Below are 72,089 nucleotides of genomic sequence, written 5' to 3'. Positions count from 1 at the left end.
GAGTGGTGCCCACAGATGATGTACAGATACAGAGGACTTGTCATACGAGGAAATTTCGGTTGCCATCCTAGACCGACAAATCCGCAAGCTACGGAATAAGGAGGTAGCCTTCATGAAGGTTTTATGGAAAAGCAAGAATGTGGAAAAGATGACATGGGAAGCGGAGGAAGAAACGAAGTCTAAATACCCCCACCTATTTCAAACTGGAGAGATGGCTCGAGGTGGGATACCTCAGCACAACCCTATTCATGCCAGTAGGTCCTCAAGTAAGCTCTTATCTTTGACTTTCTGAATTAATAATAGATATATGTGTGAGGCCAAGTGTGGCATGTATAGGTGTATTTGTATTATATCTCGCATTTTTCGTACGTTAAAGTTTCGTCTCCAATTATTTGACGTAGACTCAAGGATGAGATTTTCTTGAGATTATAAGTATTAGGTTATTTCAAACACATGATGAGTAAATTCGTGAAGGAGAGAAGGTAAACAAATAGAAGAAAATGAGTTTCGTTAAAGGTTGCCGATTTGGGGATAAAATACGATCCGAGCTATAATACCCGATATTTATGGACTAGTACCATACAAGGTACCATATGACCGTGATTAGTATGATGTATAAGGTATATTAAAAATGAGTAGAATTTTAAGTAATTTAAGATAATTCTTAATTATACGGGTAATTGGTTAATTACCGGATAACAGAACATTACCTAATTACCTAATAAGTGGTTAAAGATTAACATTTCCCACCCCACCCCCACGTGGGAGCAAGCCAATTCTTAACCAAATGACTCTAAGTCATTTTGGCTAGGTGGAAAGTAATGGAAAGTAATGTGTTAATAAGAATACACATCATTCCTAATATTTTACTTGTAAAAGTAATGGGTTAAAGTACAAAAACATCTCATTCTCATATTTTGAGTACAAGGACACTACTAGGCGTTCGAATTTTCCTACAAAGTTTTCAACGAAATTCTTGTCAAGCCATCAAATAAGTCCATTGTGACGTTGGATGCAATTGAAGTTTCTGAAATTTATAAACCAAGCGTGCATGTAAATCCCATTTTTGCTTATGTTGGTGCTGACACTAGAAGACTTTTCACTGCAACCTGAAGCCAACGTTGAAAGCAATCTGAAACTAACATAGAAGGGTACGGATCCTTAATAAATCGAATAGAAATTTTGCAAATTTTAAGGGAGTACGGTGTAAACGTTCTCAAGAATATCACACGGATATTTACCTACGTCATGTATGTTAAGGCTAAGCCCTTTCTTTAGTTTGGCATGATCTCGTAATTACACGAGTTTGATAACGAGGCGTAAGGAAAAATTCATATCCCGAAATTTACGTATATTTTCTTAGTCTTGTAAGTTACAGTATTCTCCTTATCGGGACTTAATATCCAATTGAGTATTGTCTTCTTCTAGTCAAGAGAGCACAAAATCTATATATATAGTATTACAGTATTTTCATTACCATCGAGATATAATTGATGGGTAGGACCCTATTGGGTAACCTCTGATCAGATGGTAAGTTATATGTCAAGCCTATTGTGGCCGAGCGCCTATGAGTGAGCCCAATTGATCGAGATACAGAGCCTAGTATGACCGAGCGCTTATGAGCGAGCATACTACGGCAGAGCAGTTATATATATATATACCGAGCCTTATAGGGCCGAACAACTATTATACTTAATATACTGAGAGAGTTGAGTCAGTATCAGCAGGTGAGCATATGTTCAGATTATCAGTTCAGTTTCAGCTTTCAGTATATTGCCTTACATGCTCGGTACACCATTTCGTACTGATGTCCCTTCTTGGGGGAGCTGCATTTTATGCGTGCAGGTTCAGACAGACAGATAGACGGGTAGACCTCCTCAGTAGGTGTTGTTTGAGTTCAGCTTTATCGGTAATCTCCCCATCCTTCGGAGTTGCCGGGTCTAGAAGTTTTGTGTACATCTCGTGTATGTATGTGGATAGGTTATGGGTAGGTCGGGGCCTTGATCACAGTACATCCATCAGTAGAGGCTTTTAGATATATCCTATCAGTTAGTGCAGTATGTTGGGCTTGTAGGCCATGTACATATATTTTGTTGGCTTGTCAGTTGTAGTAATTATGGCTTTTACTCTTGGCATGAATGATGGTTATAACTATGTGTTCCGAATGTATATGGTCTCCAGGAAAGAATCATGACCAAGGCTTACACTTCTAGGTACTCTGTGCATCCAGGTTCTACAAAGATGTATCATGATCTCAAGGAAGTCAATTGGTGGAATGACATGAAAAGGAATGTGGCGGACTTTGTGGCAAGATGTCTGAATTGTCAGCAAGTGAAGGTCGAATACCAACGGCCTGGTGGGTTGGCACAAAATATAGAAATTCCAATGTGGAAGTGGTAAATGATTAATATGGATTTTGTGGTAGGATTGCCACACATTCCGTGCAAATTTGACTCAATTTGGGTGATTGTGGATCGGCTCACAAAATCTGCTCATTTCTTGCCAGTTAAATCTACCGATACAGCGGAACAATATGCTCAGTTGTATATCAAGGAAATAGTCAAGATACATGGCACTCCAGTATCTATCATTTCTAATCGAGGGGCTCAGTTCACGGCCAATTTTTGGAAGAAATTTCAGCAAGGTTTGGGTACTCAGGTAAATCTTAGTAGAGCCTTCCATCCACAGACCGACGGGCAAGCACATCGGACTATTCAGACGCTTGAGAACATGTTGCGTGCTTGTGTTCTTAACTTCAAGGGTAGTTTTGTTGATCATTTGACACTCATATAGTTTGCTTATAATAACAGCTTTCATGCAAGTATTCAGATGGCACCATTTGAGGCATTATATGGTAGGAGATGTAGATCTCCCATTGGGTGGTTCGACATTGGGGAAGCTGGGTATATAGGGCCAGGCCTCATGCATCATGCTATGGAGAAGGTTAAGATCATAAATGAGCGGTTGAAAACTACTCAGAGTCGTCACAAATCCTATTCGGATGTTCGTCGCAGAGACTTAGAGTTCAAAAAAGATGATTGGATTTCTAAAAGTTTCTCCCATGAAGGGTATAATGTTGTTCGAAAAGAAAGGGAAATTGAGTTTGAGGTATGTCGGGTCGTACATAATCATTTAGAGGATCGGTGAGGTGGAATACAAGCTTGAGCTACCACCTTAGATGTCATTAGTACACCCGATATTCCATGTGTCTATGTTGAAGAAGGTAGTTGGAGATTCGTCAGCTATTGTGCTGGTTAAGGCCATTGAGGTTAATGAAGAACTGTCATATGAAGAAATTCCAGTTGCCATTCTTGATAGGCAAGTACGAAAGTTGAAAAATAAAGAAATTGCCTCTGTGAAAGTGTTATGGTGAAACTAGCAGGTTGAAGAGGCCACTTGGGAGGCCGAGGAAGAGATGAAGAAGAAGTATCCTTATTTGTTTGAATAACTGTGTAATCCTTTTTATGAACTTTTCACCTATGAATTTTGTATCACTTGTTCAGTTAATGTAAAGGTGTTCCTTTTGATTATATGTTGTTAACATGAGCCACGGTTGGTATTGTTATGAGCTATGTTACATCATTGGATTGTGTACATGTTTTTAGGATGTGATTCTAGGGCTCTCTAATAGGTGGATCTGCCTACTTACAAAGGAAATTCTCGCGATTTTTTGGAAATTTGGGGAGTTAATTAAATTTTGGGCTGCAGGTGTGGGGTATAAAAAAACTAAATTGCATAAGGTGCTAATAGTGGACCTTGATCCTCATTCGAGGACGAATGATCTTAAGTGGGGGAGGATGTAAGGCCCCATAAATATTTTCCTGAAAACTCATATTCTGTGATGCTGAAGTAGGTATAGAGGTTAATAACAGTAGAAATTATTCGCGGCAAGCTCGAACTTTTTGGATTGAACAATGTGCTGGGAGTTCAAAGAAAATGTTGGGCAGAAGTAGACATTTTTGCGACCGCAGAACCACTCTGCGGATCGCATAATGGCCACAGAGTGTAGCAGTCTTTTGGGCCATTTTTAATGTCATTTTTGCGGCCCATTATGCTACAGCATAACCATTTCGCGAACCGCACTCTTGTCGCATATCCCGATTTGGGATTTTTCGGAGGAAGGTTCTGCAGTGCACTATGCGACCGCAAAACAGGTCTGCAGCCGCATAGTGACCGCAGACCTGGTCAGTTTCTTTCCAGTTTTGGCACCCAAATTTCGCGGTCATTTCGCGGATCGCATAATCATTATACAGTCACACATACGACCGCAGAACCTGTTCCGGAGTTTTATTTTTGGGTTTTTAAAACCCGATCCTACTTCATTAAAATAGATGTAAGGTGCCATTTTTAGCAAAACCTAATACTTTAGAGTGCGAGAGAGACACCTAGAGGGAGACAGTGATCTTCATCAAATTACTCTTCAATTCTTGCTTAAAACGTTGAAGATTATCAAGAGAAGCACCTTAGGTCTTCATCCTAAGAGGTAAGATCCTATCACCCAAACTCTTAATTTCAAAATGTAACTAGAATTGACAATTAGTAAGATAGTTCATGGGGATGAGAGTTGCTTATCTTGCATGCATGTGTGATGAAAGAGTGTAAGAGGATTGTGGGCTAAAACAAAATGGTAAAGAGTGGGTTGTGGGCCTTGAAACCTTAATACACACATAGTGTTTGATAAAATACTCAAGTGAGCTAGAATCATGACCGTTTTCCTAATTTTTGGTTCAATTTTATTATATTGCTAAAATAGATTGAAGTTGCTAATATTCCGGAACATCTTAGAGTTTTAAGAAACTCAATTGAGGTACGTTGGCTAAATCCTCTTTCTTCTTAGAATCAAATCACATGGTGTTCATGAAATTGGTGTAAGTCCCAAATTGATCATTATAGAATTGGGTATTCCTAATGTGTTAGTGTTGAAAGATGTATATTCAATATTTATTCTAAATGCTCTGTCATGTTATCTTGCCATTTGAGGATGTGTTCAAAACATGGAATATGTGCTAGAAATGTTAAGACTTCATGTCAAAATCGAAATAAAGGTTGTTATGCCAAATTGTATGAAAAATCTCTATGTGCCTAAGATGACCAAATTGCTCATATGTGACTTTAATGTCTTGAATGGGAAGCCTTATTATTGTTGATAATGATATTGATATTTGAATATGGAAAAAGGGAACAATAACTATGTAATACGACCAAGTGCCAAGAATGACTTTGTAATCGTGATCACTAGTGCCAATGAATCGAAAAGATATGAAAGAAGTATGGTGTGCGATGATTGACTGAAAAAGGTAACGTCTTGGGTGAGACGGCCTAGCTGATCGGGCCGTGATCAGACGCCATACCGCACATATGGTGGTGACTGTGCTGAAAATGATAATTGAAATTATGGTTATGGTTGATGTCTCAAGTGATACGACCTAGCCGATCGGGTCGTGATCGGACTCCGTGTAAGAATATGGTGGCATTGTGAATTGTGGCATATCGGCACTAAAGATCATCCAACCCAATAACGTGGAAATTAATTTGAAAACTTATGTGATCTTAACTTGACGTTTTAAGATTATTTGAAGCTCTTATTGAATTATTGATTGTTCCTCTTGTATCATTATTCATTCTATTGAGATGGTGTTTAGCTATACATACTAGTGCTATTCGACGGTACTAATGTCCGTTTTGCCGGAGGCGCTGCATCTTTAAATGGATGCAGGTGGTTACATAGCAGGCAGTGTTGATCAGCGTTAGTGGCACATCCTCTTCCCAACAGACTTGATGAGTCCCACTCCATCCTGGGGTCACTTATTGTATCTTTGTTCATATTATTATCATGTCTCAAGGTATACCCAGGGCCTTGTCACCGACACTATAATAGACTCTTTTGTATTTTTTTAGAGGCTCCGTAGATACTATATGGGTTGTATATGGGTATTGGGAATGATAAACAGGCTATATTGTATTTTAATCACTTGTTACACTCAAACTATAAGAATATGTGTATTTTGAGGCTTAAAGGCGAAATAGCTAATGAAACGATTTAGTATTGTATGTATGAACTTCCTACTGTATAATTTATGAAATCATGGGTGAGTTGGGTAGAAAGTATCTAACATGCTTGCTCAACTGGGTTCACTCGGTTGAGCGTTGATCGCGCCTCCCAAGGATGGGGCGTGACAACACAACACACTTATTATATAAAATTATTTAATACTAAGGAAGGGCAATATGATGGAAAGAAATAAGGTCACAACGCGATCACACTAAATTGGTCATTACATAAAGTGAAACTTTTTATCGTTATATAACGATAGTATAGATTTAACAATAATACGATAAATTAAAATTTAAGTAATAACCAAAATAAATATTATAGTTAAAGTAATACAATACAATAAGTAACAACCATATAAACAATATTTAAATAGATATGCAGGAGATGATGGCTTGTTTTGAAAATAAATTGCCAATATTAGGTTCCTAAATAGGAGGGGAAAATACCTTTCTAAATTTTAAATGAACCTGGTTAATTTTTTGAACAGCCTCTCGAATTCTTCATTTTTTTAGACTAACCAAAAAGTCACTTGATTAATGTACTAATTTGTGTCTTCAATTATTTAAGGGTATTTTAGTCTTTCAATTTCATAGGGTTATTTTCATCTTTTATTGTTACTAGTTTTAGTGTACGTGCGTTGCACGTGTTTTTTGGGGGTTTATTGATAAAAATTATACAAAATATAGAATAAAAAGATTATGTGTAATAATAATTAACGTTATGCAATATTCATTTTAACGAAAACATAAACATACATTGACACAATAGTTGAATTAAAAGAATTTGGTATCTTCTGGTTTGAGGTGAATTACTTATATAGTATTTGATTATTGATATTCTATTGTATGATATCTTTGTTGACAATATTTTTGGTTTATGTTATTTCTTTGTTATTATTTTTCTTTTATAGATTTATTGTTTACATAGTCCAAATAACAAAGGATTTAATAGATAAAATCTAGCTGATTTTAAATTTTTAAATATTAAAAAATATATTAAATAACTATTATTATTCTTAAATATTAGGAAAATAATAAAATAATTATTTTTATCTAGTTTGAGATCTATCTTTAGAGGGTAAAAATAGCGAACGGTATCTTGCTAACTGTTTTTGTACTTTTAATATACTATAAAATATAGAATCCGGTCTATATGTGTTGTCTTGTATCGTGCATTGAGTAAGAAAATTTTAAAATCACATAAATATTATTAAAAATTATATCTTGAGTTATACATCGACGTCAAATGAAATCGTATAAATTCTTAAAATGAGAATGTTAATTTCATTTATCTGAGTCAATAACGCAATAAACTTTGCTCCACACAAGTCCTCATAGTATTAACTAAGATTATTTACCATTTGTTACTATTTGAAGAAACATTTTATTTATTCCTAGAGAATGATTTCAAATCATAAAATATTAGACAAAGTCTTGACTTTTTTGTTTTTTTAATTTTATCTCAATGTATCTAAGAGGACTGCAAAAACGATAGGAGGCAAAGTAAAAAATAAAATTCCTAAAATAAATATAAGAGGAAAATATATTTTCAACAGAAGTAATCAGATTGATTTCAATTTTTAAAATTTGACATAAATAAAAATAAAAAAATACATTTTCAAGAAATATTAATATTATTTTAATTCTAAAGTACTGGGAAGAACAATCTTAAAGAAACATGCCAATCACACAATCAAACACTTCATAATTCTTTTGAGCATCTCAAGGATATTATAAACATATTGAAAGAATACATATTGTACTTTAATTTTTTATATATATTTGACTACTATTTTAAAAAAATAATATGATGCGTATTCTGAAAAAAGTATACTAAAGGGATAAAGAATGCAATTGCTCTTTAACAATATCCAATAAAAGAAAGGAAAAATAGGTAAGGGCACTAAATTACTAATACATGGGTCAGTGTCACCAACAGTCTTGCGTTCTAAAGATGCCAATTTGAATAGAAAAAATGCATTCATGAGATGAGCACCTTAACCGTAAAATATGTTAGCAAGAGCCCCGATTAAATTCAAACATAATATCGTTCATTGCAATCACATTAAATTTAATACCTTCACTCATCAGAATAAATCTTACAGATACTTATCACACTAAATTTCAGTAAGACGTAATTCATACCAAATAAATTTTAAGTAGTCTTGTCTCAAATATTAAAATAGATCAAGTAAATTGAATAACAAACTACACTCAAACACCTACAAAATTTATACATGTATCGTGACTAAATAAAACTCTTGTGTTTGCATTCATATGCAAAATATACAAAAAAAAATAAAAAATAAAAAATTAATGATTGCAATTGGAATTGAAATAGTCGAAGTCACCTATCTTTAAGAAAATAAAGACATTAATCATCTCTAGTCGCACATTAAACAAAAAAACAATTTGATAAGAGCTAAAGTGGCAATCTCCAACTTCTTATATGCTAAACCAAAACAAGGCAAGAGCTCAATGTAGGACATTCAATTAGTGTGAAGCCCTATGAACTTAACACGTCTCCGGAAGCTGATTCAAACTTTTGTTAAGGCGTCAGATTTTATAAAACAAATCAAAATTTGACTACGGATACCATTATTGATAATACCTTTTACATATAGAATTTAACAATATGTTAAAACTTTAACCTTCTTTAAGATTGACGCATGAAATTTATTTTTAAAAAAGAATTCATGTCATGAGAAAAATAAATTACCTCAAGAAATAGGTACTGCTATTCCCTTCTGCAATGGTTGTTTAAACATGAAATAAGGAACATAACCAAAGAATTATTAGACGAATATTTACTATACCACTGTGTAAAAGTAATACAACAAATAAATATTGTAGAATAAATTAGAAAGGTGAAAAATACTACTATGATTAAATACACCAAAGCAAACCCTTGTATACATATTCTACAAACTTAAAGTAAATCCTAAACCTAAACCAAGGAAAAACACAACGTAAGAGACACACTGTAACATAGGTAACATTGATAATAAAGAATTCTAAATCCTAAAGGAAAGCCATGCATAAAGAATCAAAACAAAGAAAAACGCAAAGAATGCGGCAATAAACAATCCTAATTCTAAACCAAGAAAACCTTAAATAATGGTAATATACGGCAATTTTGGTTTTTTCCCCCAATAAAAAATATTAGTGATGCCAACTACAATTATATCCAACTAAAATATAATTACTTAGGGTCAAAAAAAAGGCGAACGATATTTCGATATGAGTTTCGTGCTTTTAATATAATACTAGTTTCTATGTACGTGCTTTGCACGTATATCTTCAATCAATTATCTATGAACAAACAATAATTGATGCAAATCTCCTTGTAATTAAATCCCAATAGTAAGGATAATTCGAAAACAAACAAAAAGCAAAACAACAAAGTGAAAATAAGAAGTGATATTATCTGAGCAATGCATCCAGCAAGTCACGCCATCGAAATATTGATGAAAAGTTAAAAGGGCATACAAGAGACCTTATAATTTTGGAACATTCAGAAGCACTCAAAGCGTGATAGTGATTTCAATTATCACAGACTACACAATTATCTCCAGTTCCAAAATATGCCCGAGAAAAGATATTATTCACAAAATTGAATACTATAATCGAGCTTGATAATGATTCTTTTTATTTATATTCTTGTTGAGACATGAAAAAGTATTGATATTGTCACGACCCAATATTCTAACATGTCGTGATGACGCATATATCTCGATACTAGGCAAGCCGACAATCTCAATAAACTACAATTTCTTTTAAGTTTGAAAATATAATATTTAAACACAATCCACAAATTTCGCAAATACCGATACAAACACTCCCAAAACTCGATGGCACTGAGTACATGAGCATCTAATATGAATACAAGTTTGGAAAATATGGTCCATAACAGTCTGAAACCAAATACAGTAAATAAGGAGATAGGGAAGGAGAGGCAAGGTCTGCTAAACACGGTAGCTACCTCATAATCTCCGGAAAATCAACTGTGCGAAAGAATCAACACCCGCTATGTCTGAAAATACCTAGATCTGCACACGAAGTGCTGTGTGTAGTATGAGTACAACCAACTCAACAAGTAACAATAATAAATAAGAAACTAAAGATAGTGACGAGCTACACAGTTACAGTTCATTTCCAGTAATTCAAGCAGAGAGTAGACATGCTTTCAATTCCAGCAGTTTAAGTCAAATCAGTTTTATACAATTCAAGTTCATGTAATCCAGATATAAAATATTTCAGAAAATTTCACAACAATGACAGATAGCAACTAAGTGCAACAACAAATGAAAAGTAAGTACAACCTCTCAGGGCTACAGTTACTCAACTCGTCACAACAACTCAGTCACTCAGGTCTCAGCCCTCAACACTCACACTCAATGGGTACCCGTGCTCACTTGGGTTGTACAAACTCCAGATGGGCTCCTACAACCCAAGTGCAGAACGGACAACTCACGTGCCATAGTATAAATATCTGAATCTGCACGGACAACTCACGTGTTGCACTGACAACTCACGTGCTATAGTATAATATAAGGATCCGCACGGACAACTCACGTGCTATAGTATAATATAAGGATCCACACGGACAACTCACGTGCTACAGTATAATATTTCATAATCGGGCCCTCGTGTCACAACTCGCACTTTGAGGTTGTGATTTCGGCAATGAACTGGTGAGAAAAGGCTCTTCTGATTGTCTCACATAAATATGTCTATTCAGGCAACTTGGGCTTTTTAATTTTACGCATATATAAGGGGGGTATAGGTGATGAAAGCTCCGACCTACCTCCCCCATACGTGCTGCCACCAAGCCGTATCGAACGAGCTACCTTGGGGGCGACCTCAAGGGCCTGCCTAGATGACTCAAAGGAGTGTCAAAGGTATCCATACGAGTTTGTGAACGCTATGGACGGCGCAATGCCTTCGGGCTAGCGTTGGGCATCAAAGTGGTGATGGAGGCTCGATGTGTGGAACGGCCAGCCTCGCGGGCTACCGAAGTGTTGGAAGGATACCTCTATGCCGATTGGATACTTGACGCACCTATCTTAGAGGCATCATGTGTCGACTTGTGAACATGACTTGGGTTCAGCCATGCAAGCAAGGGTCCGTTGGCCTAAAGGTGCAGTTGTGGGGCGACACTGCACTATTCAGGGATGGAAGCGTGTCACAAGGTCAATGTATGGGCATGGCACGAAAGATGCGCATGACAATGGCCAAGGGCTAAAAGGTTGCCTTACTCGGGTGAGGCACGATCTAATTGCGGATGAACTAGGCGAGTGTCAAGCTTTAAGTTTGGGATGTGCACGCGGGAGCGATGCTCAGTCTTGGGCTAAGGACAAGGCATGTCCTAAGCCAACCCTCCAGGGCGTGCATGGATTGTGATACTAAGACGGGAAGCGCAACGACATATCTAGGGACAAGGGCCTAGACATCTTACGGGCGGCACATGTTGGGGCGAGCCTGCGGGCGAGTCCCACCAACATGCACAGGATCGTGCTTGGGAAACCTGGGAAAGGACAAAGGCTGACCTGCAGCGAGGGGAACTGCAGGCGTCGCACGGGCAAGTAGGTGTCGCTACCCAATGTAGGGAGATGGGCCTATGACACTTGGTATCAGAACTAATTAAGGCCATACTATGCCATGGCACAATGTCAAGGCAAGGGTGGATATGTCGAGTGCATTTCGGATGTCAGTGCAGAGATCACGTCAAAGCAGAGATTGATGTTCATATGCCACCAGAGATCGAGAACCCGATACTGATGGTCGAAGAAAGAAATGGGTAATTCCATTGTCTTTCGGATGTCTAGGTCGCTATTGAATGAGGTGATATGCCGATGAGTAGGATGGTCAAATGAAGGCCATGTTAGCCAGGTCGAGCAACCATATTGCGAAGAGTGGGAGCCATGGACTATAAACTTTAGGCATGATCATAGCGGAGATCCTGCCAAGGATGCGTGCGACGCATCAGTTGAGTGTCTTTCCTTCAGGATAGACTTGTGATCTGCTTAAGGGCATTGCCAAGGTGAGGAGACGGATTCGAAGTTATAGCAAAGCTTTGGAATTGGGCGAATTTCCAAGTTAGAAGGTGTCATTCTGGAAGGGGGTACGTCGAATGATCAGAGGACCGTTGAGAGTCCAAGTGCGAGGCACAACCGAACCGGGAAGCCGTGCTAGCAAGACCAAGAGGGTACCTGTCTATAGGGCGAGTATTGAAGTACTACCGGGAGCATTGACTACTTGCTGAGGAAGTGAAAGTTGGAAAACAAAGAGCTTTGTTCGAGAATGCGGCGATGCTATGACTTTGAGAATGTATTACTCACCAAGAGTCATCCCAAGAGCTGGCCGAATGCCGAGTAGGATGACAGAGCTAAGATGTATCCTCCATATTGGGTGTGGGAGGATCCCGCCTATGCAAGAGGCATAAGGGCGAAGTTGTGAGTCCGGAAGCCAACACATCTTCAAGGTAATGAGGGCAAGGAAAAGCTACGGGAGCGGAAGGCTACGGGAGTTATGCCAGAGGTGTTTGAAGTCTATGTGAGCGATTAAGCTACTAGAGCTGCGCCAAAGAGCACGTTGATGTGCTAACATGTGAAGGGAAAGCTTCAGATGGACATGAAGGTCGCGAGGGTCATGGTGTAGTTGACTAGTGTGGGTCAACTACAAAGTGAGACACCAGATGGTGCAAGTGCAGAGGCACTTTCCAAGTGAACACCGAATGGAGGTGAAGTGCAGAGGCACGCTTGGAAGATACTTGGGGGAGAAGTGCATGGGGCACGACTCCTTTTGAGAAAGGACTTCGAGGAAGTCCAACCCACATGACAAATGTAGCTAAAATGGGCATACCTGAGGGGGCAGACTCCGGGATGTCTTAGGCCATGATGTGTCATCGGGGACGATGGCATTATGAGTGTGGGAGGATGTCACAACTCGTACTTTAGGGTTGTGATTTAGGCAATGAACTAGTGAGAAAAGGCTCTTCTAATTGTCTGACGTAAATCTATCTACTCGGGCAACTTGGGCTTTTTAATGTTACGCATATATGAGGGGGGTATAGGTGATGAAAGCTCCGACTTGCCTCCCCCATACGTGTTGCCACCAAGCCGTATCGAACGAGCTACCTTGAGGGTGACCTCAAGGGTCTGCCTAGATGACTCAAAGGAGTGTCAAAGGTATCCATACGAGTTTGGGAACTCTATGGACAGCACAATGCCTTCGGGCTAGCATTGGGCATCAAAGTGGTGTTAGAGGCTCGATGTGTGGAAACACGCGGGATCTATGCTCAGTCTTGAGCTAAGTACAAGGCATGTCCTAAGCCAATCCCCCAGGGTGCGCATGGATTGTGATCCTAAGACGGAAAGCGCCACGACATGTCTAGGGCCAAGGTCCTAGACATCTTACGGGCGGCACAAGTTGGGGCGAGCCTACGGGTGAGTCCCACCAACAGCCACAGGATCATGCTTGGGAAACTTGGGAAAGGACAAAGGCTGGCCTGCAGCGAAGGAAATTGCAGGCGTCGCACGGGCGAGCAGGTGCCGCTATCCAATGTAAGGAAATGGGCCTGTTATACCTCGGCCTCACTCGGTCATAAATCTCTCCAGTCTCTCAGACTCTCAATCATGATACTCAGCCCAAATAACAATAATATGATGTATAAATAATAAACAATAGACACTGAGATAAAATAAACAAGTAAACTGTGCGGGCTGCCGAAGTGTTGGAAGGAGACCTCTCTGCCGATTGGATACTTGATGCACCTATCTTAGGGGCATCATGTGTCGACTTGTGAGCATGCCTTAGGTTCAACCATGCAAGCAAGGGTCTATTGGCCTAAAGGTGCAGTTGTGGGGCGACACTGCACTATTCGAGATGGAAACGTGTCGCGAGGTCAATGTATGGGCATGGCACGAAAGACGCATATGACAATGGCCAAGGGCTAAAGGTTGCCTTACTCGGGCTAGGCACGAGCTAGTTGCGGATGCACTAGGCGAGTGTCAAGCTTGATGAGTACAAAACAATAATTTAGCAGATAATTCAACATGTACAAGACCTCTTTGGTCTTTACAACACCAACACATAGCCTAAACATGCTTCATTGTCAATTTGTTATAGCACAGAAAGGGCACATAGCCAACGACAAGCTTATTCAACTTTCCAGTTCCACAAAATGGACCAAGTCCCAATTCCCACGGTGCACGCTCACACGCATGTCACCTAGCATGTGCGTCACCTCCAAAATACTCACATAATACCATAATCTCGGGTTTCATACCCTCAGGACCAAATTTAAAATTGTTACTTACCTCAAATTTTGAAATTCTTATTCAGCTAATCCTTTGCCTAGTAAATTGGCCTCAAAACGCCTCGAATCTAGCCACAAATAATTCGATTCTGTCAATAATATTTATTGGAATTAATTCCATAAGAAAATGCAAATTTACCATAAAAATCTGAAATTTAACTCAAAATTTGTCCATGGGGCCCACATCTCGGAATCTGATGAAACTCACAAAATCCGACAACACATTCAATTACGAGTCCACCCATACCAATTTTATCAATTTCCGATAAGAACTCGACCTCCAAATCTAAAATTTTTTTATTGAATTTTTTTGCAGAAATCTTGATTTATTCCATTTAAATCCGAAATAAATGATGAATATAACCATGAATTTATGAAATATAATCACTTTTGGATATAAGTCACTTACCCAAGTTGAAGTCGTAAAAAATTCCTTTGGAATCGCCCAAATGCGAGACTCAAAACTAAAAAATGGCTAACTCCCGTTTTAAGTATTCTGCCCAGGCACGTCGCATGTGTGAAATGCGACTTTGCTTGATTTTCGGGCAAATATAAACTGCCACCAGCCTTCATTCAGTCGATCATAAATTTCTGTACAAATATCCAAATGATGAATGGTTTAACTTTCTGAAAAACTAGAATCAAAGAACTACAACTTTCATGTTTTGATAATTTTCGGATTCCTCGTAGATTTCGAGATATAAGCTTCCAAAGTCGGCTTCACACATCAGAATTTATGGCAAAATTGCTTTGTCAGCCTTCATTCAATCGACCATAACATTCTGTACAAATTTCCAAATGATGAATGGTGTAGCTTTCTGGAAACTGGAATCAAAGGTCTACAACTTCATGTTTTGAAAAGTTTCAGATTCTTATAGATTTCGAGATATAAGCTTCCAAAGTCAGCTCTACGATTGCATCAGTTGCTGTCCAAAAACATCTTCTGCAGTTCAAAAATTCCAGCAGCTCCTTTTGTCCGAAATCCATTCCGTTAACCTTTCGAAATCCACCTGAGGCCCTAGGGACCTTAACCAAACATACCAACATGTCCCAAAACATAATACGAACTTAGTTGAGCCTTTAAACCATGCCAATATATGCCGAAATTACGAATTGTGCATCGAATCAAATTATGAGTTTTCAAATCTTCCAACTTCTATATTTTGCGCCGAAACGTATCAAATCAATTCTGATTGACCTGAAATTTTTCACACAAGTCATAAATGACATAACAGGTCTAAGAATATTTTCATAACTGAATTCCGACTCCGATAGCAAAAAGTCAACTCCCCGGTCAAACTTCTCAAAAATTTGACTTTCTCCATTTCAAGCCTAATTCCTCTACCGACCTCCAAATAATTTTTCAGACACGCTCCTAAGTCCAAAATCACCATATGGAGCTATTAGAATCATCAAAACTATATTCAGGGGTCGTTTATATATAAGTCAACATCCGGTCAACTATTTCAACTTAAGCTTCCAACATGAAATTCATTCTTCCAAACTATCTCCGAAATACCTTAAAACCAAATCTGACAATTCACACAAGTCATAATATCTCGTAGATGTTATTTAAGACTTCAAATAGTTGAAAGGAGCGTAAATGCGCAAAATAACAGGTCGGGTCGTTACAAATATATAGAAAAAGAAGACAAACAACTTTCCCTAAGTAGTTCATGAAATATTATCAATTGCAATTCGAAACCCAAAAACAAAGGAAAAAAGAAAAAACAAACCTTCTAAATAGTATTTAGAGTTTATTTCATCAACAAAAGAGTGAATAGCTTTGTCGTTTTACTCTTATTAGTCCTATAAACCTAACATTTTTGCAACCGAAAGGAATACTTCTAAAATTAAAAGGGGCTGAAAGTTCTCTAAGGATTTAAAAATTAAAATATACAAACTAATAGTTTAATAATCGCGGGCCGAGAATAACATTTGCGTACCTGTTAACGCAGCGGAAGAATTGTTGAACTCACCACCGAAAGAATTGCTCCAAATCAACCTTTGAATCACTAGGAAACAAAGTGTATTCCTACAAACTAAATGCCTCTTTATCTGTGTGTGTATTTTTATTTGGAGAAGAAAGAAGAAGAGAAGTTCCTTGAAGAAAGAGAAGAAGTACGTTACTTCTTGGGCACATTGAGAGAACAATATTTTTCAGATTTTTCCCACACCTCTGTATGTTAATTACCCCACTACTAATAATGGTTGTATTAGTTTAAACTGCCAGGGTAACTTCCATGTAACCTTCCAATCTTATCCTATTTCTAAACGGATCGGGTCAGTCCACATGGGCGACCCGTAACTTATAACCCAATACCCTACATCTCTCACTTCGCACATGGTGGACTAGATCTAAGCTAGTACTATGGCAATAACACACGTAATTCATACTAGCAAATAGTTTGTGCGACCTGCGAGCATTAAGAGCTATAATATTCTTAGACCCTTTAAGGTTTCTTAACATCTCAATGTAAAAAACCCAATCACACGCGGAAAGGATTTACTACTAACATGAGGATCTTATTACTCGCTATACCCCAGACATTACCCGCTACTCAAGTAGCTACTTATCCGATCCTTCATCCTCGAAAGAGGTGAACTCGAGTTCATATTTAACTTTGTATTCATAATTACATTTGATACCCTCAGGTAAGTGTCATGGTCGACCTATGAATACAAGTTAAATTACTAAATTTTTAGCTGTCTTCCCTTTCTACTCGAATCTCTCCATTCCAAATCAATTGCTTTCCTAGACATGCACTGGATTGCCGAATCACTCATGGCTATTAGTGGCATGCTAAAGTAACAACACTGATTGGCACTTCAAGAGACAGCAAAGGGTCAAAGGGTATGTCAATAAAAGTTACTCTAACTTCTTTGGGATCTCACACAATGAATAAGTAGGGATTCATTCTTCCATTATCCCATGGTCGATAGCACACGTGGTATGAAACACATGTTACAATGTTCTTACCTTATATTGGCGTGTGTGTCTTATTCTTTTAATCATTCAACACCGTACAGATCTTGGCCTAGACACCTCCAAATGTCTAACCCGAGTTTCTCACTTCAATAATCCTCAAACCATCTTCTTAGAGAAACTTGCATCTAGCTTACAAAATAAGTCATAATCGAATAGTGAAATTCGTAAGTCTGATTAGTTGTCAAGACCGAACTCTACAAGTAAATATAACCTCGCATTATACAAGGTTCTATAAGGTCTCATCTCTTCACGATTCTTAACGCAATAGGCGATTGCTCGTGTGAGAGAGCCAATCTCGCGACTTGTTCGACACACTTTATCAACAAAACATTCATCACATGCATACGGAATATAAGTATAAATTCAAGAGACAAATTTTGATGAGCATATTATAATACTAAAGTCATTTTACAATACATAAATATGTTCATATCCTTCGCAAACCTAGAGCCATAACATGTTTCTCAAACAGGTCTCTAGATATCGCCTTTGTAAAAGGATCAGCTATCATGCTTCGCATAGGAATGTATTGTAAATTTATCTCTCCATTTGCTACCATGTCTCTCACAAATTTATACTTGATGTCAATGTGTTTGGTCTTGCTGTGATACTTAGGATCTTTTGTATATGCAATAGCCGCTTGACTATCACAATATAGAGTCATGGGATCCTGAGAGTTCTTTGTAATATCCAAATGCTCAAAGAATCTCTTCAACCAAACAACTTCTTGTACTGCAGACGCACAAGCCACAAACTCAGTTTCCATCGTTGAAAGGTTTGTACAGGTTTGTTTATTACCTTTCCATGATATAGCACCACCATTAAACAAGAAGGCATAGCCGGATGTTGATTTTCTATCATTCCGGTCACCAGTCCAATCATCATCTGTATATCCTCTTAAGTATAAATCATTTCTACTATAACATAGTGAATAATCTGCAGTTCCCTTTAGGTATCTGAAATTTCTCTTCACAGCTTTTCAATGATCTTTTCGAGAATTGGATTGATACCTGCTAACCAGACCTATGACATAACAAATGTCTGGGCGAGTACACATCATAGCGTAAATCAAGCTCCCGACAACACTTGAATATGGAACTCGAGACATGTCTTCCTTTTAATTTTCAGTCTTGGGACACATTTCAAGACTTAAAGTTTCACCTCTCGCTATAGGAGTATCCATGGATTTGCAACTATTCATGCGAAAATGCTCCAAAATTTTATTTATATAAGTTTCTTAAGATAGACTCAATAACTTTTTGAAACAGTCTCTTTGGATATTAACTCCAAGGATATAGTATGCCTCGCCCATATCTTTCATGTCAAATGACTTTGAAAGCCATGACTTGATAGTTTTCAAATACTCCAAATTGTTTCCGGGCAATAAAATATCGTCCACATAAAAAAAAAGAATTACAAACATCCCATTGGACTTCTTCACATAAATGCATTAGTCTTCATTGATCATGGTGAAATCATATGAGATCACCTCCTTGTGAAATCTCAAATACCATTGCCTTGAAGATTACTTGAGGCCATAAATAGATCTTTTCAATTTACAGACCTTCTTTTCTTAGCCTTTAACGATGAAGCCTACAAGTTGTTCCATGTAGATTTCTTCGTTTAGTTCTCCATTGAGAAAAGCTATCTTCACGTCCATTTGATGTAATTCCAAATTCAAACGTGCAACAATAACCAAAAGTAAGCGAATTGAGGTAAACTTCACAACTGGTGGAAATGTTTCCTCATAATGTATTCCGGCTTCTTGATTAAAGCTTTTTGCCACCAATCGTGCCTTATATCTTTCTATTGACCCATCCGTTTTGCGTTTAACTTTGAGAACCCATTTGTTCCCAATGGCTCTACGCCCAGGCGGATCATGGACTATAATTCTTCTTTCATTGCTTTCATCCACTCATCTTTTCGAGGGCCAATAAAGCCTCAATCATAGACTTTGGCTCATCCATTTTTGTGAGAGATACCAAGAAAACATAATTTCCAATTTCATAAGTACGTTTGGGTATATTTTTCCCGGCACTCTTTCATAGTTGAAATTCAGGTTCGTCAGAAGGATTTTGGGATTGAGAGTTCCCACTCTCACTCGGATCAAGAATAATATTTTGATCAATTTGATTACTAACTGTGTCAGAAGACACTTGCTGACTATCTGAGTTCAACATTTTTCAAAAATGTGACATCTCATGATTCAATCTTAGTGACACTTCTATCCTCTAATTCACCAATGAACACATACTCTTTGGAGTGTTCTAAATATCTTATAAAGATACATTTCTTACCTTTTGGACCTAATTTACCAAACTTTCTAAAAGGATCTTTTACATATGCAGCACAACCCCAATGTCGTAAATCCTTTAAGTTTGGTTTATGACAGTCCATAGCTCATAAGGAGTGGAAGAAACTGATTTAGAAGGCACTTTGTTCAATATGTAGGATGCAGTCAATAACGCATCTCCCCAAAAGGAGATAGGTAAATTTGCCTGCGCCATCATGGACCTTATCATGTCCAGTAGTGTCATATTCCTCATTTCTACTACACCATTTTGTTGAGGTGTGTACTGAATAGTTAATTGTCTGGTGATTCCCTTTTCAATCCACAATTCTTCAAATTCTTTTGATAGATATTCACGCCCTCTATCAGTTCTTAAGGTCTTAATCCTTTTGTCTAATTGATTCTCAACTTCATTCAAATCCTTTTTAAAGCATTCAAGTGCTTCAGATTTATGAAAAATCAAATAGACATAACCAAAGCGTGTGAAATCATCAATGAACGTAATGAAATATAAAGCACCAGACCTAGCCCTCACATTCATTGGACCACAAATATAAAAATGAATTAATTGCAATGGAAAATTAGCTCTCTTAGCCTTTCCAAATGGTTTACTTGTAATATTTCTGGCAAGACAATTTTCACAAGTTGGCATTTCAATTTTAGAGAAAGAACTCAAATGTTCTCATTTAGCCAATCTATTTATTTGATCCTGCCCTATGTGACATAATCTTGCATGTCATGTAATAACATTAACATCATTATTACTAGAATAACATGCCATAACACAACGGTCAACGTAATAGTTATACGTAGAAGGATTACAATCTAACACAATAAAACCATCATAATGATGTCCAAAACCATAAAAAAACATTGTCTTGAGTAATTTTAAGACCATTGCGACTAAAGTTCAAATTGAAATCTAAATCTAGAAGAACAGACAAAAAGACTAAGTTTCGTCGAATCTCTTAAACATATATGACGTCATACAACATCAAAGATCGGCCACCACGCATGTCCATTCTACAAGTGCCTATCCCTTTAACTTCAAGCTTTGCATTATTTCTCACATATACATGCTTTGATCCAGGTGGAACTCGACGAAACTCTTCTCTATCGCGGCTCATATGGTCGGTGGCCCCTGAGTCTACAATCCACACAGGATAAGATTCCATTAGTAAAACAGTGCTAGAAACATATATATCACTAAACAATACATTTTGAAATACTACCTTTTTCGGCTCAGTGCACTCACGAGCAAAATGCCTGGGACTTGGCAATTGTAGCACTTCATCTTGCTCTTGACTTTCTTCTTATAGAACATTTTTTCTTTCTTGGAATTTGGCTTATTTCTTTTCTTAGAGGATCCTTCTCCGGTCTCCTTACCCTTTCCGTCATTTTTTTAGTTTCTCTTGCGCTTGAAGCTTGATATTTTTGTACCACTTGATTCTGCCACAAAGGCATCATGTACAGCTTTAGCAGCACCATGTCGCTCGTCTTCAAGCTCCACATGACGAGAAATATCAGCAAAAGTTTTGATTGCATCATTGTGGGTCAAATTAACCTTCAGATGTTCCCAATTATTGGGAAGAGACCGAATCACTACATGAACCTGCTGCTCATCAGAGAGAGCATGGATATCACTTTTGAGTTGAGTAATCGTATTTGACATCACTCTTAGATGTTGCTTGACACTGTGATCATGACGTTTTTTTTACGTGTCAAACTTGATTGTCAGCTGTCGAAGGCGAGTCATAGTTGTACCCCCATATGCCTCTCTTAAGTATGCCCGCATGGCTTGAGCAGTAGGATATTGCTCACATTCGCGGATGAGATCATCATCAACTGAACTTACAATAATTCCACGTGCAGTGGATTCTTTCTTTTTCCAAATATTGTAAGTTTTCAAATCCCTCCTGTGTTGGACAATGTTACCCTCATCTGGGTGACTCATAGCATGGTTAATACTTTCAAGAGCATCTTGCTCTTCGAGTACATACCACATTTTACGACTCCATATGTCGTAATTTTCACCATTCAGTTTGTCACCCTTGTTCAAGTCAGCAATGATACTTTTCGATGCCATGTCTGTTATTAAAGACAATATTACACGTTTAACTCATCAATATATATACTACATTCAATTTATGCATGTGACTACACAATCAAGCAACTTAATTATAATATTAATTTTAAATTTAGTATAGAATCGAAAGGTCACTACGTTTTCATTCATCATCTATATCTAAATATTTTAATTAATATTAAATCCACTTCTTAGTGTGTACTTTATTTCAAGCCTCAACCCATTAAAAAAATATAATAAACAATGTATGTAACTGGTGAGACAAATAACTTAATTTAAATTTCATTAAGATAAAACACATAATAACAATTTACATGTTTGCTAAGACATACATGTACCAATCGAATCCTAACTCTTGTACATACACGCTAAAAGGTGCACTAGGCAAAATATCATGATAAATCTCAGTTAAAATTTCACCCTAAGGCTCTCGAAGAGAGTCTGCTAAAATAGCTAATGCTTCCCAATCAGTAATTTCTATGTAATTAGCCAGTTCAACTCTTTTTAACTTAAAAATATACATGTTCAGGAATGGAAGTATCATGGCCCATTTTAAATTCCTTAAACTCCCTAAATTTCTTTTCTCCTTCCCTTCATTCAACCCTTCGATCCCTTAACTCATTTTGTCTCGCCCTTGGGACATTCCTGATGACTTTAGGCTCCGAGTTATAATCATTATAAAAATAAGTCATGCGACGACGTACCCTTCTACGTTGTCCCCTTCCTTGACTTCGAGAACTCCCACTTGGAGTAATTCGAACTTGTCCCTGTTCAGCCACATCTGAAATAGGACCAAGGAAACAATAAGAATGGCTACAACCATCAAATATGACAACATATGCCACAATAACTCGTAAAAGTATATCAATGTAAGGGATTAATGCTAAACTAATTTTCTATATTAAGTAGATAAAAATTCACTTTTTTAGTTTCAACAAGTGAAAGCATATTATGAGAACAAAATGCTTATGAACCAGAAATACATGTTACGTGTGACTTAGGTGCTATTAAGATTGTCTAATCCAAATATCAAATTGTAGAGCATTAGTAGCCGATGAGTAATTAAAACAACTACTAATTGACTCGGTTTGACAAAATATCTCAATCTTGAATCTCTCATTTAGCACAGTAAAATTTGCATTCCAACATTAGCAAATTACAATATTAAAAGCAGTTTCAATGCAAAATACTTTTAAAATTATTATAACTTTTAACAAAGAGATTCGGCATACATACACCTCGTCTGCTAAAATAACCTCCAATCCTGAGATATTATGCTAATTTCTAAGGGAGTTCATAGCAAAAGTTGGAAATTAAGACCCTAATAGCCATAATCACTTCATAAGCAAATATCAGGAAAAAAAAAACTAGTAAGAAGTGGAAATTAAGGCAATGAAGCAAATTAGTAGAGCAACCAATTTTCAATTAAGTTTTATCAGAAACAAATATTCTCTTTAGAATAAAATTACTGCAACATACTGCAATTCATTTTCTGAAAAAAATTGCTTTGGAACAAACAATGATTGGAGGCGAAATTTTTCAACAAAGTTTTCTATTATTCCATGTTTAAAGAATCAAGAAACAACGCTGGCTCTGATGCCAATGATAGTTTAATAATCGCGGGGCGAGAATAACATTAACGTACCTGTCAACGCAACAGAATAATTGTTGAACTCACCACCTAAAGAATTGCCCCAAATCAACCTTTGAATCACTAGGAAACAAAGTGTATTCCCACAAACTAAATGCCTCTTTATCTGTGTGTGTATTTTTATTTGGAGAAGAAAGAACACGAGAAGTTCCTTCAAGAAGGAGAAGAAGTACGTTACTTCTTGGGCAGATTGAGAGAATAATATTTTTTAGATTTTTCCCACCCCACTACTAATAGTGGTTGTATTGGTTTAAACTGCCAGGGTAACATCCCTGTAACCTTCCAATCTTATCCTCTTTCAAAACGGATCGGGTCAGTCCACATGGGCGACCCATAACTTATAACCCAATATCCTACACAAACCTTCTTTATTAGTTTTTTTTTAAAACAAATATATAGTTTAAATAAGAAAGCATTTAATATGAAAATTTTTGCTGATTTTGAAATCGTGAACATTAAGAAAATTAAATGACTATTCACTAATATTAGTAAAATAGTTAAATAACTATTTAGTTTAGTGTAAATTTTATTTTTGTAGTAGCTCTATCCAAAGACCGTAGAATAATAACTTCTTTTATAAATGTGCTTGCCTATATAATTCGGGAAAAAAATTATGTAAGGTAAAATTGTATAATTGAAATAGACAACCAAAAAAAATTTAAGGACTCCTAACTCAAAAAGAATAAAAAAGAAATCTAAACTAAAAGGAATAGCAAGTGCTCGAAATAAGAGATTATCTTAACCGTAAAAGGAGTTGTAATAAGTTAAACTTATAAAGGAACTCCTAAAAACCAAAAAGAATTGCAACTTTTACGCTTGCCTCATGTGTAGTTTAAACTTTAAATGAGAAAAGAATTTTAGTCTTAGGTGATTTAAAATTATATTCTCAAATTATATAAATATTTAAGGTTATAAAAATCGATCAATGTTTCGAGTATATTTTAGTCGTTCAATATTTGACATAAATTATTTGTACTTTTATAATAATATAGATAGATAGATAAATATAGATATAGATAGATATAGGTATAGATATATTGATAATTAAAGATATAGATAGTCTGATTTTTCTAATTTGTGATTAATGAACAACTTTTTTTAAGCCTTCCATAAAAAAGAACTCCAATTGAATATTGGCGGAAGAGTCCCCGGGCGGGAAAATCAGCAAATCTGAGACTTCTTCTCGGGAAGAGTTCACACTTCACCCTAAGGAATCAGGATGGAGAGAATCCACGTGTCTGTGAGAGCGAGGCCTCTGTCGCCGGAAGATGCAAAGTGCAGCCCCTGGCGAATCTCCGGCGACTCTATCTTCATTCCCAACCAGCCCGCCAAGTTTGATTTTGGTTCGCTCTCTCACTTCTCTCTCTAGGTTTTCCCCCTTTTCTCATCATCTACTCATTTTGTTTCTTCACTTTTTTCTTTGGATATGCAGATAGAATCTTCGGGGAGGAATGCACAACGCTTGAAATCTACAAAGCTCGAACTAAAAATATTGTTTCTGCTGCAATTCAAGGATTTAATGGTATTTTACGCCTCCCTTTTACTTAATTTTTGGCATTTGTTGTAATTGTCGTCTTATTTATTTTTCACTTCTGCCGGTCGCCGGGCACAAGTTTGGAATGCAGTTTTCCTTTCCTTTTATTTTTGAACTAAAAACACTGTACCTGTTACTATTTGAGCTCCTAAGACACTTTAATAGAGAGATGTTGCGCGTTTAAAATTTAAGAATGAACTCAGTGCAGTTGGGAAGACCAGAAGGTTAGCAACAAAAAGTTAAACATTAAAGAGCTCTGTTAGGAAAATGTCTTGTATTTTTCCTATTCAATTTGATAAGTTGTTTGGTGGCAATTTGTTTTTAAGTTACAGTACGTTGGTTGTCAAAATGTCAGTCCGGTGCACAAAACATCCCGCATTCACGCAGTATCTGGGAAAGGACCACACTCCTAGGGGTGTAATGTCGACATCCTACCCTAATGCACCCTAATGCAAGCATTAGTGGCTGTTTCCACGGCTCGAACCGGTCACATGGAGACAACTTTATTATTGCTCCAAGGCTCCCCTTCTGTAGGTTGGTTGTCAACTTGATTACAAATTAGAGTAAGTTGACTTGCAACTTGATTACTAACCTGGAGTAAGTTAGCTTGCCACTTGATTTTGACCTAGAGTGAGTTGGCTTGCAGCTTGGTTACAACTAGAAGCCAGTTGTCTTGCAACTTGATATGAATCGAAGTCCATGAAAACAAGATTCCAATTGATTGGGTACGATGTTGAAAAATGTTAAATTGACTTTATATTATAAGCTACATGGAAAACAAATATTAAAGTAGTGGCTGAAAAGTTGATTTAACAGAGAGAATATCCCATTGAGTTCTAAATTTGAATAGTGTAGTAATTTTGAATTATTGAAAGCTTGAAATTTGTATATAAGAGGAATAGCGTCAAATATTTTGGGACGTCCCAAAATGAAAATAGTGTCGTATAAATTGGAAAAGAGGAAGTATATAACTAATAACACTCACATACTATGTGAAGAAGATATATTACGATTGAAATTCTTTAAGATCATTATCCTTGTGTTTGAAATGATTTCTAGGTTGCAAATGATTCTAGCAAAAAGTTGTGAGGATAGAGTAAGTGAGAGGAGTTCTGGTTTTGCAAGATTAGCAAAATACATAAGACATATCTGCGCTTGCCATTAGGAGCAGGTCACAAATCAGTTGACATCTGACATGGAGTTATTGGCAAAGCAGAGAGGAAAGCATCAAACTGGAATAGACAATTTTTGTCTTTGATTTAGAAGGATGGTGATGATCGGAAAGTTGAAAGAGTGGGACAATTGTTGACGAAGCTTAGGAGTTAAGCAAGGGACCAAGCTCCATTATCTGGTACAACAACAACTATGCCGTAGTTCTAAACAAGTTGGGGTTGGCTGTACGAAACCTCATTGACCATGTTTATAATTAATTCATCTAAACCAATCTTATACAAAATAAAAATAAAAGTGTTAGACATTCTATCTAAAAAAAATCTAATAGGGCAAGAAGACTCCTACAAAATGCAGGACTTAAAATAAATATACTAACATGATTAAAGCATATTTCTATATTTATTGGTGTCATACATATACAATTATACATATTTTTCTTCCATTTTTGCTCTATCTTTTGCAAGTATGCATGGATTCCAAGAGATTTTAGGTCTTTCGAGACAACTCCTTCAATGTGATTTTAGGTCTACCTTGTCCTCCATTAACACCTTTATTCAGCATGGTTTATATTGCATTGATTCCATAAAAACCAAAATCACTTGATCGGTACATGTACATACATCAACCAAGTCAACATAAAACTCAAGATATTTCTTCGAATCATGAAATGAAGAGATTCTACTAGTTTCCTAAACTAAATTCTTGGAGAAGAAAGAATTTTCTTTTGATCCCACTTACTAAGTTTCTTGTTTTTACTTCCACGGACCGATGCATTTGGAGGTCGATGCAGGATATGATAAAAATATCTCAAGAACATTCTCTCATTTTACTGTGTGCTACTTGCAACTTCTGGCGAATATGATCCATTTTTAAGTTTGTCTAATCTTGCATGACTGCACATCCCTCTTAGCATCTGCATCTCGACACTCATTTTATGGACGTGTTAGACTTTAGCAACCGAACATTCACTCTCATATAATATTACTGGCCTTACAACTATTTTATAGAACGTACCATTCACTTTGGTAGGCAATTGTCCATTTCAGCCATTCGATTCTGATTCTTTGTGTAACATTTTCTTCTATCATTACATATGCTAGAACAATGAGCCTAGAGATCTGGTCTAGAAATATAGATATGTAGTTCATTGTGAAAGATTTCTCTAAAGCTTTGATTTTCAATTCCTTTTATAGTCCACAACGACATCAAAATAAGATTTATGTTAAGAAAATAACCTTACATCTAACTCAATTCTAATAACTAGCCATGAAATGAAAATTGCCCAAGACTTTAAAGTGATTACAACCTATATCCTCAACCAATATGGGATTCTAACCCCCTAGTATGCTCAGTATAAGACATGTAGGGTGTAGATATGAGGCCAATATTGGGTAATCAAATATCATGGATGAGTTTGACTCAGATACCATGTTAAAAAATGGACCTACGACCTAACTTAATCCCAAAAGGTAAGCTACTGAGGTGAAGATTACCTAAGACCATATAAGAGGCGCTATACCATATCCTTAACCAACGTGGGAATTTTAACAATTTGAAAAATCAAAGCCCATTATTAGGACATGTTTTTGTTGAGAGGAAATCAGTGACGTTTTTCTACGCAAAAACTTATAGAAAAGAGGTCTGGATGTTTTGCCGTTAAAGTGGGCTTGGCCCGTGAGGCTAGCGCAACCCAACCGATTATTTGGATAGGGTTGGGCTTAGATTTGTTGACCCATTCAGAAGAATCGAGGCTATTAGGTCTGACCCCAAGTCAGCCAGATGACCATTGAGGCTTGGCTGCGATTGGGCTCATGCCAGCTTATGAGCCAATTTTAATAGAAAAAAATAGAAATAGCGGGTTGGCTATTGATAATCATAAAACACAAATAGCTGGACAACAATTACTATTTGCAGCCGGATAGCCACATTATTTTGTAGCCAAAAAATTAACATAAATCATTGAAACCCCACCCTTCTACCACTTCACTGTCCTCTTCACAACCATCTCCATCTTTCTCTACCATAAACAAACAACAACAATTTGGTACTCATACTTAAACAACAAAGAGAGAGAGAGAGACACACAAAGAAAGAAGCAATTTCACAGCGCCACATCTGGAACAAATGAAGCCAATCCCAAATAATAAACTAGGATATCAGGAAAGTGAATGTTTAATTACAATTTTGCGATGGGGAGATCGACGAGGATGTCACGCACTATATAGAGGTGAGGTAGATGAAATTGAGGTTAGCATCTGGAGTCCTGTGTGACAATAATGTGCCTCCAAAACTTAAAGTTAAGTTCTATAGAGCGATGGTTAGACCGGCGATGTATGGGGCTGAGTGTTGGTTAGTCAAGAATTCACATATCTAAAAGATGAAAGTAGCAGAAATGAGGAGGTTGAGATGGATGTGCGGGCACACTAGGCTGGATTAGATTAAGAATGAAGATATTCAGGAGAAGGTGTGCGTGACTCCCATGGACGACAAGATGCGGGAAGCAAGGCTTAAATGGTTCGGGCACGTGCGGAAGAGAGGCCTAGATGCTCCGGTTAGGAGGTGTGAGTGGTTGGCTTTGGCGGGTACGAGAAGAGGTAGAGGGCGGCCTAAAAAGTATTGGGGTGAGATGATCAGGCAGGACATGACGCGATTTCATATTTCCGCGGACATGGCTCTTGATAGGAAGGTGTGGAGGTTGAGCATTACGGTTGAATGTTATGAGGTAGTCGGGCGTTTTTCAACTTCGTACTAAGGTGAGGCTACTCTGATAGTGTTTTGTCTTGGACTGCTAGTGGTTTATGTTGTGTTCATACTATTTTTTCGTTTTTTCATAGTACCGGGTCATTATTACTGGTTATTATTATTGCTTTTCCATCTATTTTCTGTCTCTTACGATGTTGATATTATTTTTCTAGCTTCTGTTGCTGTTACGGATCTATTGTCTCTTTTCATCTTCTTGAGCCGAGGGTCTTTCAGAAACAACCTCTCTACTCCTCCGGAGTAGGGGTAAGGTCTGCGTATACACTACCTTCCCCAGACCCCACTTGTGGGATTTTACTGGGTTGTTATTGTTGTTGTAGTTTATAATGCATATGCATTTATTATACATATTATACATTGAGGTGAAAGATTGGGACTCTGTTTTCAAACATCTTTTGGAGTGCAATGGATGATGCCTAAGGATGTGGAGAGTTTGCTGCTATGTTGGGTTAGACAGAGAGTTTGAAAAGAGCTGAGACATATCTAGAGGACTGTCCGGTCTGCATCATGTGGTCTAGTTGGCTTAAAGGAATAAAAGATGTTTGAGGATAAGAAAGCACTCATCTTTTGTAAAGTATAAATGCATACATAGTCTATTCCCGGGTAGGCTGCCTACATTCACTCCCTTGGGGTGTGGCTCTTCCCTGGACCCTGCGTGAATGCGGAATGCTTAGTGCACCGCGTTGCCCTTTTAAATGTATACATAGTCTATGACTCTATTCTTCTGGTGTCGGATCACACATCACAGGTTAGAGGATATGGCATAGCTTGTTGACTTTTTTTTGGGGGGGCTCTATGATGTTAAAGATGTAACGGTGTCGCTGTAATTTCCTTTTCTGTACCTCTTGCAGTACCTTCTTGGTACTAGCTTTACCTAACTTCATAAAAAGAAAATATATGTCTTTTAATCTACTGATCTGCCAACTTATCTTCTTTTGCAGGGACAGTCTTTGCATATGGTCAGACAAGTAGTGGAAAGACACATACTATGAGAGGATTAGCAAACGAACCTGGAGTCATCCCTATGGCTGTGCAAGATCTGTTTAATTTCATTGGAGAGGTTCGGCATTGTCATTAGATCAATTTGCACTCCTTCAACCATTAATTGCATTCATGTCGCCTTCATATTTTTGTCATTCTTTAATGATAACTTTGTCTGCAACTTCAATAGATTGAAAAGAAATAAGTTTATTTACTGGACAACAACTTGTCATAAAGGCGATTCTAGGTCTTTTTTCAAGTTTTAAAGTCATTTTGCGGTTCTTGCAGTTACTATTTTCTGAAATTTGCTTATGTTTTCCTATAAAACTGCTCCATAGTTTAGGACTTGGTGAAGAGGAGTTTTAGGGGACACCAAGGAAAGCAATTTCTTCCAGCTACATCACACGTGTGGCACAAAACATTAGATTCTTATGCTTCAGCTTAGTACACTGGGGAATCCTCAAAATGAGTCAAACACTAGCTAGCTGAGACTTGACAGTCAACCAGATTTTTTCTCTTTATTTCTTATGTCTCCAACAGTCTTATGATAGTTGCAACCTCTATACAGACAGTTCCAACAATCGAATCAAAGAAAAAAGGCACTAAACCTATTTGGCGAAAGAAAGATAGGAAATGAGCATATTGATTCATCTATTTGCAGCTCAAGGATTGAAAGTCTTAGCGTCTTGATTCCCTTCTTAACCTGAAATGAAATGAACATAGGGAAAGATTGATCATCGGATTCATTTCCTTGTTAGAAAGAGCCCAAGAGTGACTTTTTGATAGAAAAGATACTGCCCTGATGAGTGATGAATAAGGGAAGTGACAAGCCTCTTCTGTTTGTGCTGATTTAAGTTCGGTTTTTCGATTGCATAAGAAACTAATGAAATATCATCTTTTATGACTTATCAAACGTTTTTAAAAAAATATGTTGCACTGTTGTCCTGTGCAACATGCTCATTCCTTAGAAACTTCTTTAGTACATGAAGTCGGTTCTGCCTTTTCAAAAATTTAATAAGTACCAATGTATGATATTGTTTCCTGGAATTTTAGGAAAGGGATAGAGAGTTTCTTCTACGGATGTCGTATATGGAAATCTATAATGAGGAGATAAATGATTTGTTGGCTCCAGAGCACCGAAAGTTGCAAATCCATGAAAGTGTAGAGGTAATGATTGTTTTGGTTTCGCATCATTGTTTTGTAGTTGCACATGAACTGTCAGCATAGTTTGGCTTTCATCCTGTTGCTGATCTGGCATGTAGCGGGGAATATTTGTCGCTGGCTTAAGGGAGGAAATTGTCGCCTCTCCTGATCAAGTGCTTGAACTCATGGATTTTGGAGAATGTGAGTTAAAAGTATCATCAATTTGTGTATGTCCTCTCATAATTGTTTTTTTGATAAGGTAAATTGTATTAATCAAAAGGGAGAAAAAACTCCCGCATACAAGAAGTATACAAAAAGTAGAGAATTTATATCAGAACATGATTCTCTACAAATGACGCCCAATCTTATACACAAGTAGGGGCTACATGTGTGCACCAAAAGGCTATCAAAGATAAAAGACTATTCTAAAGGTGTGAAAACGGAGACTCAATCCCCTAAAAAACTCTCCTATTTCTCTCTCCCCAGACTAACCACATGAGAGCTAACAGGGCGAACTTCCACGCCTTTTGCTTGCTTCTTCTACGGAAACCGGCCCAGCTATATAGTATTTCCTTTACAGTGTTTGGCATCACCCATTGAACACCAAAAAGATTCAGGATTGCCCTCCATAAACCCCAGGACATAGGGCAATGCAACATAAGATGATCAACTTCTTCCCCTGAGCTTTTACACATGTAGCACTAACTAACATGTGTAATTCCTCTCTTTCGCAGATTTTCAGATGTCAAGATCACTCCCCTCGCTGCTAGCCATGCAAAGAAGCACACCTTCGTGGGCGCCTTAGGAATCCAAATCGATGAGTATGCGAAAGTAGTCTCCTGTCTCACCAACATACTCTGGTAGAAGGACTTTACGGTGAACAAGCCATCGCCACGCAACCCCCATCTCCAAGAATCATAAGATGGATGGGGCATATCTTGCCCGTATAGCAGTGCCAACAAATTTTGGAGCTCCGCAATCTCCCAATCTTGCATGTTCCTTCTAAAAGAGAGGTCCCATACTATCCCCTTCATGCTCCTTGCGAATTTGTTGGACCATCAATTCCTTCTGGTTTGAAACTCTGAAGACGTGAGGGAAAGAGACCCTCAGAGTAGCCTCTCCACACCACCTGTGATTCCAAAAGCTGATTCTCCTTCCATCTCCCACCTTGTAAGTGATGTTGCCATAGAAAACTTCCCAGTTCTTCATGATGTTCCTCCACATGCCACACCCGAACGGTGCTGTGATTGCCTTGGTCCTCCAACCCCCTCCCGTGGAATCGTACTTTTCTGCTATGACCTCCCTCCATAGAGCATGCTCTTCTACCTCGAATCTCCACAGCCACTTCCCCAGCAAAGCTCTGTTGAATACCCTGAGATCTTTTACTCCAAGTCCACCCCACTTCTTTGGGGAAGTGACTGTCTGCCAATTCACTAGATGAAACTTTCTAGTTCCATCTGCCGCATCCCAAAGAAAATTCCTTTGAAGCCGCTCCAGTTTTTCTGTGATGCTCACAGGTGCTTGCAACAGGGATAAGTAATAGGTAGGGATACTCGACAAAGTGCTTTTAATAAGCACTTCCTTACCGCCTTTTGACAAATACCGTTTTTGCCAACCTGCTAATCGTTTTTCAACCCTTTAAATGACTGGATTCCAAACAGTAGTATCATTTTGCAAAGCGCCCAATGGTAGACCCAGGTAAGTAGTGGGAAGAGAGCCCATCTTGCATCCGAGAACATGAGACAAAGCATTAATGTTAGCAACCTCACCTACCGGGAAAATCTCACACTTGCCGAGGTTAATTTTGAGTCCTGATACTATCTGAAACTACTGCAGTACCTGCTTCAGGCAGGTCAATTGGTCCATATCGGCATCACAAAAAACCAGGGTGTCATCCGCAAAAAGCAAATGAGAGACCCTTCGGGCACTGAGCACCCCGATCGGAGCTGAGAATCCTCTCAAGAAGCCTCCACTCGCTGCACGATCTATCATTTTACTCAGAGCATCCATCACTAAAATGAATAGCATGGGGGATAGGGGGTCACCTTGCCTGAGCCCCCTGGAGCTGCCAAAGAAACCACACGGGCTACCATTAACCAGGACAGAGAATCTTACTGATGAAATGCAGAACTTGATCCACCCCCTCCATATTTCCCCAAACCCCATCCGCTTCATAATGAAGTCCAGGAACTCCCAATTGACATGATCGAAAGCCTTCTCAAGGTCCAACTTGCACAGTAATCCGGGTTCTCTATTTTTCCTTCTGGAGTCTACAAGTTCATTTGCCACCAGAGCAGCATCCAGGATCTGCCTACCTTCCACAAACGCATTCTGGGAGGACGAAACAGACACGTCAAGAACCTTCCTGAGTCTGTTGGAGAGCACTTTAGAAATAATCTTGTAAATGCTCCCCACTAGACCGATAGGCCTATAGTCTCTGATGCAATATGCGCCTTCTTTCTTAGGCACAATGGTAATAAAAGAAGCATTGATGCTTCTCTCGAAAGCACCATTCACGTGGAAGTATTCGATGGCTTCCATCAACTCCCCCTTAACGGTGTCCCAACAGAGCTGGAAGAAGGCCAAGGAGAAACCATCAGGCCCAGGGGCCTTATCACCAGCACAACTCGACACAGCATCGTGCACCTCCTCCTCCTCGAAAGCTCTTTCTAGCCACTCATTGTCTCCCTCCCCTATGTGGTTGAAACTCTATTCCCCCCAAAGTAGGCCTCCAACTAACTTCTTCTTTGTATAAGTTCTCATAAAACCCCACTATCGCCCCTTTTACCTCCTCATCTCCCTCGATCCTCACCTCATCTACAACAAGGGACTCTATGAAGTTTCTCCTTTGATTTGTAACGCAACCCTGTGGAAGAACTTGGTATTCGAATCCCCCTCCTTTAACCAGAGCGCCCTTGATTTTTATCGCCAACTAGTCTCTTGAGCTATTGCTAACTCGACTATTTCACTTTTAACCTTCCCCAATCTCACTTTCTCAGGTTCATCTAGCTCCCTCGCCCCTTCCCCTCTCTCTAATTACTCCAATTCATGCATAAGCTCCCTTATTTTGACCTCCACCCTCTCGAAGACCTCCTTATTCCACCTAATAATATCTCCCTTGAGCAATTTGAGTTTCTTCGACAGACGGAATGAGGGTGACCCTGATACCCCGTAGCTGGTCCACCATTCTTGCACTTTGTCACAAAATCCTGGCACTTTCAACCACATGTTCTCGAACCGGAATGGAGCACGGACTCCCTCCCTCTGCATCCATCTAGCAAGATGGGCAAGTGATCCGAAGTTAGCCTAGGTAAAGGGGTCTGCAACACATTCGGCACCGGCTCATCCCAGGAGGACGATATCAGAAATCTATCGAGTCTGGACCTTGAGTTTGAATCCTCCGCCCTGGCCCAAGTAAACCTTTCCCCTGACAAAGGAAGATCAATGAGAAAGTGATCATTGATGAAGTCAGAAAACTCCTCCATGGCCCTCGAGATCAAATTGCACCCTAATCTCTCCTCCAGGAATCTAATAGTATTAAAGTCTCCCCCTAGAACCCATGAAATATCTCATTCCCCCATAACATTGGCAAGTTCCTCCCAGAAAAACATCTTGGACCCTTCCCCTACCGGCCCGTACACTCTCCCAAATCCCCACTCCACCCCACTCACTCTATCTTTGACGAGAGCTGCCAAAGAGAAAACTCCCTTCCTAATCTTCTTTACCTCCAAGCTTCTATCATCCCACTTAAGTAGAATGCCCCCGGCACTTCCCGCTGCTGGGATCCAGTCATATTTCACCCAACTACCTCCCAGACACTTCTCACGATCGCATCCGACAAAACTTCCATTTTGGTCTCCTGAAAACAAACTAGGTTGGCACCCCATTCCCTAACTCCCACTTTGATGATGGCCTTTTTGTTTGGGTCATTCATCCCCTGACATTCCATGAAATGATCTTAACTTCCATAAGCAACAATAGCCCCCTTTTCCCCACCCCCCTAGCCGAGGTCCCTTTCTCCATGTCACCCCTTCTCTGATACACCACTACATCCCCAATTTATTTTTGATTAACACCTTTACCCAACTCCTTCCCCGTGCCTTCGTAACAAGGCTGTTTCTCAATCTCCCTCAACAGTTCTAGCACCCTATCTTCCTTCCCTTCAAAAGAAACACCTAAGAACTTCCCAAAGTTTAATAGTTTATCCTCCATCCATAAGGACATATCCCCTTCTCCAATCCGTGACGAAATTGGACATGCATCTTCTGTAATTACCTTTCCCTTCCCCCTACCGGAAGAATGCAAGACCATGTCATTGCTAGTAATAGGAACTCTGGGTGCCGGGTGGATCACATCGTTTCTTTGAGAGGCACCAACCTCAGGAATTAATGCCTCTCTTGGAGGAGATTGTATTGTAACCCCAACACATCTAAGCACAGTGGGAGATGAGGGGACGATGGAGCTGGGTCCATCGGAGGCGGGGGGCCGTAGAATAACACCGCCAGCTTTAGCCGGTGCTGCCCCTGGAACAGTGGCCGAAGAGGGGCACCAGTCCCTAGTGCTTGGTGAAGAAATAACACTGTGTGAGGCATCATTGGTAGAAGAAGGAGGAGTGACTGCTCCCATATGTTTAGGAGCCTAATCGGACGCAGCTTGATATAATCTGGGCCGCTCCTTTGGATCGATTATAATAGAATTGGGAAAAATTGCTGGGCCCATGTGTGGAGGCCCAGGCCTATGCTTGCTGAAATCTTGCCCGACCCTATGATAGTTAATAGAGGACCGACCCATTCTGCCTTTCCAGTCCGCATCACTAACCCATTCACGTCTTTTCTTCCTGTTAAAATTTTGTCTTCTTCTCCCAAAATCAAACCTCCCGTCACTTCTTGATCTACCGTCTGATTCCAGCTTAGTCCACTTATCCGGTGAGCCCTTCCCTCCCCTCAGAAAGTGATTTCCCCTTCCCTCCTTTCTATTTGACCTTTCCTCTTCTTCCGCCAAAATCACAGGCATAAAGATAGGGCGAAATTCAGGGATCAACCAAGCCCTGTAGCTCAAGTAGCCATCTTCCACCACAGTGGAGACAAGGATTCTGCCCCCTTTCCTCATCACAATCCTTACTCGCGAGAGATCGTGCAAGCTGCAAGTGACATCAATGAAACCCCCACAGATTTTCCCAACCTTCTTGAATAGGTCAAGACACCAGAGGTGCACCGGGAGACCGACCATGTTGACCATCAATGTTTTGAGACACCCATCGTGCTCCACCCATCTGTCTAACTTTAAGAAATTCCCGTCGAACAACCTGTTTCCTCTGACAAGAATTTCTGACGCTTGAGACTCGTCGACAAATCGAAAGAGATATTGTGTGTCCCCCAGTTGCGATATTTTCGGCCCGTCCTTGACGTTCCATGCCTCTGCTGCCCAGTTCCTAACAACTTCTGGAGAACCAACCCACCCAATCAAACAAGAGTCCAAGAAACCTTTACGCCTGAGAGTGTGCTCCTCGGACAACGAGAAGTGTGGCTCCTGCCCTACGTCAAGCTTTCGCTGGCATCTTCCCCTAAGTTCGAGGGCTGGCCAAGATGCAGCTTTGCTAAAAGACATGCTTTCCAATTTTCTAGATTCTAGGGAGAAGTAGGAGCTTCTCTCTGAAGAGTCCGTCATGGCTAAACCAAGAGCCTCGCGAGGAGACTGACTGAAGAAGAGAAAGTGAGAGGGAGTGAAATCTGGCCGGAAAAAGACACCTCTGTCGCCGGAAAATAGCAAAAGTGATCGGAAGTTGGAGGTTGATGGATGGGTGAGATCGGAACAGCTTCGCGAAGAGGCTGTCTGAAGGAAAAAAATTGGGATCTGGCCTGGAAAGGCGTCACGCGCCGGCGCGTGGGCTAGGGGTGGTCAGAGATCTGCCGCGAGTGACGGCGCGTGGGGTGTCAGATCCCGGCGATTCTTGCTGGGGTGGTGTCGCGACAAGGTTGGCTCTCGGATGGTGGTGGTGAGGTCCTAGGATTCATGATTCATGGTGGTGGTGAAGGGATGGGTTGGGGTGTCTGTCCCTACCGCATATGCAAGAAGGGCTGTTGATTATCCTCTCATAATTGTTTTTCTTTGAAAGTATCTTATATGCTCCAATTTATCTAATAACAAAGGCTCCACTGTGAATATTGGTCTTGAGAGCATACTGCCAAACATTTCCGTGCCCTAAAGATTTGGTTTTCATCTTTAAAGAAGTGCTGCTTCCAAAATCCCCTCTTGTTCTTCTGCCTTATTATTGGCTACTCTATCTCGAATGAATGTCAGCTTCAGCAAGAGTAGAAGTCCTCACAGTTTGTTTTGCAGGTCATCGACATATTGGAGAAACTAATATGAATGTATACAGCAGTAGGTCACACACAATTTTCCGGATGGTAAGATACGCTTGAGTGACTATACTAAGATATGAGAAATACATTCACGTCTTAAAATTTATACTTAACAGATAATTGAGAGTAGGGAGAAGGCTGAAGATACAAAAACAGACAATTCTTGTGATGCAGTTCGTGTATCTGTTCTGGTATGCAGTATGAAGTTCTTACATTCTCTTTTTAAGATGCTATTATTTATGTAGAAAAATCTATAAGGATGCTCTTTCTGTCCTCACATTTTCCCAGAACCTGGTGGACCTTGCTGGTTCAGAACGTGCTGCCAAAACCGGAGCAGAAGGTGTTCGCCTAAAAGAAGGTTCCCACATCAACAAAAGCTTGATGACTTTAGGAACTGTAATAAAAAAACTAAGTGAAGGTGCTGAGAGTCAAGGGTAAGTTTGTTATGTGTTGACTTTGGTTCCGTAAAGCGTTCTCCTACTTGTACTAATGTGTTATGCAATCTTGCAGGGGTCACGTTCCGTATCGAGACAGTAAACTAACACGTATCTTGCAACCTGCACTGGGTGGAAATGCAAACACTGCCATCATATGTAATATCACTCTTGCCCAGGTAAATGTTTTGTGCTTAATATATTTATGGTAGGCTGAAAAGCACCTATAAAATACATAAGTCCTTGTGTTGGTGCACAACATTCTCTATGGAATCTTCAATTTCATAATTTTTTTTTTGATTTCTTTAGAGAACTTTAAAACAGAATAAATGAAATTTCAATGTCTATCATGTCAAAACTTTCTTAGAATATCTTTTATTAAAAAAGTTCCATGATAAAGCAATCTGCGGCTGATGGAAACTACTGCTACACTGATCTTGGTATGCTGATCTTACTGTACAATGGTAGGCATGTCTGCCTCAGATCATGTCTGCCTCAGATCATGTCTACTTGTATCACAATAATATGATTGTGTCCAAGTGTTTTCCCTGTAGACTTACAATTTGTATATCACCATTGCAGTTCACTACAAGTGTTTTCCTTTTAAGATTTACAAGTTATTATAGTGCTATTGTGATATCATTTTTCGGTTTTCAGCAATTTATTTAACAAAATGATTATGTAATGAACACACAAGTTGACTATCGATGAACTGGCCTTCTGTTTTCCACTTAATGCTGCTGACTTTTTGAGTACAGTAGCTCAAAATTGTCTTCGGATCATTCTTTGTCTTCTCTCATTTTTCAGTGTGGAGGGCTCGAGTACCTTTCAATTTGCGTTAACCATGATAAATATGCAATGGGACCACCTTTCAAAAATATAGTGTGTCACAGGCAGAATTTTCTTTTCATCACATATTGTGCTAGTGGATCATATAATGCTTGGATTACCATGTGTCTATGATTCTTCTTTCTTTCTTCCTTTTTTCTGCCTTTGGTTTTCTCGTGGGGCTTTCTGCTTGATGCTAGGTTCATGCTGACAGTTTCTGGTTTTCTATTTTAATAATGCATTTTCTCCTTGATGCCAGATTCATGCTGATGAGACTAAAAGTAGTCTTCAATTTGCAAGCAGGGCATTGCGGGTTACAAATTGTGTTCACGTGAATGAGGTTAGTTATTTTATTGCATTCTGCACTTCATAATATTTTTTCATTACTTCAAACAATTTCCATATGGAATTCACGAAGTGCATGTCTAATTCATGCACCAGAAAGCAAGCCATCACTTGGCTTTCTTTATGCCTCTTACTCATGTCTGCTGTTAGTCTGAGTTGCTTCTGGCTTGCACTTTCTTTTTACCTTTATATGATGCCTGTTTTATTGCATCTTAACTTATCTGCAATTCTACATTTGATACCAGATATTGACTGATGCTGCATTGCTCAAGCGTCAAAAGAAGGAGATTGAGGAGCTGCGAGCAAAATTGCAGGTTGTGCAAGCAGTCAGGCCTGTTTGTTATTTAGAAATGGTTGCATTGATATGTTGACCAACCTATGTTTTTTAAACCATTGAAGGCATCACATTCAGAACATCCTGATGAAGAAATATTGAATCTTCGGAACACTTTACTGAAGGTTTGTGATGATTACTTCATAGTTGCTTTGCCAATTATATGAGTCTCAAAGGTGTAATATTTTTAACAGAGTGAATTGGAGCGGGAACGAATTGCGTTAGAGTTGGAGGAGGAAAAGAAAGCTCAGGTTGAAAGGGAGAAGAGGTTACAAGAGCAAGCCAAGAAAATTGAGAACTTGAGTTCTATGGTGCTATGCTCAAATAGGGATGAGGCTCGTGATACCTATAAAAAGGTAAGTTAGTGGATTTCAATCTCTTCATTGCTTTACTTGCTTTTGAATCCCTCCTAGAAGCACTACTGTTTAAGAGTGTAATTTCAACAAGTTGGCAGTGCTTCACTGTGTGAAATTGACAAATAAGATTCAATTTTTAACATATTGCTGGAACTTCACCTAATCTACTGCAGAGCAAAGACTCGTAAAAGCAATTAAATCATTTTTTTCAGTACAGAAGTCTTTTTTCCATCTCTTTTATCAGGTAATTGGGTTCCTAGTTCTTTTTCTTTTACCTTCTATGATCCCTTGAATCCTAGATGTGATTTCCTTGGACGCTTTCTTTATTGTTTCTCGTTACTCCCTTGATTCTGCCTCCAGTCCAGTATTAGCAAATTGGAACTGATCCTCAATTTAGTAAGTGATAGGAAATGGACATTGAGCCTAACTCAACTTCAAAAGCTAACTCATGAAGTGAGAATTGCCCAAAAACATATAAAGAGGCCAAATCACCTCTCCACAACCAATACAAGAATTCTGACACCCCTCCAGGCCTGTCAACTGGAGCATGGACAACATAATATGGGTCCAACATCGGGTACCAAGAATTGGGATGGGTGTGGTTCTTATACCAAGATAAGAAATGAACCTTGGACCTAACTCAATCCTAAAAGCTAGCTCATGAGGTGAGGATTGCCCAAGATGTGAGAATTCTGATATTAAGCTTTCTCGTTGCTCAAGTGCCTTACATTCTCTTTCAATCCTAGTCACATGAACTGGCATTGCCTACATGCAACTCCATATCAACAAGAGGTATCGGCCATATATACTCTTTTGCCCTCTTTCTCTAGCCTCACAAGTCTTGCCATATTCTTTAATTACCCAACGCTGCTTTAGATTTTGACCAGACTTAATTGCAGCATCTGGTCTATTATGGTAGCAAGTCCTAAGAGCTCTTTTGGATAATCGATAAATCCTCGAGGCCAGTTAGCAAGCACAATTCGAAGCTCGGTGGATAATGAGCCTGCACCTCTTGGCTTGGGCTGCCTAACCCACACCTCATGCACTATGCTTTTACCCTTGAATAAAAGCCCTACCGACAAGTCTAGAGATTTTAAATTTTAAGGATCTTGGTTTAGATGAGATAGCCACTTTATTAATAATGTGTTATAAAGTAGTAGATGCTCTTTTTTTTAATCCTTTTTGGGGATAGGTAACTTGCAATTTTCATTGTTGAAGCTCTAAAAACCAATAGATCTTCCCTGAAACTAATTTGTCTACTGCTTCTGCTTAAATATTTGTGCAAACATATATTAGTTGGGAAATTTTGCAATGTTTCAAAAATTGCCCCTTCCAGGGTGCGTCTCAAGGCTAGGTGAGGCCTGGTTACTGTAAGGCATCCAGGTCCAGGGAAAAAGTATGCAAGTGATACATCTTTTGTCACACGGAGTTCAACTTTTTCGTGCCCAAGCAAAAAAATAAATTTAAAGTTTCAAGTTAGTATTTTTTGCTTATTTTAGGAACCTGCAGTTTCTGCATTCATGAAATGCCCCAATAACCTCCATCAACTCCCTCTCACTATGCTCCGGCACTACTGAAAAAAGGCCAATGTGAAGCCATCAGGTCCAGGAGCCCTGTCACCAGCACAACTCTCTACTGCCTCCTACACCTCTTCCCCAATAGACCTCTCAAACCACTCACTATTTGGTTGAAATTATTCCCCCCCCCCAAATAATCACCCCTTTTTACCTCCTTCGCTCCCCATTTACCTCGAGAGAATATAAAGTTCCTCCTACGGTTTGCAACTGCTACCCTATGGAAGAACTTAGTGTTAGAATCCCTTTCTTTTAACCACAACGCCCTCAACTTTTGACTCCACATAGTCTCTTGTGCTATTGCTAACTCAGTTAACTCCCTCTTCACCTCCCCTTACCGAGTCTGAGACCTTCCAGCTAGTTTCTGCAATACAAAAAATTGAGCTCATTTGGGATTATAGTTTAAAGTAGTGGCTTTGCTCTATGCTAGATTTTTTGGGTGATATCCAATGAATTCTTAAGGATTCATAGTCCTTTCTTGGAAGAATGCCCAGGGGCATAACAAATTTTCTGTTCGAGTAGAAAATTCAAAATCTGCTACCAATTCCTAAAATAGGCCTTTTACTTTGCATTTCTGGAAAAATTGCTTATGTAATCTTAGTCAATGAGGGCAATACGACATGCATCACTCATTAGCATTTGATTTGGTCTTCTACCCTTAGCTTCCTTTTATTTCCGTTCTCTTGTGATTAATTTGATGTTATATCGTCTGCATTCTAGGATAAACGGCGATATACATGCTGTCCAGGTAACCTTTCAAGGGAGGCTTTGAAGGAGGTGAGATTTGATTTCCGTTGGTAGCATTACCATACATTATCTTTTGTTGTGTAAATAGGAGCAGTAGATTATTATTGACCATATTTGTGCAATGCTGCATCACAAGATGCATTTTATTAGTACTATGAATCTGCATCAGTAGTGTTCTTGGTGTATGAATCGACTGCCTCAGAGTACTTGAGAAATTTGTTGCTAATTTGTGTTTCAGTGAAAGTACTTGAGCATACAAGTCAATGAGATTCGAGAAAACCAAAAAGTAAGCCAACTATTATGTACATCTATAACAATTGATTGGGATAATTTCAGAGACTTCCCTCCAGGTTTCGCTTCGTAGCACTAACCTGCCTTGTGTGTTTACAATATTAAGCTTACATCCCTTTTCTCTAACTTTTTATAACAATTTTTGACATATTTATCATTATTAAACTGTTCTAATTAGTTAATTTTATAGAATATCTTCTTTATCACATTCTTTAATGATAAAAATGCAATGCATTGATATAAAGTTAGCCAAGTATGATGAAATAAAAACTGATAGGGATAATTTCATAGCCCTCCCTCTAAGTTTCGCTTCGTAACACTAACCTTGTGGTTTACGATATTATGCTTACCTCTCTTGTTTTTATTTTTTTGTAAAAATTATTTTGACATATTTATCATTAATGTAAAATAATTACAATTTGACTAGTTTTCTCTTTTCTAATATTAAACTGTTCTAATTAATTAATTTTATAAAATATCTTATTTATCAAATTCTTTAATGATAAAAAACGCGATTCATTGATAAAAATAGCCAAGTATGATGGAGTAACGATTGATAGGGATAGTTTGTAAGGCCTCCCTCAAAGTTTTGCTTTGTATTGTTTACGATATTATGCTTACTTCTCTTGTTTTGATTTTCTTATAACCATCATTTTTGACATATTTGTCATTAATGTAAAAGAATTACAATTTGTCTAAAGTCTTTTCGATGGAAACATTGACTCCAAATTCCTCTTCCACTTCCAACTCAATCTTCCCTGTGCAGTGTTGTGAAGAGCGTGAAGCGAGGAAAAACGGCAACCCCCTTTCGCTTAAAGCGAGAAGCGAGAAGCGAAGCGCTCGCTTTTTTGAAGTGAAAGCGGATAACCAAAAGAACAACTGCATAACACATAAGAAAGGCAATAAGAACTAAGAATAAATGATATAAAAATAAGAGGAAGGGCAATATACCATTCCAGTAAAAAATAGGCAGCATTTCAAACGAAAAAACAGTGCAAGAAAATGAAGAAGAAGAAAAGGAGAAGAATGAGAAAGAAGTACTGAAGGGAAAAAAAATGCGCCATCATTTCGCTGCTATTTAGACGCTGAAACAGTGAAAGAAAAAGAAGAAGAAGAAGAAGGAGGAGGAGGAGGAGGAGGAGGAGGAGGAGGAGGAAGAAATCACATACCTGGACCAAACTTGATGATCTTGAAGTTGAAAAGTGTAGAAAACTTGAACCCTAGTCGCTTCTTTCTTTCTCTGTTGCTGCTGGTCAATATGTTTTAAAAAAAGAACATCTTTTTTTTAATTAGGTTGGCAGCCCTTTAAAACAGAGAAGCGCACGCTTCTTACGCATCGCTTCGCATCGTCGCTTCTCGCTTTTTAGTGGGAAGTGAGCGCCTTTGAATACCTGCTACGCTTCAGATAGCAGAAGCGCTCGATGGGTCGCCTCGCTTCGCTTCTCCCTTTAGGCGAGAAAGCGCCCGCTTTTCACAACATTGTCCCTGCGAGCATTGGTTCCTGATTCTTCGCACACATTAAAGATATGGCATTTAAAATTTACCACTATGAGCACCAAATGAGGGCACTAAAACTCCAATCTAGAATCCTCGGAAAGCTACTTCCATTTTTTACTTTTTGCCAGGTACCATTAACTACCTTGCACTCTTTTGATCTTCTCTAAATTCTTTTTTATCACTACAAATGCATCTTCATATAATGAACTTTCTAACACGTCAGAAACCATTGAAAATAAAAATTAAATAAGACCTTCAACTTAATGGAGACTAAGGTGGAATTTTAATTTGCAGAGAAGAGGAAGTGGAAGAGGAAGAGGAAGAGGAAGAGGAATCTGAAACCAAGAAAATGATTTTCGAGCCAAGGAATCACGTGTTTTATCATTAAAGAATGTGCTAAAGAAGACATTTTGATAAAATTAATTAATTAGAAAAGCTTAATATTACAAAAGGGCAAATCAGTCAAAATGTAATTCTTTTTCATTAATAATAAAGACGTTAAAAACTGTTACAACGTATAGAAAAACCAAAACAAGGAAGCTAAGTGTAATATCGTAAACTACAAGGACATTAATGTTGCGAAGCGAAACCTAGAGAGAATTCTTTGAAATTGTCCCTAGTTGATAAAATGATGTATGGTGTACACATGGAGTTGGAGGAACTATCCTAAGACTACTGAAAATAAAAGCCTAGTTGAATACAATAGCAATAAGGGAACTTCAAGGAGATTGTAGTTTTCAATGGCAATTATGCCATAATTTAATGGGTTGATACATATTTTTCCCTTTGAACTTGCAAAATATTGTCTTTACACACTTTAGACCCCAACATATATGTTGGAATATGTATATGTGGAATTAGTCCTAGTCCCATATATAGTAAGAGTACATGTATTATATATATGGCTCATTGTATCATTGTTAGTACATCAATAATATTTTTTCCATGTATTATTTCTCACATGGTATCAAAGCGGCACGGAGAAAACATTTGGAAAACCCCCCCAACCAAAACAGTTGTTGTGCTTCAATTCAGGCGACCTTTTCTAGGGCTATTTTCCGTCAAATCAATTTCTGGTGTTGTGCAAAAACCAACACCACCACAAGGTCCCAACCCTCGGCGACCAAACCCCAAAAAGAATCTCCAGCTCTCACTCGCTGATCGGAGTATTTCTTTTCCACTAAGAGATCTGTTCCATACGCCGGTGCGTGGGACCTCTTTCGGCCATTTTTTGGCTGACCTTCTTCAGGTCAGCTTGGTCGCAAGGCTCTTCCGACCCGACCCATCAAGTTTAAACCTAATTTCAGCGACCTTTTTATTTTCTGGCGTTCTATTTGCAGTTTCCGGCGACCGTTTTCTTTTTCCAAGCTAAAATTTCTATGAGTTACAGTGGTACTAAACCTCCCTTCAATCCAACATATCCTTAGGGTTTGATGTTTTTGGTTCTAAAACACGAGTTCTGCAAATTCAACCTTTATGATTACTTCTGAACCCCTACTTGGGGGTTCAAATTATTTATCTTGGGCTTTGTCTGTCGAGTTGTGGTGTAAAGGTCAAGGTGTTCAAAATCACTTAACCAAAAAGGCCAGTGAGGGAGATGAAAAAGCTAAAGCACTTTGGGAGAAGATCAATGCTCAGTTATGTAATATCCTGTGGCGATCCATTGATTCCAAGTTGATGCCTTTGTTTCGTCTATTTCAGACATGTCAATTAGTTTGGGAAAAGGCTCGCACTTTATATACTAATGATCGGTCATCACCACATTATGCTTTTGTATCTTCTTTGTCTTCTGTTTCCATCCCTAAGTCTACATGTGAAGCACTGTCTCATCTAGGATGGCGACATGCTATGATTGACGAGATGTCTGCTTTACTTTGGTACTTTGGAGCTTGTTCTCTTCCTTCAGGTAAATCTATAGGTAAATCTACTGTTAGTTTTCATTGGGTTTATGCAGTCAAAGTTGGTCCGGATGGCCAGGTTGATCGACTTAAGGCCTGTCTTGTTGCCAAAGGATACTCAGATATTTAGGCTCGATTACAATGATACTTCCTCTCCCGTGGCTAAAATAGCATCAATTCGCCTTTTTCCATCCATAGTTGTTGTTCGCCATTGGCCTCTCTATCAGTTGAACTTTAAGAATGTTTTTCTTCACGGTGATCTTGAGGATGAAGTTTATATGAAGCAACCACCTGGTTTTGTTGCTCAGGGGAGCCTAGTGGCCTTGTGTATCGCTTGCGCCGGTCACTTTATGGTCTAAAACAGTTTCCTCGAGCCTGGTTTGGTAAGTTCAACACAGTTATCCGGGACTCGTAGTGAAGCATGAGAAAAAGGCTATCAAATGGCGGAAGAGAAAAGTGGAAAAGTTAATTGTATGAGTTACAAATCAACGATATCGTTAAATTGCACCCACTATGATAGTATGCCCTTCAAACTTCAATTGTGTACTAAGTGTTTTAGTTTTAAAAAGATGTTAGCATCATCTGGGAAGACCGAAAATTTCTTTTCCCTAAAGAAGAAAACTTTTTAAATATGATTTTGTTTTACACTTCAAGCTTTCTGTATCACTGAGAAAAGGTATCTCTTGACATACCATTTCTGGACATGGGAAAGAGTCCATAGAATGCTATGCTTTGATAGCAACAAAGCCAACTATATCTATCTCACTGTAATCGACTCCTATAATATTTCTTTATATTTATCTCTTTAGGGACTGCTGTTCTGCTTTTTATATTTTAATTTCTGAATCTTCAGAACAAGTTTGGGCATTACATTCTGTGATTGAAGCATGACCGTCTAAAGCTGGGGATGTGTCAAAAACAGCGAAAGTAGGGTTGAGATAGTCCTAAAGGAGTATATTAGTTTTCTGTAATTATAGTTTACCTTCTCTTAGTTATCCGTTGAGATCTCCTTGTAATCATCATCCCTCCATCTCCACCCAAAAAAACAAAAGAAAATAATCAGTTGTTTATTTCTTATATAATTGACGTTGAGGTTTTTCTTCTCATTGTTATTAGTTTCAGTGTTCATTGAGTTTATCAAAGTTCAATGATCTCGTGAAGCAGGCTTTACCTATGCACACAGAAATTAAATGTTTTATTCTCTGCTGCTTCAGTTGAACTCCGCAGTCACAGAGAAGGCTTCTGTAGTCGAAGCCAAAAGGATAGAACGTGACATTGGACCACTACTTCCTTTTGAAGAACTATTAGATGCTGACAGCATTGGAGACTCTATCAAGCAAGAAGACAATTCAAGGAGTAACCAATTGGAAGACTGTACTCTCCCTGGCCCGCGGGCTTTGTTGCATGTGACTAGCAGGAGAAAAGGAGCCTCTAGAAAAAAAAGCTCCTCAATGGTTCTCACATCACTCCGCTATTTGAACTTTCTTTCAAAATAGTATTATACCGCTGATTATCTTATTTTTTAAAATCCTGGCAGGAAGACAATGAATTATCGGAACTTCAAAGGGAGTATGAGGAGTTGCTATTAAAATTTGAATCACATGTAAGTTCTTTTGCTTTACATGTTTTATTTCTGATTCTGCAGCCTGGTTTCTTAGTTTAATTTTGCTTTTGCTAGAAAACCGCGAGTGAGGTAAAAGTTGACTATCTAACAAGGAAGCTTTTTGAGGCTGATATTCATCTGGTCGATGGTTCTGAGCAAGACGACAATTCTTTGATGCACTTGAATGGAAGCAAAACTTTGAGAGAGTCGGAAGCTATTTTGGTGATTAAGCAGCTGCAAGAGAAGGTGTCCTCTCATTTTCTTTCTTTCTCATCTTCCTGTCATCTATATAAATAAGATTACCTTGTCCTTTTTCCTCCTTTTAAGTATTTCTCAGAATGCGGAGCTTTTGTTCAGATCACTGTGCTAGAGATGGAGAGATCCTCAAGCCAACAGAATTTGGACTCTGTTGTTGAGATAGCAACAGAGCAAACCATATCTGCAAGAGAGAAGCATGAAGAGGTAATCAGGACTTCACTTTTTATGCACTGGAAATTGCAATTATGATGATTTATCTCCTTATATTGAGAGGCAGAGAGAGCAGACAAAGTGGTGATATATTCTTGTTCGCATGAGAATTTCTCTACTAGTGGCATAAATGTTGTGGCTGTATCTATCCACCATCGTATTCTCACAGTCACAGCTGTTTGACTGTTACAAAGAAACTGTTTCTTCCTGATAGAATACTAACAAAGTTCTCTTTCTCCCACTTGCATGATAAATGCACAAGGAAATATTGAACATGTGGTAGTCTTCTATATATCTGTAATAAGTGTTGTTTGATTAGTGATATTCTAGTTTGTGTTGGCATGTCATTACTAAGTATTTCTTTCAAAATCTAACTAGTAACGAATACGAGAAGCCACATAAAGAGCCCAAACCATGATGATGCTGAATCTGAATTTGAAGATCCTCATGTTTTATTGATTCGTTACGTCTTATTTCTTCCTTTTCACCATAGTCATATTTTTGCATTCTTTTAATTTTTTTATTACATACTACATAGAGGGACTAGGGAAGGGGAAGGGGAAGGGGATGGAGAGATTCGAACCCGCATCTATTATGTTGGACAATGACGTTAAGGGCTTGCTTAAAGCACGCTTAAGCCCTGAAGCTCAGTGAAGCCCAGGTTGTACGGTTCGCCTCGCTTAATTGGTCCTTTAGTGTAGGCATCAAGGTAATAAGCCGCGCGCACCTTCATCGATGAGTTTTGTCTTTAGGGAACAACAACATACATACATATATAGCTTAAATATAGTTTTTCCATTGTTTTGTCCAAATAATTATTGCTTGTGTTTATAGTTACATTTTCATGCATTACATTTCTATTTTTTTTCTGTCATGGTGCTTTTCTTCGCTAAAGCCCACGCTTTATTTGTACTTCGCATTTAAAGCTCCAACAGATTTTGGCACTTATTGTGCTTTTCGCCTTTGCCTACTTTGGTGTAGGAGATCTGCAGCGGTCCACTAGGCTATATGCCGTGGTGGTCGAAGATCTCATTCTTAATCTTAGCCCCAAGATGCATTCTCGAAAACTATGTAGTGATTAAACTTAGAAGATGTATTAGGCTTTTTTGTTTTTGGCGTAGACAGTTTTACACAGAAGATACTGTCTCAATCATAGAAATTCTAGGCTCCTGCTAGGATTACTGAACTTTGTCTTCTATTTTTGCTTTCTTGTACATATGCTTTCAATACATTCTATCTACTGTTTTTAACATACACATGAAAAAAAAAAAAATTAAAAATTAGAACGATGTATCCTGATGGTGATTTTTATCTATTCAATAGTTATTAGTTTGATTTATTAAATGAAGCTTTAAATATTATTTTTCTTTCCTTTTGCATTTCCGGCAGAAATATGTCTCTTTGTCCCCTCTTTCTTACCTCACATGCATAATATCTGTTTCCTCTGCACGTGCCACATCGCAGAGTGGGAATCAGTGTTTGGCCTTTTTGTTTTGCTTGTTGAGTATGTCTGGGATATCCTGTTCCTTGTACCATATTCCATCTGGTACAAGGCATAACTGCATAAGTGACTCATAAAACACATTAGGATGGTAATAGCTTTCGAGTTGAGTAGGTATAGCACGTCTCTATTAGATACAGACTCAAATGATCCTGCCACACAAAGAAGCCAAGGAAACCGGTGTTATTCTGCATCTGTATGAGCATGTTTTCAGGCCAATTCTTTGACTGCTAGGATCTCATTTTTACATTGATATTTACATTTGATATCCATAATACATTTCATTTAAGTGGTACAGTGCAATGACTTCTGTTTTAATGCTTTAGCTTTACCAAGAGCTTTTGAGTGCAAAACTTGAGGCACAAGGGGCTCATGAACAACTTGCTTCAATGCAATCTGCAGTATTTCTTGTTGTAAGTTCATTTCCACCCTAATATTGCTTGATGATATATTATGACACATTCTATAGGGCTCCGCTTTATGCATGCTATATAACCATTTTCATGTCTCCTGGGGCACTAATGGATACACTTTTTTCAGGAGGATAACATGAACTCTGAAATTGAGCTGCTGAGAGAGGTTCAAGATATGATGTCAGAATTTGAAAATTCACGAACCTTAATTGATTCACTCATTCCTGTGGTAGAGGAGCTTGTCCCGTCTTTCTCTGCCATATCCAAACTGGTTCCTTGTGAGTACTGTATGTCATTGCATAATCAAATTTTAAATTTGGTCAATCTTTTCATATATTCCTGGCATGTATTCAATATTTCTTAAACAACATGCGTTTTTATCACTTATATATTCTATATATTAATTCTAGTATTCTTATCAAAAAATTAATTCTAGTATTATAGTTTATTATCTATGTGCATTCTATGACCTGATCTGGTTTCCCACTTTCAGGATTTGAAGTCTTCAGCACTTGACAGTTCCAACCAAATAAGATCCATAATTAGAAACCATGAGAAACTACAGTCTTTCTTGAGGCAAAAGATTAATGTAGTTGAGGATGAAAAGGTGCGAATTGACTGCATTTCCTTTTAGTTTGTCTTTGTAATTAGAACTTTGACTACCAAGTTTATCTCACATTTCGATTATTTGAGTTTCTGTTGAAAGTACCTTTTAACTCTTGCTAATCAAAATCTAGATTCTACTGGATAATCAGATAGAAGAACTGAAAAGAGCTATTGAAGATTCTGGAAATGCATTAACAGTAAGTTGCTTCACTTTCTCCTATACCTTCCCTTTTTTATATCTCCGCTTGTGCTGACAGAATCATGTTCTTTTCCAGGAAATCTCTGAAAAATGTGAAGCAGAAAAATCTGAACACCTTTCTCAAATTCAAAGTCTTCAAAAGGAACTTTCATGCTTATCTTCTAGTTCCTTAGTCAGAGAGAAGGAAAGCATTAGAAAAGATTTGGAGAAAACAAAAGCAAAGTTGAGAGACACAGAATCCAAACTTAGGAATGCCATCCAAGAGAAGACAAAACTTGAGGTCTCATTCAAATTGTTCTGAAAGTTGATTTTCTTGTGCCGTCTGAGGCATTTCTACCTTTTCTGACAGTATCACATTCTTAGGGTGAAAGAGCTTGTGCTGAGAGGGAAATTAAACGCTTGAATGGACAGAGGGCTATTCTTGAGCGTGACATCAATAAACGAGACTCGATCATTGGAAGAAGGCGTGATTCAGTTGTTGATAGGAGCTCTAATGTGTTCGACTCCAAAAGAGCCAAGAATTCCTCTGTTTGTGTTGAACATGTTGTGCAGGTAGGTATGGTGTGCACAAACTATAGTGTAAATACGTTCAAGAAGTGTCCTATGTTCCTTAAATGCATACTGGAACAGCAAAAAACCACTTTCCACATTGTCTGTTCGTCCAATTTTGGAATTAGTGTCACCCATGTAGATTGAGCCTAACTTTATGGTGCTGAAGGTATCTGAGTAACCACCGCAATAACTTAAGGCAATGACTAGAGTGGTCCTAGACCTTTATAAAATCCTTTGGAAGCCCTTACACAACCTATGTGGGACATTTAATAACTTAACACTTTCCCTCGCACGTAATCCAATTCTGGTGGTTCGCGCATGAAATTTTTGGGTGTGAGAATAGGCTTATCCAAGGTTGATTCTGATACCTTGTGAAAGAATCAGTGCATTTAGTCCAAAAGCTTAAGTCAATGGTGGAGTGGCCCTAGACCTTTATATACAACTTTTGAAACCCTTAATCCATGCGGGAGAATCAGTAACCAATAATGACAAAACAGGAGGGCGGACCAAAATTTGGTGTCTTTTTACTGTAACTTTTGTTCAAGAAGCCATTGATTTTAGAATATTCACCCTCCTTGAAAAGAACCATTGACAAGTAAAATAAGGCAAGCCTGAAAATTAACAGAAGGCCGTCCAAGCCAGGGCTTGGAGAGTGACATTTGTGCTTTCACTTCATTTTCATGTTTAGGCCTTTTGGGTTATGTCAATATCAATCTAAATCCTCTTACAGCCCCCAAGGCATCGTTGTCTAACTTACATGCGATGTAATAACATTTTCAAATTAAAGGATCAGATCATCATATGGTAAAAGTACTTCCATGTTTCTTCTCCCAATCATCTTATGATGACGATCTCAGGATAACCTCTAAGATTTCTAAGTTTTTAAACTTTATTACTAAATTAAGCATCACTAAACTTGGTTTAAACATGCTATATTTTCTGTGCCCTCAAAGAAAAGAAAACCTTATTGGTATGCATCATGAAGTCTAGTCAACTTCTCTTTATCTTAGAATATACTGATTTAGCAAAATTCCTGTTGAGTTGTTCCACATCGGTGGGATTTGAGGTCCTTGGTCTCCTTATATGGTTTTGGGCAATCCTCACCTCACAAGCTAACTTTTGGGGTTGAGTTAGGCTCAATGTCCATTTATCATGGTATCAGAGCCAGGCCCATTCCATTTGTTATTACTGATGTTGGGCCCCCATTTATGTTGTCCACGCTCCAGTTTACATGCCTGGGCGTGAGGGGGTGTTGAGTTGTCCCACATCGGTGGGATTTGAGGTACTTGGTCTCCTTATATGTTCTTGGGCAATCCTCACCTCATAAGCTAGCTTTTAGAGTTTTAGTTAGGCCCAAGGTCCATTTATCAATTCCATAGCATGTTTGTTTCATTCTTGAGATATTTCTCACCCAAGTTAGGTCTAGGAATCACTTTGAGCTTTATTTGCTTGCCCTATATTAAAAAGCATGGGCAGCTCGGTGCACAAGGTATCTCGCGTTCACGCAGGGTCCCGGGAAGGGCCGCACCTTAAGGAATAATGATGTAGACAACTTACCCTAATGTAAGCATTAATGACTGCTTCCACGGCTCGAATCCTTGACCTGTGTGAGAAAGCACGGGAGAAAATATATTATTGATATTAAATACTCAATATAATACAAGAGGTCCTATTTATAGCTATAGTCTACAATGTACATATTACTCCCATTCCAATGTGGGACTACACATAACTAACACTCCCCATAAAGCCGGTGCATACGCATCATATGTACCGAGCTTGTTACACATGTAACTAATACGAGAACTAGTAAGAGACTTGGTGAAAATATCTGATAGTTGATCATTCGACTTTACAAACTTTGTAACAATATCTCTTGAAAGCATTTTTTCTCTGACAAAGTGACAGTCGATCTCAATGTGTTTAGTCCTCTCATGGAACACCGGATTTGACGCAATATGAAGAGCAGCTTGGTTATCACACACTAGTTCCATCTTGTTGATTTCTCCGAACTTTAACTCCTTGAGCAACTGCTTGACCCAAACTAACTCACACGTCGCCATAGCCATGGCCCGATATTCGGCTTCGGCGCTAGATCGAGCAACTACATTCTGTTTCTTGCTCTTCCACGAGACCAAATTACCTCCTACTAGAACACAATATCTAGACGTAGAACGTCTATCAAAAGGTGATCCTACCCAATCAACATCTGTGTACCCAACAATCTGCTCGTGGCCTCGATCCTCGAATAGTAATCATTTGCCCGAAACTGACTTTATATAGCGAAGAATGCGAAGAACTGCATCCCAGTGACTATCACAGGGAGAATCCATAAACTGACTTACAACACTCACCGGAAAAGAAATGTCAGGTCTAGTTACTGTGAAGTAATTCAATTTGCCAACCAACCTCCTATATCTCGTAGGGTCTCTAAGAGGCTCCCCCTGTTCGGGCAGAAGCTTAGCATTTGGATCCATATGAGAGTCAATAGGTCTGCAACCCATCATTCCACTCTCCTCAAGAATGTCTAAGGCATACTTCCGCTGTGAAATAATAATACCTGAGCTAGACTGAGCGACCTCAATACCTAGAAAATACTTCAATCTGCCCAGATCCTTAGTCCGGAAGTGCTGAAAGAGATGCTGCTTCAGATTAGTAATACCATCCTGATCATTGCAAGTAATAACAATATCATCAACATAAACCACTAGATAAATACACAGATTAGGAGTAAAATGCCGATACAACACAGAGTGATCAGCCTCACTACGAGTTATGCCGAACTCCTGAATAATTGTGCTGAACTTACAAAACCAAGCTCGAGGGGACTGTTTCAAACCATATATTGACCTGCGCAATCTACACACATAACCATTAAACTTTCCCTGAGCAACAAAACCAGGTGGCTGCTCCATATAAACTTTTTCCTCAAGATCACTGTGGAGAAAAACATTCTTAATGTCTAATTGATAAAGAGGCCAATGACGTACAACAACCATGGACAAAAAAAGACGAACACATGCTACTTTAGCCACGGGAGAGAAAGTATCACTATAATCAAGCCCAAAAATCTGAGTATATCCTTTTGCAACAAGACGAGTCTTAAGACGATCAACCTGGCCATCCGGGCCGACATTGACTGCATAAACCCAACGACAACCAACAATTGACTTTCCTGCAGGAAGAAGAACAAGCTCCCAAGTGCCACTCGCATGTAAAGTAGACATATCGTCAATCATAGCCTGTCGTTATCCTGGATGGGATAGTGCCTCACCTGTAGACTTAGGGATAGAAACAATGGACAAAAAAGATAAAAAAGCATAATGAGGTGACGACAAACGATGATAACTTAAACCGACATAGTGGAGATTAGGATTAAGTGTGGATCGCACACCTTTGCGGAGTGCAATTGATTGACTAAGAGGAGACAAGTCCGCAGTAGGTGCAGAATCTGATGCAGGGCGTGAATCACCTGGGCCTGATGCTGGATGTGGACGACGATGATAAGTCAAGAGTGGTGGAGCTGCAGAAGGTTGAACTGGATTATGTGGAGGAACTGACGCTATAAGTGGTTAGCTATACCTGGAGCTGTAGGTGGTGGAATTGGAGTTATAAGTGGTGGAGCTACAACTGGAGCTGTAGGTGGTGGAGCTGGAGATATAGAGGAAAATGAATGTGAGATAGTGATTGAATCTCCAAAAGATGAAACTGGTAGTACCTCAGAAATATCTAAGTGACGACCTGAACCTGTGAAGTATGATTGGGTTTCAAAGAAGGTAACATCAACAGACATAAGGTACCGCTGGAGGTCAGGAGAGTAGCATCAATACCCCTTTTGTGTTCTCGAGTAACCCAGAAATACGCATTTAAGAGCACGAGGAGCTAACTTATCTGTCCATGGAGTAAGGTTATGGACAAACAAGTGCTTCCAAAGATACGGGGTGGAAGAGAGAACAAAGGTAAGTGGGAAAACATGACAGAGAATGGAACTTGGTTCTGGATAGCTGAAGATGTCATACGATTAATAAGATAGCAAGATGTAAGAATTGCATCACCCCAAAAACACAACGGAACATGAGATTGTATGAGTAGGGTACGAGCAGTTTCAAGATGTGAGTCCATGTGATTTAACAAGGATAAGGTAATAAAGTCCGTTTGATTCACGCCCGGTACCAATGATCCGCCCCGTACTGCGTTCCTGTATAAAAACATGGTCATCAAGAAATAAAACAGCGCATTTAAGTGATTTGGCTAAGCGATTAACAACTATAAGATTAAAAGGACTATTGGGAACATAAATGACTGAATCTAAAGGTAAAGAAGTGGGCTTGCTTGACCTATTGCAGTTGCCATGGTTTGAGACCCATTGGCCATTGTGACTCTTGGAAGAGATTGAGAATACGAAATAGTAGTGAAAAGAGATTTGTTACCAGAAATATGATCTGATGCACTTGAATTAATGACCCAAAACTCAGAGGATGAAGATTGGGAGAAACAAGTCACGCTATTACCTGTTTGAACAACAGAATCTATCTCAGAAGATGTCTGCTTACATGCTTTGTACTGAAGGAATTCAATATAATCTGCTAAAGAAACCATCCGACTATTCAAAGTATCGGTTCCCATGTCGCTACAATGTGTAGTAGTAGTAAGGTTAACTTGAAATAGTGGAAATAAGTAACTCCTGTGGGAAAACTGAAGAAATAGCTGGGAAAACACTGTTTACAACAGAAAACAGAAAAACTATTTTACGCCGGAAACACTGTTCACACCAAAAAAACACTGCAGCTCGCCGAAAAATTGTAAAGTTTGTCGTAACCAGGATGGATAGATTCGGAATTCCCTTGCGAGCAAGCTGTCCTGAAGAAATGTTTTCAAAAAATAAAAGGTCACTGTTCACGCCGACAAAATATAAAAGTGGTCGTAATTTGATTTGAATTAGATGGATAGGCTCGGAATTGTGAGAAGAGCAGACTGTCCTGAAGAAGCTTCGAAAATGGCCGGAACTCTCGCTGGAGAAGTTGTTGCCGGCGCGTGGAGGCGCGTGGCAGCTTTTTTGCCGGATAAATTTTCAGGGGTTGGTCATCGGAGGGTGATCTACCTCGTGGTGGTGTTGGTTTTAGCACAACACCGACAAAAAATGACTTTAACGTAGACATGCCTTGGTCACCGGAAAAATTGCACGATGACTAAGTTCTTTCTTCCCGGTTAACGCTGGAATGACGCACATCTATCTTTTCTCACTAATGCTCTGATACCATGTGAGAAAGCACGGGAAAAAATATATTATCGATATTAGATATTCAATATAATACAAGAGGTCCTATTTATAGCTATAGTCTACAAAGTACATATTACTCCCATTCCAATGTGAGACTACACATAACTAACAACCTGTATTAAACAGCATGTTGGGCATTTATGCCCATAAGACGCTCTGTCATTATATTTACTCTTTCCATCAATTATATTTGCATAATAATTATATAATTGCTGTAAATAATCATTTAGCTTTGTGAGAAAGCACGGGAGAAAATATATTATTGATATTAGATGAACAATACAATACAAGAGGTCCTTATTTATAGCTATACTATACAAGGACATACTACTCTTCTACCAATGTGGGACAATACTACACTATATACATGCTGTAAACTAACACTCCCCCTCAAGCAGGTGCATACAAATCATATGTACCGAGCTTGTTACATATATAACCAATACGAGGACCAGTGAGGGACTTGGTGAAAATATCTGCAAGTTGATCATTCGACCTCACAAACTTTGTAGCAATCTCTCCTGAAAGTATCTTTTCTCTGACGAAGTGACAATCAATCTCAATGTGTTTAGTTCTCTCATGGAACACCGGATTTGATGCAATATGAAGGGCAGCTTGATTATCGCACACAAGTTCCATCCGACTGATTTCACCAAATTTTAACTCCTTGAGCAATTGTTTGGTCCAGACTAGCTCACATGTTGCCATAGCCATTGCTCGATATTCTGCTTCTGCACTAGACCGAGCAACTACATTCTGTTTCTTGCTCTTCCAGGACACCAAATTTCCTCCTACTAAAACACAATATCCAGACGTAGAACGTCTATCAGAAGGTGATCCTGCCCAATCAGCATCTGAGTATCCAATGATCTGCTCATGACCTCGATCCTCAAAGAGTAACCCTTTGCCTGGAGCCGATTTTATATATCGAATAATGCGGACAACTGCATCCCAATGACTATCACATGGAGAATTCATAAACTGACTTACAACACTCACAGGATAAGAAATGTCGGGTCTAATCACTGTGAGATAATTTAATTTTCCAACCAGTCGCCTATAGCTTGCAGGATCGCTAAGCGACTCCCCCTGTCCTGGCATAAGTTTAGAATTCGGATCCATCGGAGTGTCAACAGTCTGCAACCTATCATCCCCGTCTTCTCAAGAATGTCTAAAGCATATTTTCTTTGAGAAATAACAATACCTGAGCTAGACTGGGCAACCTCAATACCTAGAAAGTACTTCAATCTGCCTAGATCCTTAGTTTGGAAGTGCGGGAAGAGATGCTGCTTCAGATTGGTAATACCATCATGATCATTGCCAGTAATAACAATATCATCAACATAGACTACCAGATAAATACAGAGACTTGAAGTAGAGTGCCGATAAAACACAGAGTGATCGGCTTCACTACAAGTCATGCCAAACTCCTGGATAACCGTGCTGAACTTGCCAAACCAGGCTCGAGGAGATTGCTTTAGACCATAAAGTGACCGACGCAAACGACATACAAGGCCACGAGACTCCCCCTGAGCAACAAAACCAGGTGGTTGCTCTATATAAACCTCATCCTTAAGATCACCGTGAAGAAAGGCATTTTTAATGTCCAGCTGATAGAGGGGCCAATGACGAACCGCAGCCATGGATAGAAAAAGGCGGACTGAAGACACTTTAGCCACGGGAGAGAAGGTATCACTGTAATCAAGCCCAAATATCTGAGTATATCCTTTGGCAACAAGACGGGCCTTAAGTCAATCAATCTGTCCATCGGGATCAACTTTGACTGCATAAACCCAACGACAACCAACGGTAGATTTACCTGAGGGAAGAGGAACAAGCTCCCAAGTACCACTTGTATGTAAAGCAGACATCTCGTCACTCATAGCATGTCGCCATCCTGGATGAGACAACGCTTCACCTGTAGACTTAGGGATGGAAACCGAGGACAAAGAAGATATAAAAGCATAATGGGGAGATGACAGACGATGATAGCTCAAACCGACATAATGAGGATTAGAGTTAAGTGTGGTCCGTATACCTTTCCGAAGTGCAATCGGTGTACTAGGAGCAGGGTCCGCAGCAGGAGCAGGGTCAGGTGCAGGACGAGAACCAGTTGGGCCTGATGGAGGACGCAAACGACGATGATAAGTCAAGAATGGTGTTCCTGTGGCTGGGGAACTAGGGGGAACAACACTAGACTCCTCAACGGTTGGTATGGATGAAACCTCTGTGGTCGAAGGTGGAGGAGGAGCTATAGTAAACTCCTCAAAGGTCGGTATAGGTAAGACCTTAGATATATCATGGTGGTCAGCAGAGGTAAAGAAAGGTTTAGACTCAAAAAATGTGACGTCAGCTGACATAAGGTACCTACGAAGATCTGGAGAATAACAACGATATCCCTTCTGAACACGAGAATAACCAAGGAAGACACACTTGAGAGCACGAGGAGCTAACTTATCTTTCCCAGTGGGCTAAGTTATGAACAAAACACGTGCTCCCAAAAACACGAGGTGGAAGCGAGTATAAAGGTGACTGGGGAAACAATACTGAATGCGGAATCTGATTCTTGATGGGAGATGAAGGCATCTGATTAATCAAATAACAAGCTGTGAGAACTGCATCGCCCCAAAAACGCAACGGAACACGAAATTTAATTAGAAGTGTGCGAGCAGTCTCAATAAGGTGCCTATTCTTTCTCTCAGCAACCCCATTTTGCTGAAGGGTATAAGGACAAGATGTATGATGAATAATTCCTTGAGATGTCATAAACTGCTGAAATTGAGAAGATAAATATTCTAAGGCATTATCACTGCGAAAAATGCGAATAGAAACACCAAATTGGTTTTTGATTTCAGCACAGAAACTCTGGAATATAGAAAATAACTCAGAACGATCTTTCATTAAGAAAAGCCAAGTACATCTTGAATAATCATCAATGAAACTGACAAAATAACGAAATCCCAAGGATGAACTGACTCTACTAGGACCCCATATATCAGAATGAACTAAGGAGAAGACAGACTCTGCATGACTCTCAACACTACGCGAAAAGGAGGCTTGGGTATGTTTCCCAAGTTGACACGACTCACAATCTAATGTAGACAAACTAGATAAACTAGGCACTATCTTCTGAAGTTTGGATAAACTCGGATGTCCTAAACGTCTGTGGATTAGATCTGGAGGATCTGTAACTAGACATGTTGTGGAAGGACTGAGTGAGTTAAGGTAGTAAAGGCCTTCTGATTCACGTCCTGTACCATTTGTCTGTCCCGTACTGCGGTCCTGCATAATAAAAGAATCGTCAATAAAATATATACCACAATGGAGGGCACGAGTCAAACGACTAACAGATGCAAGACTAAAATGACAGCCAGGGACATAAAGAACGGAATCTAGGGTGATAGAAGACAAGGGATTAGTTTGTCCAACTCCTTTGGCCTTAGTTTGACATCCATTGGCTAAAGTAACAGTGAGAAGAGACTGTGAATATACAATATTTGACAAAAGTGATATATTACCAGAGATGTAATCAGAAACGCCGGAGTCCATGACCCATGGGCCAAGAGTGCTAGACTGGGAAACACAAGCAAAAAAATTACTAGTAACAGAAGTATCAGTCTGAGCAACTGAGGCTACTTATGGAGATGTCTGCTTACTTGCTCGATACTGAAGGAGCTCATTATATTCTTCTTTAGATAAAGAAAATTCTTGGTTACCTGGAGTCTCGGTCTGAGCAATGTAAGTATTTTTGGGTGGACGACCAAGTAAGGAATAGCACATTTCACGAGTGTGTCCAAGTTTGTGACAATAAGAACACTTGGGTCTAGATCTTCCAAAACGACCTCCTCCTCGTCTATGCTCCATAGTTTGAGATGCCCGAACATCCATTGTCTGGGATGCAAGAACCGAGGAATCAAGTATCTGGGATGAGATCACTGGTGGACTTAGTGCTGCAGCAAGGCGGAGTAATCGAGAGAATAATTCATCAACTGTCGGGACAGTCAGACTAGCCAAAATCTGGTTGCGTACTGAATCAAGATCATTAGGAAGTCCAGCGAGGGTAAGAACGAGAAACATCTTTTGTCGCTGCTCTTGTTGTTTTTCCACACTAGCAGAAACTGGCATCAACTTCTCAAATTCCTCCATGACTGCATGTACTTGACCTAAGTAAGTAGACATATCCAATTCCTGCTTTAAGTTTGTCATCCGTGATATCACATCATAGAAGCGAGATATGTCATTAGTATATAAGGTGCGTGCCTTTGCCCAAACCAAATAACATGTCTGGAATGGACGAAACAAGGGCATCAACTTGGAATCAATAGATCGCCACAAGATGCTACATAACTGAGCATTGATTTTTGCCCAAAGTGCTATTGCCTTTTCATCTCCATCGCTGGACTGTTTGATTAGATGATCTTGAACACCTTGACCTCTACACTATAACTCGATAGATGAAGCCCAAGCTAAGTAGTTTGAACCTCCCATTAAAGGTTCCGAGGTAATAATAGCACTAGAGCTTCCAGAACTCATGTTTCTAGACCCAAAAGCATCAAATCCCAAAGACATTGTTGCAAATTATTACCAAATAAGAGAAAGAATCAATTGTAATCCACTGAAACAGTGTACGGAAACACAAAAACAGAATACTGAAATACTGTAGCTTCCGGAATCTACCGTAGCTGTCGGAATAGTACTGTAGCTACCGGAAAAAAAACTCAAAGTTATCGGAATGAAATGAAAACAGTAGGGGTAGGATCGGAATTACCCGGCGACCCAACTGTTCTGAAGGAAGATTTTAAAAAAATGGCCGGAACTGGTCGTACGCGCCGGCGCGTGAGCTCACGCGCGTGAGCTTCTGGTGGCGCGTGAGGAGGCTGCTGCCGGAGTTTTTCACTGGGGTTTGGTCGCCGGACAGTGACGACTCTTGTGGTAGTGTTGGATTTTGCACAACACTGGCAGAAATGAAGCAAATAGAAAACAACCTTAAAAAAGTACTGATTTCTCTTTCTCGGAATCGCTGGAATTTATGCACCACGATAAGTCTCTCACAATTGCTCTGATACCATGTGAGAAAACACGAGAGAATATATTATTGATAGTAGATGAACAATACAAGTGGTCCTTATTTATAGCTATACTATACAGGGACATATTACTCTTCTACCAATGTGGGACAATACTACACTATATACATGCGGTAAACTAACAAGTATGTCCAAAAAGAATGACACATTTTTATATTTGAAAACAATTTATCTTTAAACTTTCCATTTTATTCATTTTACCCTTAATAAGAAGTTTTCATAGCCACACAAATGTCATAGCCCCACAAGCTTTTACCCCTTAAGCTTTTAAGACCACAAGTTTCAAATGCCTTTTTTCTTCTTAAACTCCGTGCCGAGTCAAACTGTTTCGCAAAAATTGAAACGGAGGGAGTATCTCATATCCTTATGATATGAAAAGTAAATAAGTAATTGATTGCCTGCATTCTACTCGAGAGGAAGTTAGTTGTCTTTATTGCTTAGTCTTAAGCTACTTTTCCCTTTCTGTTGTGAAGGAGGAGTACAGGAAGCTGGAAGTGCTGGCATTTGAGATGGAGACAACTATTGCTTCTTTGGAAGAGGAACTAACAATTTCTTATGCGGAAAAAGAAGAAGCCTTTTCTAGAGCAGAAAATTTGGCATGTGAATTGCAAGCTTTATCTGACGAGTTGAATATGTCAAATACAGAACTAAATATGCTGAAGGAAGAGGTGTCATGCCTTGTAAGTTTATGTTTGTTAACTTTTCCTCTGAGATTCCATCTTTTTCATATCTTTTTGCTATCAGATTTGCCTTTTGAGCATGATTTATTAGCTTAGTTTCTACTGTTCTTTCTTCGGGAAAATAAAACATTAACTTATTTCTACTTTATTTGTTTCTATGACATTGCAGAGATTATGTTCGGAAGAATCTGAATCACGATGTCAGAGATTGGAAACTTCTGTCAACTTTCTGGTAGAAGAAAAAGAAGATTTAGCTATGGTACCAATTGAAGTTGCTTTTGGGAACATGTATTCTGAGGCTCCATTTAACTGTTTCCATTACGTCATTCATGTGTGCCTTCTTTCCTTTGCAGCAACTAACTGATGCCCTTTTGGCAATGGAGGAGGAAAAGGCCATATGGTTTGCAAGGGAGAAAGCTACAGTTGAAGCAATCAATGAAAAAGCAAAATCTTATAGTGCTGAAATCGCCACTCTATCACAGAAAATGACAGAGGTAACCTTCAGATTTACACATGATGTAGTTGAACAATTTAAGCATATTCTAGAAACACTGCAGTGGCTCTTACGGATGATATTGAAGATCTCTTCAAGGACTCAGTGCTTGCATGCTATTCTCTTTGGTAAACTGTCTAGAGGGAACATGATAACAACAACAACAACAACAAATCCAGTGTAATCCCACAAGTGGGGTCTGGGGAGAGTAGTGTGTACGCAGACTTTGCCCCTACCTTGTGAAGGTAGAGAGGTTGTTTCCGACAGAAAGTGATATTTTTGGAAATTTTATTGCCGAGTTTAAAGCATAGTTAAATCAAAGCTAGTTCACATTTGAACTTTTTTCTTAAAAAACAATTAAGAGAATTGTTTGTGAGATCTGAGTACCATATTTTAAAATGTATCCTTTCTATTTGCTTTGAACATCTTATCTTGTGAGAGCTTTAGAAAAGCACATAGCTAAATTAAAGAAATCAAAGACATCCATTGCGGTGATGAACTTAGCAAAACATGTTGCACATTTCTGTACACATCAGTTGCGTATGATTTACTTATTGAATCTTGATTTATGATCCTGACTTTAAACTACAGGTGAAGAATGAACTTGAGAGTTGTAGAATGCAGTGCAAGCTCCTTGAGGAGAGATTGGTCGTCTCAGAAAATAATGTGCGGTTGGAGAGAAGTTTCAGGTTTGTCTGTCCCTTTGCTCCCCTATCACTCTGGTATGTTGCTACTCCCTTTGTCCAAAAGGTTTTCAATAGTCAAGTGAAGTAGCTATTGACTAATATTTTCAAGTGTATTCTGTTGTCTTTTTTAAAATGTATTTTGATGCAAGATCATAACATGTACTACACTTATGCTTTCTGAAATCTAAATTAATTTCAAGATGAGTTTAATCTTGTCCTATTTAGCTCTAGTAAAATTGGTACTCAATAAGCAAAAATGAATAGTAAAATGGGACAATGGTGTGTGTCTCTTTGTGTGTTAGTTTACTTTTATAACAGTGGTGTTCGGGCTAGCTTGTATGCACCTACACTACTCCACCGTGGACATGCTCCTCCCACCGGCACTGATGGAAAGAAATCACCTAACATTTTGCTTCTGCTGACATTTGAACCTGGTCTATCCGGGGTTTCACCAACTTCATTGAATGCTACTCCTCACATTGGGTGCTAGGACAATGGAGTATATAATAGCTTGTTCATCTATTTCCTAAAATTTCTTGAGATGCCTAGTTGATCAAATATAAACTTTGATTCTACAGCTGCTACTACCCTCATCAATAAAGCTGGGTGTAATCTAGGTGCCATGAGTTTTGTATTCATTTAAACCTTTAGATCGATCTGCCTGATGATAAACATACATTGTTTTACAGTGAAGAGAAATTACTAGAGATCGATCAACTTAGACTTGGCCTGAGAGTTGCTGAGGAACAATGTAAAAGATCTCAAGAGGTAATATGTTTGTATTTTTTCAAGCTTTCAGAATTTATATTGAGTTCGAGAATAATGATTCAGCCTAGAAAAGTATTCTGGGGTTCGCTAAGCTGGATATACTTGAGTTGAATAATTATGCCGTCTAACTCTTCTTGTACATGAGTTTCGCCTTGTTGCTTATTTGACTTAGAAAGTGAGGAAGTGCTTGCATCGGCTTTACCACTCTGTCAGAAGCACTCCCCTCCAAGAAATTAATGAATAAAGAAATGATACATAGTGGTATACAACAGCTCGAGCCAAGTTATACTGGAGCAGAATTTTTGCCTCGAGCTTGCTAATTTCTGAACCTTGGTGAATTCCTGGTATTATAAATTAATAATTCACGACATATTGTGGTGCATAAGACAATCAAGCAATCAACTTTGCCTCAATCTCAAATGATTGGGCTGACTATACAAATCCCTATATCCATTCCCCTCTTTTGGGTCAATTTCATTCGAATACTAGTAACAGTTTGTCTTTTAGGTTAAATTAAGGTTTCTCTAAAGTTAAAGGATTTCATTATCTCACACTTCTTGCGTACGCTGGCATACAAGTCTTTAACTAGACTAGAATGACTTCCGGAAATAATCGGGCATAATGTTTTTTTTTTAAATATAAGTCAAGATTTTGTTTGAACTGGTACCAAGATGGTACTAAAACAAGTACAAGTCAAAATTCCAACACACCCACCAAACATATTACATGTTCCGTCCTAAAATAATACAAGAAATCCAAAGCTGATCCATCCTATATAGAGTATACAAGCACATCAGACTAATAGATTCTTGATACATTTGTTCTTGACTCTAGCAATCTGCAACGTCTTCCCTTCAGAGCATGCCTTGTTCCTTTTCCAGCCATCCATAAAACACAGATGGGAGTGTTCCTCCATATCTTCTTCAAGTTTTTCTTCACTTTTTGAGCTTGCCAGATTTCCAAGATTGATTTTCTCTGGAATCGCCAGAGACACTCCCATAATAGTAAGAAAAAGCTCCCAGCAGTGTCTTGATAATGTGCAGTGTAGAAATAAATGTTCAACAGTTTCCTGCTCAATGTTGCAAACATAGCATCTGCTGCACTAAGAGAAACCTCTTCTTTGCAATTTAAGCTGAGTTGGACAGGCATCCCTAGCTGCTAACCATCAAAAGCAAGCTGCTTTCACAGGTGCTTTGGTCTTCCATATCATCTTCCATGGCCAATTAGGAATCTTCTGGCTGTTCTGTTGTTCTAGCATTTTATAACAGTTGTTTACTGGAAAAAGTTTATTCCTGCTATTCACCCAGATTAATCTGTTTACTCTGTTTAGATAAATGGAACATGTGTTCTGTTGTAATAGTCGGACATAATGTATGTGTAGCGATATCTAAGCCTTTATCTCAACTATTTGGTATTGCCTAATATGATCCTTTGTTTTTATTTTGTTATGTTTTTAGCTAAGTCTGAATTAATTTCGAGAGATTGTAGGTCTTTTTTTTGATGAAGTAATTGGTTTCACTGATGGCATCAAGAAGATGCAGAATAGTTACAAAAGTAATGAAAATTGCTAGCTCCAATACAAAAAGGCAAAAAATCAGCTTAGCACTAGGGAGCTAACAAAGTTCAGATAACTATCAGGAGAATCTACAGGGGCTAGATAAGCCCAACTAAATATAGGCAAAAAGCTTTGAGAGACCGGACAGCAGTTGGCTATGATCTTTTCAATCTTTCTGCAAGAACCTTGGCTATGATCTTATAAGCACTACCGATGAGACTAATTGGCCTGTAGTCCCTTAATTCCATAGCCCCTTTTTTCTTTGGGATTAATGCAATGAAAGAAGCATTATATGACCTGACCATCCAACAATGCTGATGGTAGTGACTCATGGCTGCGAGGATGTCATGTTTGATGAATTCCCAAGAGTGCTGGTAAAAGGCCATAGTAAACCCATCTGGTCCTGATGCCTTGCCTGGTGCACTTGATTGTATAGCTATTAGTACCTCTTCATCAAAAGGTGCTTCCAGACCATTCTTCTCTTCTGTTGTAATGGTTGCTATGCCTTCAAAGTTTATAGAGGGTCTCCAATTCTCCTGTTCTCCAACCCTCTATAAAGTTTATAGAGGGTTTCCATAAAATTCCAGTATCTCTGCTTTTATAAGCTCCTTATCTTCTATAATTTCATTGCCAACTAAGAGTCTGTCTATGCAGTTTTTCTTTCTTTGTGAGTTTGCAATCTTTTGGAAATATTTAGTGTTTCTGTCACCTTCCTTAAGCCATTGACACCTTGATTTCTGCCTCCACGATATCTCTTCTGCTTTGGCTAGCTGTTGAATCTCCACTCTCAGGCTCATCATTTGATTGGACTCGATTAAAGTCAGTTGTCTACCTTCTGTCATTTGTTCGAGTGCCATTAGCTCATCAAGAGCCCTGGTTTTCCTGGTTTCTACCTTCCCAAATTCTTCTTTGTTCCATCTGGTGATATCTCTCTATTGATTTTAGGTCTACGTAGTGATGTAACACTAGAAGGAAGGAAGGTGGGAGTTGTTGGGGTGGGGGGTGACTATGGAGAGAATAATCGAGAGAGGAGAGAATAGGGTGGAAGAGAGGAGGAAAGAGAGAGAAACATAGAGGGAATGAATTACAGAGAGACAGAGAGCGAGATAGAAATAGAGAGATTAGGGAGGGGGGTATTAATGCCAAATCAATGCAACAAAGTTATTTGAGTTTGTCAAAGAAAGTACATGAAGATCTTATTTATAAGATAGGAAGTTTTGGTTGAATTAGAACTCTTGAAACTACGACATTTTATTCTCTAACTAAAAGGATAAAATTAGATAAAATCTTATCTCTAAAATAAAACATGGTTACTGTTATTTTAGTTCTACGTAATAGATCAAGATAAATAATATGAAATGATAATGATATCCTCATGATTGAATTCTTTCTGTTCGCAGTGGAGAAAACTCGACAGTTGACTCTGACAAGTGAGCCGGATATAGTGGTAGTTCATCGTTCTATCTAAGTACTTGGGAAACCACCAATCGATTGGACGAACTTCTTTGGCAATGAGTAGCCAGCGTAATACTGATTCGTAATAAAGAGTGCAACTCCATAGCAACTCTAAACTTGTGCTTTGGTACCAATTTGATGTAGCGCCATAAGGGAGGAAGGTAAGGGGTAGAAATGAGAAAGACAAGAATGAGAGACGAATAGAGATACAAGAGAGAGAAAGAGGGATAGAGAGAGAGAGAGAGAGAAAGAAAGGTTTGGGAGATTTGTAACAATAAACTAATTGTTCGATATTATGCAAGTCCATCAAAACGAAGCACATGAACAGAAATAGACTAGATCAAAATTGTCTTACATTTAGTCACCACAATCCCATCCAATCTCCTTACCTTCCTTCTACTTAAGGAGGCTAAGCTTGCATTGCATATAGTCTACCTTCTTCTACTTATTCTAAAACGTTTACCATATAGAGTGCTTCTCCATATTTCTAACTTTTAGTTGAATTTCACGCTACTGTTATCACCTATAAAATAAGCCCAAATTTCTATAAGTAAAAGTGAAGTACAAAGAAGATCTCAAGTGCATTCCTTACTCTCACAAAACACTGAAATGAAAAAAAGGGGCAATGACTTCCACATCTGCCAATGAGAACTCACTAAAGTAAGTTCCCATGAATGTTTATCCTAAACTATGTGATCTGAACCTAAAGAAACTTCAATCATGATTCTCAAATATCCAATTACAATGTGGAGGCACTTAAAACGGGTGTTGCCACTGAAACTGTAATCATGAATTGATGAAGCTTATTAAAAATCCTAAATGCCATTTTGATGCTGTCAGTTTCTTCACCACCAGCAGCTTTGCAGGACAAATTTATCTCCTGATTTCAGTCTAATTCAATACTATTTGAATTTAGGACCTTTTCTGTAGCACACCAATTCAGTAGATATCCTTTTGTTGTCCAAGTTTCCAGCATCATTATATGTTACTGCCATGCTGCACACCTGGTCTTTTTCTAATGAAATGTTACATTTTCAACTGCAGATGCTGACACTGGAGCATCAGGATCTGCGCAAGGAAGTAGAACGGCTTCAGATGGAGTTAAGCATGCTTAGCAAAGAAAGAGTAGATCTGTTGGCCCGTATTAGAGAAGCGGAGACGGTGCCAATTCAGAGAGACGACTTTCAGGTATACACTTGAATGCCATGAAATGCTAATTGACGAATCTTCTTTCAGAACAAGTAAAGGAGAAGTGATTCTTGTTTATCTGAGACAGATTATTACCAATTCATTATGTTTACACTTTCTCTACTGTGCTTGAGGATAACACTATATTTTGGTTGTCCAGCTGTCAAATTCAGATCATGAAGTCGATCAGCTCAACGAGAAGCTTTCATCTCTGGAGATCAAAATGCATGATGTAAGTAATCATATACATGGTCAATTGCAGCTATATTTGATTATGATGAGATGCACAGATGACAGGTTACCCTTTTGTGGCTATATTTTATAATTTGTCTTTTCTCTTTTTTTCTTGGTTTTTAGTATTATACTCTATTGCTCTATGTGATGATTGAGATTAAAGAAAGGAAATAATTTTGTAGCTTTTGCTTTCTACTCATCTGCTTCTACATGTAGCTTTTGCATTTGCTTAATTTCTGCATAATGAAGACAATCTGCTGAAAATGTTTGCATGTGTTATTAAGCGATGTATCCTTGGGTATGAATAACTATGAACTCAGCACATGGTTGTGACAAGTTGCACATGTAACTTCTAAGCTATGTTGCGCGGACTCTCCAAAATGCTGCCGCACCCGTATCGGATCCTCCAAAAATACACTACTTTTGAAGGATCCGACACACATCCAGCAACAGCTTTGAAGAGTCCGAGCAACATAGCTTCTAAGAGCAATCTGAGCCAAGTTAGGCGGTTTATGTTAAACTTCTAAGAGCAAATTGAGCAAGTCAGGCGGTTTATTTTAAGCTTATTTTCCTTGGACTGTCCTGCTATTTGCAAAAGAGAGTGGATGTGATCATCTGATATGTCTGAACAGGATGAAGTCAACCATATCAATGAGAAAGCTAAGTTGAGAATGAGACTTCGAGGGGCACAATCAAAATTGGGTGCATTTCGTGTGAGGTACAATGAGGCGCTGGATGAGATGGACGTAATGAACAAGAAATTTGAGGAGGCTTCATTAAAGCTGAAAGATCAGTTAGTTTCAAGTGGTCTTGAAATCCTCAGCCTCAAGAAGCAGCTTGCTTCTGCAAGGGGTCCTTGAATGGTTGATATATCTCTGCATCTGTATCAAGTACATATCTGTTGGACGGTACCAATATATAGATCTTAACTAATCATTTGTATATAAAATTGTTCCCAGTGACTGCCAGTAGGTACTACGTTGAACTGCATTAATATTATTTTATAATGAGGAAAAAATTAGAGTTTCTTTATTTGTTTCTAACGGACAAATTAAAGTGAGACTTGTTTGCTCCAGGAAACGACATGGTGTAAAGACTTGTTTGGTATCCATTAATGTGACTTGTTTAGTATTCATTTCATAAATGGATTTTTTTTCTTTTAAACCGTTTTCAACTGTTTACCATCAACAAAATGTATTTGGGCAATTTTTGAAAACACAACAGTTTGCACCGGGCCCTTCTCGATGCAATAGATCCTTGTGGTCCGGCCCTTCCTTGGACACGTGCATGGTGGGAGCTTAGTACACCAGGTTGTCCTTTTTTTACAACAGTTTGCACCCACCTAGCCATATTTTTTAGTTTATACCCCCATAGCCATTGTTTTGCGACAATGTTTATATACCCTTATACATTATTATTTTTTTAAATGTGTCTATTGATATAATTTGCTTCTTAATTTATATATGCTTTCACTAAATGACTTTGTATTGGAATGTCAACTAACTGTTTTTCATAGACGAAGTGATGTTCATATGTAATATATGAAGACACATACATATGTAGGGTATCAACTATCAAGTGATACATGCCGAGAGGAGCAAAATTTTAGTATGTGTTTTTGTTAATTTTGTCGAAATTTGAAAAAAAATCATTGAATGATGTATAAGCTATATCACCCAATATGGTTGGGTAAATGGTGTATGTTCCAGCTTAATGGGATTGAACAACTTTTATGGCAAAGTTTTGTTTGATGAGCTGTATACTTTCATTTTACATTTTTTTTTGTTGCTTAAATGGATTGTCTCATGAAATTAATTAAAGAATATGCAAGAACTGCAAATTACCTGTTACATTAAATTTTATCATCAAAACAATATTACAGTATAAATAAAATAACACATACTAAAGAAATGTTTATTTCTCCCCAGACAACTTTGATCACCACCAAGGCAACTTTGATTGCCACCCGAAAATGAAGATATTCTTTCATGAAAGTAATTTCGGTCTTTCATTTTTTTCTTCAAATTTTGTGTAATTCATTGCACATATGTTTTAATATTACTAGTCTTATGACAGCGCATGTATCCCGTCTCAGTAAATACATACTACTATATAACTAATTATATTTGAGTTATAAAATAAGTGTAAGGAAAAAATATGAGTTCCTGAAAAATGATAATTGTTGATTTTATTGAACAATTCAATAAATGAGAAACAGTAATAATATATGTCACGACCCAATTTCACCTATAAGTCGTAATGGCGCCCAACACTACAGCTAGGCAAGCCAACTAATAAATTAAGCATACATTGATAAAATTTAAACCAAGAAAATATAATAAAATCCAAACTCTACCAATGTGTGTGCCAAGACCTGGTGTCACAAGTGTATGAGCATTTAGTAGATTATACAAAATCTCAAATACTGTCTGAAATAAAAATAGAAAAAATAAAAAAATACAAAGAGAGACACTAGTAGCTGCAGAACGGATCAGAGAAACAGCTCACCACTATGCACCTGGATAACGTGGATGCAAGACGATAGGTCCTCCACTAGTACTTGCCTCAGTCCCTGCACAAAAGTGCAGCAAGTGTAGTATGAGTACGTAAACAACGTGTACCCAGTAAGTATCAAGCCTAATCTCGAAGTGGTAGAGACGAGATGACCTACTTTGACACTCACTATGGGTCAACAATAATAATTAAAATATAACTAGGATATTTAAATCAGTGTAATTTACAGAGTTTTAAAAATAATTTATTTAGTCAGCGGAAATAATCAAATTTCTTCAAATGCAACAATTCTCAATATATTAATTAAATTCCTTCAATTCAAATAATTTTTAATTTATCAATTAAATATCATTTACAGGAATAACAATTAATTCTTTAACAAGCAAGAATAATAATTCATTAAATTTCAAGAATTTTTCAATTTATCAATTAGCTTCGCAAGCTGAAATAAATTATTAAAGTATCGTGTAATTATTAATATTATTAAGCACGATTTCTGCCGAGTACGTACGGCCCGATCCAGAGTGTCGTGTACACTGCCAAGGGACGTGCGGCGCGATCCATAGATGCATCTATCCTGCCGAGGCGTTCGGCCAGCTCCACAAGAAAGGAGGACATTTTCTTATGTACCTTCGGAAGGAGAGTATATTTATTATGAGATAAATTCGGGAGAAAGAATAATTTCTTTTAACAATTAATTAATTTAAATAGATAATCAAACAATATAAATTTTTCCATCCTTTAATATTTTGATCTAACAATTCACAATATATATATATATATATATATATATATATATATATATATATATATATATATATATATGTCAAATAATATTGATTAAGCAAGGAATACAATTTACACAAGTAATTCATGCTTTGAGTCCTAAACTACCCGGACTTTAGCATTAATAGTAGCTACGCACGGACTCTCGTCACCTCGTGCGTACGTAGCCCCCGCAATTATCAATAATTATTCAATTTAATCCCTATGGGGTAATTTTCCCCTCACAAGATTAGACAAGAAACTTACCTCGTCTCAAAGTCCACTTTCCGATTATCGCGTCGCTTAAAATTCGCGATTCGATGCCGAAAAATCCGAAACTATTCAAAAGTTATATAAAATAATTAATATATGTTCAATATTTCGAAATTCATCT

General features: G+C 38.5%; 1 protein-coding gene across 1 annotated transcript; it reads left to right on the top strand.

Moving 5' to 3' along the window:
- The first annotated feature begins 24,503 nt into the window (after positions 1–24,503).
- LOC107766218 (kinesin-like protein KIN-7O) lies at positions 24,504–69,496 on the top strand. The gene is made up of 32 exons (XM_075246277.1): positions 24,504–24,733; positions 24,823–24,912; positions 29,799–29,917; positions 30,892–31,005; positions 31,101–31,182; positions 37,321–37,388; positions 37,460–37,534; positions 37,632–37,777; positions 37,854–37,956; positions 38,865–38,945; positions 39,196–39,264; positions 39,350–39,409; positions 39,479–39,640; positions 41,935–41,991; positions 46,862–47,101; positions 47,185–47,250; positions 47,326–47,496; positions 47,608–47,712; positions 49,546–49,632; positions 49,760–49,908; positions 50,125–50,239; positions 50,370–50,435; positions 50,514–50,717; positions 50,801–50,989; positions 61,831–62,037; positions 62,207–62,296; positions 62,391–62,531; positions 63,122–63,219; positions 63,906–63,984; positions 68,039–68,182; positions 68,343–68,414; positions 69,049–69,496. The coding sequence occupies exons 1-32, from the start codon at positions 24,610–24,612 to the stop codon at positions 69,274–69,276; spliced, it is 3,801 nt and encodes a 1,266-aa protein (XP_075102378.1). The 5' UTR covers positions 24,504–24,609; the 3' UTR covers positions 69,277–69,496.
- The last annotated feature ends 2,593 nt before the right edge of the window (positions 69,497–72,089 follow it).

Source organism: Nicotiana tabacum, chromosome 23, assembly GCF_000715075.1.
Source record: "Nicotiana tabacum cultivar K326 chromosome 23, ASM71507v2, whole genome shotgun sequence".
In the NCBI taxonomy this organism is placed as follows: Eukaryota; Viridiplantae; Streptophyta; class Magnoliopsida; order Solanales; family Solanaceae; genus Nicotiana; species Nicotiana tabacum.
Note: the sequence above shows the minus strand (reverse complement) of the source record. Positions and strands in the feature narration are given on the sequence as shown.

Bases quoted from the DNA above. Each gene is read 5' to 3' on its own strand.
- LOC107766218 (XM_075246277.1), top strand. From the start codon at position 24,610: ATGGAGAGAATCCACGTGTCTGTGAGAGCGAGGCCTCTGTCGCCGGAA. The intron at 50,436-50,513 runs GTAAGTTGCTTC...GTTCTTTTCCAG, and splicing joins ATTCTGGAAATGCATTAACA to GAAATCTCTGAAAAATGTGA. The intron at 50,990-61,830 runs GTAGGTATGGTG...TCTGTTGTGAAG, and splicing joins GTGTTGAACATGTTGTGCAG to GAGGAGTACAGGAAGCTGGA.